General features: G+C 37.9%; 4 protein-coding genes and 1 pseudogene across 12 annotated transcripts; all 5 read left to right on the top strand.

Annotated features, from left to right (window-relative positions):
* The first annotated feature begins 1,332 nt into the window (after positions 1-1,332).
* Positions 1,333-20,570, top strand: LCBK2 (Diacylglycerol kinase family protein). Of its 2 annotated transcripts, none has more exons than XM_088961520.1 (12): positions 1,333-1,996; positions 2,094-2,170; positions 8,409-8,462; positions 8,572-8,631; positions 16,387-16,464; positions 16,624-16,670; positions 16,769-16,809; positions 16,982-17,066; positions 17,164-17,278; positions 17,392-17,514; positions 17,634-17,734; positions 20,148-20,570. In XM_088961520.1, the coding sequence occupies exons 1-12, from the start codon at positions 1,843-1,845 to the stop codon at positions 20,275-20,277; spliced, it is 1,065 nt and encodes a 354-aa protein (XP_088817646.1). In that variant the 5' UTR covers positions 1,333-1,842; the 3' UTR covers positions 20,278-20,570. The 2 variants fall into 2 exon arrangements, with proteins under 2 accessions (XP_088817646.1, XP_088817647.1); XM_088961521.1 differs by having other exon boundaries at positions 1,367-1,996; positions 20,128-20,570.
* Positions 20,571-27,203: 6,633 nt separating this feature from the next.
* On the top strand, positions 27,204-28,181 carry LOC148879814 (dolichyl-diphosphooligosaccharide--protein glycosyltransferase subunit DAD1 pseudogene; annotated as a pseudogene). The gene is made up of 2 exons (XR_016105751.1): positions 27,204-27,850; positions 27,940-28,181. The product of XR_016105751.1 is annotated as a dolichyl-diphosphooligosaccharide--protein glycosyltransferase subunit DAD1 pseudogene (transcript).
* Positions 28,182-30,517: 2,336 nt separating this feature from the next.
* On the top strand, positions 30,518-45,065 carry LOC148879815 (Nuclear transport factor 2 (NTF2) family protein). Of its 3 annotated transcripts, none has more exons than XM_088961523.1 (5): positions 30,518-31,153; positions 43,928-44,082; positions 44,193-44,259; positions 44,444-44,495; positions 44,589-45,065. In XM_088961523.1, the coding sequence occupies exons 1-5, from the start codon at positions 30,790-30,792 to the stop codon at positions 44,680-44,682; spliced, it is 732 nt and encodes a 243-aa protein (XP_088817649.1). In that variant the 5' UTR covers positions 30,518-30,789; the 3' UTR covers positions 44,683-45,065. The 3 variants fall into 3 exon arrangements, 2 of the variants coding, with proteins under 2 accessions (XP_088817649.1, XP_088817650.1); XR_016104344.1 differs by lacking the exon at positions 30,518-31,153 and adding an exon at positions 39,552-42,157; XM_088961524.1 differs by lacking the exon at positions 30,518-31,153 and adding an exon at positions 40,523-42,157.
* On the top strand, positions 32,519-36,066 carry LOC148879816 (uncharacterized). Of its 4 annotated transcripts, none has more exons than XR_016104346.1 (2): positions 32,519-33,518; positions 35,763-36,066. XR_016104346.1 is itself a non-coding variant. In XM_088961525.1 (2 exons), exons 1-2 carry the CDS (start codon positions 35,007-35,009, stop codon positions 35,786-35,788), a joined length of 546 nt encoding a protein of 181 aa, XP_088817651.1. In that variant the 5' UTR covers positions 32,546-35,006; the 3' UTR covers positions 35,789-36,066. The 4 variants fall into 4 exon arrangements, 2 of the variants coding, with proteins under 2 accessions (XP_088817651.1, XP_088817652.1); XR_016104345.1 differs by having other exon boundaries at positions 32,543-35,412; XM_088961525.1 differs by having other exon boundaries at positions 32,546-35,526.
* A 22,963-nt stretch (positions 45,066-68,028) lies between the features above and the next one.
* ATMYB103 (myb domain protein 103) lies at positions 68,029-70,493 on the top strand. Of its 2 annotated transcripts, XM_088966497.1 has the most exons (4): positions 68,049-68,232; positions 68,310-68,439; positions 68,724-69,405; positions 70,026-70,493. In XM_088966497.1, exons 1-3 carry the CDS (start codon positions 68,100-68,102, stop codon positions 69,385-69,387), a joined length of 927 nt encoding a protein of 308 aa, XP_088822623.1. In that variant the 5' UTR covers positions 68,049-68,099; the 3' UTR covers positions 69,388-69,405; positions 70,026-70,493. The 2 variants fall into 2 exon arrangements, with proteins under 2 accessions (XP_088822622.1, XP_088822623.1); XM_088966496.1 differs by lacking the exon at positions 70,026-70,493 and having other exon boundaries at positions 68,029-68,232; positions 68,724-69,727.
* The last annotated feature ends 989 nt before the right edge of the window (positions 70,494-71,482 follow it).

Genomic DNA, 71,482 nt, shown 5'->3' on the forward strand with positions numbered 1-71,482 from the left:
TATCGATAAAATCGGTGTAGTTTTTACATTGATTATCGATGTAAAACTTTATGCCATGATGAGGCTTTACATCGGTTATCAACGTAAAACTCAACTCCATCCAAATGCACACTAAACTAAACCGGGATAGAATTTTACGTTGATCATAATAACACACTCCTTCCAAACACCTAAAAAACCAAACTGATGTAAACATCAGTTCTTGATTTATATCGCTTCCAAATGCAGCCTTATGGATTAATTACATGATATATGTGAGACCCACCGGCAATAGGGTTCAAAATTTCTACATGGGTGTATCATATTGACAAGTGGCTGATACAACTTCTTTTAAGCCTTTTTTTTTCCCTGAAAAAACCAAGAAAAAGACATGCACGAGGTTCAAAGTATGTATAACCCCCTTTCATCGTATCAGGATCTATTATTACTTTGAACCGTGAATAGCCTACTTTTCCAGTGATGCCTTAAAACATTTGATCCATTGCTCACAAGGTTGTTTAATGAGCTATCTAACCAATCATGATTTTCAAAACCAGACCAGACCAGATGATGATTGGAAAAATTGGGAATCGGTTAGGGATCGGTTCTGTTTTACCCCAGAACCATTATTTCGCCAAAAACTATTGACAAATTGTTCAATGGTTTGGTTGTTTTTATTTTTTTGTCAAAATGGACCATCCGTTTGGTTTGAATGGTTTAGCTATTCAACCCAGGAATCGGACCCTTGACCGATTCGTTGTCTGATTCGATTTTAAAAACCTTGTAACCAATCATGAGTGACTAGGCTTAGTGTTCCATTGAATTCAGCTTCAATAAGTGCAAAACCCATTCGAACACCCTTTACAACCTCGCACTAGGAATATCTCCCTACTTATGTGCTTTATTTCATGGGGAGATATTCTCAATGCAAGATTGGGAGAGGCTGTTCGAATAGTGTGAACATTGACTTGCACTAACTAAAGTCGATCTCTGTTTCATTGGGCATGGGTTAGGGTCACATGGATATGAGACCGGATCTGCTTCTCACATAGGGTGCCTCACACCGACCTGATACACACATCCTACCGTGCATTGGAACATTTTCCGTACTTATAAATTATTATTCACAGAAAGATGTTTCCAATGTAGAACAGGGTCTACTCCTCACATAGGGGCGCCTCACAGGCACATCCATCGTGCATTGGGAATATCTCCCATGAATAATAATTTATAAATACGAGAGATGTTCCTAGGATGTGCATGTGAGTTCGGTGTAAGGCGCCCTGATGAGGAGCAGATCCGGTCTCTTCTGTGCCAGTGAAATGCCCTTTGTGAGGAAGAGATACCTTTCCCATGGATATGTACAATATTGTGAATCAGTGTGAATGGATGCATAGTGACTTAGTGGACTCGGGATCTCCTGACCACAAAAACCCTGCCCACGCCTATCCCCAATGCACCACTGCGACTGTGATAAACGTAGGCAGGATTCTCGTGGACAGAAGATCCGTACTCGAGTTAGTGTGTCTGGATCACCAAGAGATCCCAAGTTCCCAACTCTCTCAAGTCTGGGGCAAAGGCTAAGTTCCAACAAAAAGGAGTTTCTCTGTATACTTGGCATTTGGCAATGAATTTGAGAGATTGATATAGAAATGACCAGCCATTTTGCTTAGATAGTTACATCCCACCCCGAGGACTGAGTCGACAATGTCCGACTCTATAAGCTGGTATTCATCAAAATTCAGATTTCCCTTAAAGAAATACAGTGACAGTCTATACAAAAAAATTACAGTGGTAACGAAGTGAGAAAGACAGTAAAGTCATTTTCTTCGAATTGTGAAGCACCGAAGAGGGAAAGCTCAGATGGTGTTTAACAGGATAGCAGTATTGGCGGTGTCGAAACCCTCAGTTTTCAAGGCAGAGCAATCCATGGCGTCGGAGCTGCCAACTGATCGTACGAGTTACAGGAGAGCTTCTACCCGCAAAGGCGACATCGTCTTCGTCGTCAACCCCAAAGGCACACTCTTATATCCATGCCATCCTTTTTGCTATTCTTTTTTTGATGAAGTTCCAGCGTTTAGAAACTTTTGATCTCTTCAATTCTTTCAAATCAGGCGCAAATGGCCGGACTGGTAAAGAGTGGAAGGAATTAGTTCCATATCTTAGGTCTCGTCTGGATGGAGTTTATAATGTGAGTATGTCCTTTTCATTAGTTTTGGTGTGGGTTTGCAATAATGTTTAAGTGGTTTTCTATATTTTAGGTGCTTTTGAGCACGAATTTCTGAGATCCTTCTTTCGTTATCACATGGTTTAAAGTGAATTCTTCTCTTGAGAGTATTCTTTATACTCCACAATTTGCATTTCCTATCTATGTTATTTGTTTTTCTTATTGTTACTTTAGTGTTAATCCTTGAAGACTTCTTTGGAAATTGTTTTCGTTATTATATTGCATTTTTTTATTCAACTTTCTTGGGCACGCAATATTTCCTTTTCGGTTAGCTTTTTGGACTAGTGCTTGGATGACAATTTAAACTGGAACACATCTTAGAAATACTGCAGTTTTCAGTTTTTTTTTTTTTTTTTAATTTGTTCTTTTACAGTTCCTGTCGAGATTCATTCTCTTGGTAGGTTTATTGATTCATTTTGTCTCCAGATATGATTGACGAATTCTTTGTCTCCTATTGGCCTGTCTAAATAGTAAATTATCAAACCAGTCACTAAGCTTAGGCTAAAAGTTTGTATTAGAGCTTGTTTGTGATTACTGGGAGATTTCAGAGACTAATGTGAACACCAGTCCTTACCTCAAATTGCCATATGATGCATATAGTGTGTCGATTATGTCCTACTGTTTGCCTTGGTTCACTGTCACAACAGTTTGTCCTTAGATATCATTAGAAAAATAAATAAACATGTTGAAGTGATGCCAGGTAACAAGACTAAGGGGTTGTTTGATAACAGATGAAGTGTCTAACTGAATGATTCATTTCTTTGTCTTGTAATGGATAAAATAATTAAATAATAGAATATTCGAGGTTATAATAATCAACCCAACACCAGATTCAGCCACTAAGGAGCTCACAAGTCACAACTAGAGCTGCAATGGGTCAGGCCTACCTGACAGAACCAAACCAACTGAACTGATTATGTTGGTTTTGGTTCTGGTTTGTGCCCCAATTAATAATTGGGTTGGAATTGGTTTTGTTCTCCCAGACCAATTGAGAGTTAAGACCTGAAACTGATTATATAGTTAATTATATATAGAGGTCTCCTGGTTTTCTTGTAATTTTTGTTACATTTTATGTCTAAAGGGTAAATTTCATAAACAGTAGATGAAATAATTTTTGTTTAGCAATATTCCAAGTGTAATCGGGTCTAATCAGGTCAGACCTGATTATCCTGTTAATATTTGGTTCAATTCTGCGTCTGTCTTATAAAACTGTTTAATAATTGTTTTGGGACTGGTCCACCCTGTCCCAAACCAGACCAGGCCCATTGACAGCTCTACTCACAGTCTCCTTATTTGCTACAGGAGAAAGCCATAATTTATTTAGTTCAACCACTCCAGCTGTTATCAAATGGCCCTTGACATCTGGGGAAATCAGGATGATGTTTCATGTGGCGTGCAATTCTACATTCTATTGAGATGCCATGGCTAGAAAAAAGTTATATGTTTAAGGCAACTGTCTTGGAAAAATACTATTGTTCATTATTTTGAAGTGTCAAAATCAAAGGATACATAAGGAATGGAAATAGGGTGGGGACTATACTCCCCATCCCCGTCCTTGATCCTTGTCGGGGAGAAAAATGAACCTCCATTCCATCCCTGATTTTTGATGGAGGCGGGTTCCTCATGGGGTTCCGAATACCCTAATTTTGTTTTAATTAAAAGCTTGCTTTGGGCTTGAAGGGCATAAGAAGCCATATATGACTGGGAAAAAGATTTACTTAAAAGAAAGAAAAATATCATTAATCTAGTAACATCTATTTGAGTTGAATTGAATAGAAATCTAACTCGCATAACACCATAATAGCCACCTTCTATTTTGGGTTTGGGTGACCTATCTCACTTGGAAAAAAAGCATGATGGATAAACCCAAAACTAAAGCTCAAATAATAAAAAAAATTGCCCACATACTTTTTTTCTTCAAAAAACCTTTATGTCATTATTTTTCACACGATAAAGTTCCAACAACACAACAATAACAATCCAACACCTATAGCTAACTAAAACAGAGTAAATCACCAAGATAACATAGAAGTTGAATTTGTTAAACATACAACACTAAATAGAAAACATGATAGGCCCCATTTAATGCCAGGAAGAGGAAAGGTCAACAATCAACTAAGGGGGGGGGGTGGTGGAAATAATTGAACAATTAATCACATGAGGGCAATTATAGCTGGAGGGAATAAGGAGAGTCTTGGGGCATTTATTGCTATGTCAGTTATGAATAAGAAGAGTTTTTGGGCATTTATAACTAGGCCAGCTGGGCATTTATAGAGGGAGTCAGTTATGCTATCAGTAGAGTATAAGAAGGGGCTTTGGGGGATGGGGGTGGCATGTTTTTCTTTGAGTGAAGAATATTGTGAGTGTTTGGGAGAGTCGGTGGTCTCTCGAAGAACCGACCAACTATTAATGTTTTCTGCTGAATGAATACTAGTTTCTTTTGTTGATGTTCGAGTGTGAACTTTGTTGTGAGTCTGAGAATTGTGTGTGAAGTTTCTGGGTCATATCAAAACACTAAACTAGAAAATAACAAATATATATATATGTAGTGGCATTATTGTAATTATATATAACTATTTTCAAAATTTAAAATATAACGGGTTGGCAGCTCGAGTGGGGATTTCACTCCCATTTATGTCCCCGGTCTCGATTGGGCATCCCAATTATTCCTTGTCCCTATCCCTGTCCTCGCCAGAGCAATCTCTATACTCGATTGGGGAGGCCGAGTACCCAATGGGGACAAGGAAAATTGCCATCACTATACATACTGGAGTAATTTTTTTTTTCCGAAAAAGATAATTATATTGACAAAGTGTACATGGGGGGATGTACATATAAGAGAGTTTTTTCCCCAAAACATAAATCAAACCAAAAGTTATGGTAAGGAAGCTAATACTTGTCTCAGTATCCTACAATACTACACCCACATGGCAATTTTGAAACATGAAATATCTTAAGCACTATAGAAGGGGATGCACGCATTAGAGTCATGAAAATAATATAGTTGCTCATCCATGATCAACAAACAACAAGAACCATGGGACTTCCTCTTGAATATGTTCTAATGTTGGTTGTTGCACCCTTATACATATCCTTAATTAGGTCCACATACCTATTTAGCACTCCTTTTCCAAGACCCACTGTATTACCTCTCTAGGGAAGGGACTTTATCATATGCTTTCTCTAGATCAATGAACATCATGTGAAGGTCTCTCTGATTCTCTTTAAAATTTTCTATCAATCCTCTAAAAAAAAGATAGCTCCTATGGTTCATCTCCCATGTTGTAACCTTTGCTCAATTATTTTTTTTTTCCCAAAGTTTCATGATTTGGATCATAAGTTTAATCCCACAATAATTATCACAACTTTGTATATTGTATTTATTCTTAAATATAGGCACCATAATGCTTTTTTTTTTTTTTTTCATGCATCTTCTTTTCTTTCATTATCTTATTGAATAGTTAATATCAAGCCACATCAGCTTATCTATTCCATACCTTTCCACACTTCTATTAGAATCCCATATTGTTTTAATGCCTTTCCCTTCTTTGTCTTATTTAACGCCTCCATTTTAGTAATTCTAATTTTATGAAGGTACATGCTTTTTTAGCACTATTAGAGTTACTAATCTTTCCTCCTTTACTACCCTCTACAGGTTATTCATTTAATAAAATTTCAAAATAGTTTTTATTTTATTTTCTCGATTTTTCATTTTTTACCAAGATTCTTTGGTCTTCCTCTTTAATGCACCTAATATGGTTTAAATCTTTTGTTTTTTCTTTCTCTCATATTTGCTAGTTTATAAATTCCATTTTCCCCTCTTTAGGCTCAGTTTTAGAAGAGTGCAAATACAAATATGTACAGTGCAAACCTTGTATTTGTACTGTATATATTTGTACTTACAGTCTTCCCAAACTGAGGCTTTAGTGCCTAATTGTGGTAGAGACCATCATATTCCTTAGATTTAATCTTACTTGTTTTCTTTTTAATTTATGATTTAATTTGTTTAAGCTTTCCCCATTTTTAGTCATTTGCCAATTTTTATAATTGGCTCATTTTAATTTGATTATATTTTGAATCTCTTCATTTCACCATTTAATTTCTTTATTACTTTGCCATCTTCCTTTAAATTCTCCTAAAACGTTTTTTAGCTACTTTTTTTATTTATGTAATTAGCCATTTTGAGCCATGTATCTTTAATCTTCCCATCTAAATTCCATTCTCCTTTTGCTATGCATGTCTCTAAAATATGTGGGGTTTTCTCCTTTCAGGTTTTACCATCTAATTTCTTGGACATTTATTTTTTCTTATTTCTCTTGATATACATCTATCACCACTAATTTATGTTGTGTTGTTAAGCTTTCCCCTGAAATAATGCTGCAATCCTTATACATCATTTGCTCTATTCTCCTAGTAAGGAAAACATTTATTTGACTTATATTTAATCCACTTAATGCTATTAAGCGATTATCTTTCTTTTTGAAACATGTGTGTACTTTAGACATATTGTAAACTATTGTAAATTCTAAAATTGTATCTCTTGTTTTATACCTCTCCCCAAGCCCAAATTCTCCATGTACCATATCATATCCTACACTTCTTTAGGCCATATGCCCATTTAGACTCCCTCCTATACAAATCTCATTTTTATTTAGAATTTCTTCGATTGGTCCTTCTAAGTTTTCTTGTAAACCCACTTATGTTAATGAATTCACCTAAAACAAGTCTAATTAAAATTATTCTATTTCTAATTCTTTGAACATTTGCAATTTCATTTTTTTAGATCCTTATCTACTATAATTTCTAATCTCTTTCTATTTTTTGCTTCTCCTATGTAACATAATTTGTTGCCATCAATTTCTTTGTTTTTTCCCTTTTAGTTTCTTATAAGCATTCAATATTAATCCTTTTACTAATTCTATAGTCTTTCCTGTTAATGTTTCTACATTCCAAGTGGCTAATCGAATTCATATTTCTTGGACTAACTTCTTTACCCACCCTTGTCCAAAAGGATGTGGGAATCCTTGCTCATTTTTTGGCACAACCAGGCATAGTTGTGATGTGTCTCTTCTGGGGAATGCCCTAGCATACCCTTGCCCATTTGATGCCAAACTCGGGTTAAGGTATAGTGTGTCGCTTCTAGGAAATACCATGGCAAAAGTTAGGATCCATGGCCATAAGAGTTTGGCAAAAGTTGTAATGCTAGATGCCAACCTAATGCAACCATCTTTAGGATATCAAAAATATTTTCCCATTCCACTCCTTTCACACAACCCAACAAATTCAAAAGAGAACATGGACCATAAGATAGTATCCCTACTACCAAGGTTGAAAGGAAAAAAGAATCAAATCTCACATCGATGGAGGGAATAATTAGGATATCTAAAACTATGAATGGTAAAACTCCCAAAGAAAAGAGATGACTAGATAAATTGGAATAAGTGGTGAATTGACTTCCCCACAGGCTTTGCACATAGTGGAGAGTGCAGAAATTATGGAGTTGTATCCCCCTCATTATAAAGGTGATCCATATGCACTATCAAGGAAGATGAGCTACATGAAAGCCTCTAAATGAGAGGGGTAACCCCTTTTCTCTGAATTCTGCTATAATTAGTCATTTTCATCTTCATGATTCCTCGGGCAAGAGCAATGTAAAACGAGTTTTTACTAATACAAGATTTAAGAGAGGGTAACTGTAAATTGTAAAAGGAAAACAAAAGAAGGAAAAGGGTTATCAGTTATCACAAAAAGGAAGGAAAAAGCAAAGTGTCCTTCCTTTTATCTTTCTCTTCTCTTCTTTCTATTTATCTCAAATCCCTTTAATGCTTTATGTTTCAATGTAAAACCCTGAAACAAATTTAAGTAATATATGTAATGCATGATGTTTTAAATAAAATACAATTTAAGTAATTTAACAGATATGATAATAAAGCACATCTATTGCTGATCCAAAAAATAAATAAATAAAATAAAGCACATCTTTGGTAATTATGTTATATAGGGTGGCCACCTTGCAATTTTTGTTGCTTAGGTGGGTGACTTGTCACCCAGTCAATGCCTATATAATGCATTGACAACTATTCCTTTACGAACCTTTTCTGGAAACTGATATATTTTCCAATATGTTATGCATTTTTGGTTGATGCCTTATTGAAATTAATAGCATTTTTATTTCTTAACCTTTTCTCTATAATGTGTCTAGATATGTGAATCTTTTACTTCGGGTCCTTCTCATGCTATCGACATAACGAGGGAGGTACATCTTTTCCATTGATTTAAAATATGGATGAATTTAGCTCAGATAAGGGGCTTTTAAACTTGTTTTTATAATTGCTTTGTTTTGAATGGTCTAATGGCATGCACAGGCTATTCGGGAAGGGGCTGATGGTGTGATAGCGGTTGGAGGTGATGGTACTCTCCATGAGGTATGGGATGCTTTTCCATGTTGTTTTGAGGAGATGTTGTTACAATACTGTGGCTTAATTGGATCGTACCGGGAATTTCTCATTGTTGATTGTATTTGTTTTTTCATAAGGTGAATGTTGATAGGTGTGTGTTGCTCTAGTGCGACAGCTCCCCACCCCTCATCAGGAGTAACTCTTTTTGGAATTTAAAAACTTTTGCTCCATCTCTGTTGTTTGGGTGAAGTGAGTAGACATAGGTTATGTTTTGTAGACAGTTTTGTAACTCTTCAAGTTGGCCTGGGTCTTGCCTATAAGATTTGCGCATAGATTTTCTTTTGCATTGGTTATGGATGGGTTGACTATTAGCTAAACAAGGGGCAGAAAGGGATTCACTGTTTTGGGCTAAGCTGTAACTATAGTGTGTTTTTTCTTTCTTTTTTCCCTTTTCATGAGGTTCTTTGCTGCTCTTGGAAGATAAGTGTGTTTGTCTTCCTCTTGTAAATCTTCTATTGACGATTTAATGAAAGTGTTATTGATAAAAAAAAAAGGATGGGTTGACTACAAATTTATAGCGGTTCACTTTGTTTAAATTGTTCATTAATCTTTGAGGTTATTAGTCAATTGGTAATAGTAAATGCATGAACCATTAAATGGCTGACAAGGAATATGTCAGTCAGGTTTCAGTGGGTCAGCAGATCAGCAAATGCAATGGCTGATTCTTTGGCCAAGCAAGGGGTGTCAAGGGGAGATCTGTTTTGGGCCACTTTGTAACTGTGTTTTAGGCTTGTGTTTGTTTAGTGTTTATGACTCAGCCCTAAGGGGAGGTAACACCTCGTGCCTCTTCCTAGGCTGAATGTACTACTATTTTTTGAATTAATAAAACTACTCTCATTTATCAAAAAAGAAAAGTAAATGCATGAACCAGTTTTAGTTTTATTGATAAAAACCAGTTTTAGGTTTGTTGGGGTTCAGACCTGTGCCTGAGCCATGTGTCGAAATCTAAGAGGCTGGTTGGGACTGGGTTATCATAACGAGCACGGTCTGGTCCATCTGCAACAAATCGAGGGTGAGCCCTCCTCTTTCCTTGAGCGTAGAACTGGATACCAAGGTCTTTTGTGGGAGAGACTGATGGTAACCCCTTAGCCCCCCTTTCCTTCTTTTCTGGTCTGCCCTCTGGGATCCTTTTATAGAAAGGATTCTCTGTCTTGTCTTTTTGTCCAGGTGGGATTGGGAGTCTCTTATTACATCTAATTCCCTAGGGCCCTATTTGTTCCGGGGATCGTTCTTGTAGTATCTCGTACTATCCTGTTTTTTGTCTCCATTGGGGATCTTGCCCTGGTGCCACCATGCTGGTCATAAATGCTTACCACCTACTTGCTTTGCCAGTCATTTAATGTGGGCTGACGTGGTGCAACCCCAAAGTCTCCCCATCCTACCAAGCCTTGCCCAGTTCAACATGCTCAGAGATTTCTTTCACGCTTGGCTCTACATTTTCGTGGTGGTTGGTTTCTTGGCCCAGTCCGTGTGCATGTCAAGATGTCCTTAATAAATATCCTGTCAACTTAGTCAAACTTGCCTTTGCATCTTGCGACCCATGGTGGATCACCATCCCTTGGATGTCGGACTTCATCATAGCAACAACAAGGTTAAAAAATGAATGAAGAAATGGATAAGATTTATGGCTAATAGATACTCAAACTCGCTTAGGAACAGTTAATGTTTTATTTAACTTGTTTACTAATAGCACGATTGAGATTATTAGAGAATGAATAAATGCAGTATTAGAAGAACAATGAAAAGATACTTTAAAATCAAAAGACTTCGAGATAAATGGAACTAGGACAAAAATACATGGATCAATTTTAGGATAAAGAAATGAATGGAGGAATGACTAGGATTTATGGGCAAGAAATACTCAAAGTGGTCTAGCAACAAGTAAAGTTTCTTCTTCTCATCATACCTCTTCCTTCTTTGTTGATGCTAATAAGGTTGCATTTGGCATTCCTTATTTTAAGACATGCCCTTTTTGCAGTTAAAAATTCAGTGTTCATAGGGGCATTTTAACTGCAAAAAGGAGATAAGTCCTTAAAATAAGGAATGCCAAATGCAGCCTAAATCTACCTTTAATGTGGAATCTTGGGTTTAAGAGGGGCTTAAGAGATCTAGGATGCGAGTAACTCATCAGTCACTTGGAAAGCCTACTCAACTTCACATCCCAATTATGTAAGATTGTTGACATGAATTGTATTTTTGAAAACAAGAGTTGTGAGGAAAAATAAAATGGCAGGTAAAATCAAGGAAATGCTGTTTTCTTGGTTGTCTTTTGTTTAAAGGAGCATAATAGCACTTTTTTTTGACAAGAGTCTTCTGTTTCTGTAATCAGTTTTCTGTTCATCTTTGTGTATTCCCAATGTACAGTTCCTTGTTGTACATGGGTCTTGGAATTTTGATTTAATACAATCTGTTGAGTTTTGGGTTGATATTACTTGTTTTATTTACATAATATAGTTAGGGAGTTAATGGGCCTTAGGCCCATTAGTTTATTTTTAAGTTAAAAGTGCTTATTCAGTTCTTACAAGTAGCCGACTTACTAAGGGCATACTTGTCTTTGTACCCTCTTTTATTTGTAAGTATATAATCTAATGAAAGGGGCGGCCAAACCTAATTTTTGGCTTCACCCATTCTTTTCCATCTCTCTTCTCTTTCCTTCTCAACTGAAACATTTTCTTCTCTTTCTTTTCTTCTGTCTTTTACAGTTTTTATATCAAAATAGGTCATCCAAACTTTTCCACTTGGTATCAGAGCAAGTTTAAAGATTTTTTTTTGAGCTGCTCCATGCAGCCCTAGATCAACCGACTGCATGATGAGGTAAGGGTTGATCAAAGACTTCAGGTAAGCCCCGTTTTTGGATTTTTTTGGTGGATTTGCATTCCCTTGTAGTTGGTCTAGGGTTTAACACCAAAATTAGGAAGAACTGAAGAAAGGGGGAGAGTCTTGATTTAGTAGGACTCTTCAATTTTGACTTAGGAAGTGGCGCTCTAGTTTTCTAAGGTTCCTTGAGGTTTTCTGAAGGGGTAGGTTCAAGTCCCGACCTTTTTTGAGGTCTCTGGAGGGAGCGACAACCTCTTCTCTCTCTTCTCCCGTTCCCACAGAAAAGGGAATCTTTGGAAGGAGGGGCTTCTAGGGTACTAGGAAGGTGTTTGAAGTTTCTAAAGGAGATAAATACCTTTCTTTTCATCTCAAATTGATTTCCTAATCTATTTTGGGACTTATGGAGGGCTGTGGAGTTAAAAACAATTTTGTAGGTGAAATGAGATTTTGGGGGAGGAGGTGTTGGAGACCTCTTTGGGGCCGGGACCATCACTGTAGTTAAGTTGGATGGTACAAACTACTTAGAATGGCCACAATCTACAAAGAATGCCATTTGTGCTCATGGGAAATTGGGGTATGTCACCGCTAAAAAAAAGAAACCTGAAACTAACTACTCCCGGTGGGTACAGGAGAACTACATGGTGATGACTTGGTTGTGCAATTCCATGTTACCCCATATTAGTAAGAACTTTTTATGGGCTAACACAACTATTGGGATGGAGTAGTAGAAACCTATTCATAGAATGAGAATGTTGCTAGAGCCTATTAGTTGAATAACCAGGTGATTGCTACTAGGCAGGGAGATAAATCTGTTGCTATTTATTTTTCAGCCCTCAAAACCTTATGGTAGGAGATAGACCATTTGGAGACCGTGGTTTGGGAAAGTAGCAAAGATGCAACAACTTATCAGAAGTTGGTAGAGAAGAATATGGCTTTTGAGTTTCTAGCTGGACTTAACCCTGAGTATGACATTGCACGATAACATATTCTTTCCTGAGATAGTGTAACTCTCTCTCTCTCTCTCTCTCTCAGGCATATGCCTTTGTGTCTAGAGAGAAGAGTAGGAGGAATGTGATGATGAGGAACCCATGCCTTAAATAGTCAGCCATGGTTAGCATAGTGAAGCCTAAACCAAGTGGGGACAAGGATGGAAATGACCTGAGGAAGGAGGATAAGAAGGATCTAATCTGTGACTACTATAAGAAACCTAAACATACCAGAGATACCTGCTTGAAGCTTTACCCACACCTTGTACCGGGATGGCTCAAAAACAAGAATGGAAATGTGAATATGGTAGTGACCGGTGATTTATCAAGGCCACCTACTACCACCTCTCTAGAGTCTGTTGTAGCAGCTACAGTGAGGGCTAAATTGGAGAGATATGGGCAGTTTCTGAATCTGAGGGATATAGCTAGTTCTAACTCATTATTATGTGGACAACAAGGCGCAGGTGGATCAGGAGGTAGCCATTCTACTTTGTTTGCGTATATAGGTAGTTCACATCCCACTACAAATTATGTATCCACTATAGGTAAGGGGGGACCTCCCTAGATTATAGACTCGGGAGCCTCAGAACATATGGCCAATATTTCCACCATTTTCTCCTCATATCACCTCTACTTTGGCAGAGATAAGAGTTTTCACACTAGATGGATCACGTGTTCCCATTGCTAAGAAAGGGTCTGTCAGGATAACTGATACCATTACCCTACCTTCTATTCTTCATGTTCCTAGATTGAACACTAATCTTTTATCTGTTAGTAGCTTGACAGAGAATTTGAACAGTTCAGTAATTTTCTCTTGGTCATTGTGTTTTATAGGATTTGGAATCAAAGAGGATGATTGGGAGTGGTCGTGAGGTGAATGGAATCTATCTTCTTGATGTGCTTCCTAGTCATCGGAGTCATTATATTAGTAGGAGCATTAAGTCAGAGTCGGTGAGTCGGGTTATGTTTTGGCATAATCGGTTAAGGCATTTGTCTTTTTCTTCTTTGCACTTTTTGTTTATCAAATTGTTTGAGTTTGTTAGTTGGTTCGGCTTGGAGTGTGAGGGTTGCCAACTTGGAAAGCAAATGCTTCAGAAGGTGAACTAGTGAAGAATGTTGTAAGGTATCAGAGGTTAGTGGGGTGGTTGCTATACTTATGTATGACACGACTAGACATCTCTTATGTAGTGAGTGTGGTGAGTCAATACATGCATGCCTCACGAGTTCAACATTGGGAGGTTATTGATAGGATACTTTCCTATTTGAAGGGGCACCTAGGTAGAGGTATATTGTTTGCTGACCATGGACAGTTGAAGTTAGAAGCTTACACAGATGCTGATTGGGCAGGGTGTCTAGATGACAGGAGATCTACATCAGGGGTTTGCACTTTTTTAGAGGTAATCTAGTTTCATGGAAAAGTAAGAAACAAACAATTGTGGCAAGGTCAAGTGTAGAAGCTGAATACAGAGCCATGGCACATGGTGTTTTATATCTCCTTTGGATCCGTTCCTTGTTAGGGGAGATTGGAGTTGAGGCTAAAGAATCCATGCTGCTATATTGTGACAATCAAGCAGCAATTAACATTGCGTACAACCCAGTTCAGCATTATAGGATGAAGCATATTAGAAGTGGATAGACACTTTATAAGGGAAAGGGTGACATCTGGAGAAGTTTGCTTATCATATATTGCATCTAACGTGCAGCTTGTTGATGTTCTTATAAAAGGTGTTGCAAGAAACAAGATGGAGCATGATCTATGGAAGTTGGAAATGTGTGACATTTATTCCCAGCTTGAGGGGGAGTGTTGATTTTTGGGCTGATATTACTTGTTTATATTTACATAATATAGTTAGGGAGTTAATGGGCCTTAGGTCCATTATTTTATTTTTTAAGTTAAGAGTGCTTATTCAGTTCTTACAAGTAGCCAGCTTACCAAGGGCATACTTGTCTTTGTACCCTATTTTATTTGTGAGTATATAATCTAATGAAAGAGGCGACCGGACCTAATTTTTGTCTTCTCCCATTCTCTCTTATCTCTCTTCTCTTTCTTTTTCAGCTGAAACATTTTCTTCTCTTTCTTTTACAGTTTTTATATCAAAGTAGGTCATCCAAACTTTTCTACTCAATCTATACTTTACCTGTCCTCAGGAAAAAAATGATTGCATAAGTGGGACCTGATAAGTTGAACAAAAGTTCACTGAGATGGGTTGGGCATAAATTGAAGTTTGAGAATCTATGGTATAACATAGTTGCGTTTTTCTGTTAATAAAAGGTCAGAATGTTGTGAACCACTTGTTTAGTTGTGTTTATTTATTATTAATGAAAATTTTGAAGTACTTCTAATTACCAAAAAAAAAATCAATGCTTTAAGATGGAGGAGTTGGCAGCTGAATGGGCTTTCTAAAGAAGGCAAGGTTATTTGGGGAGTAGGACCAGCTTTACTAGTTTGGACAATATGTATGGAAAGGAACAAAAGACTGTTTGAAAACTTACAGAAGAGAATTTACTGAAAGGTTGTTGGGGTAGGTTGTATTCTTGGGCCGGAACACACATTGTTCAGGAATAGGCCTTATAGCTCCTTTTTTGACTCTGGAGCTCTTTCTGTATCTATGCACACAGAATATACAGATTAAAAGATGTACAGATCTGTTTGGGCACTACACAGCTCCTTGTTGTGCAGATTTGATTTGTTTTTGAGTAATATAATTCTTTACATTTTCCTCAAAAGAAAAAAAAAAAGATGGAGGATATGGCCCTAGACTGTGTAGAATTGTGCAGCAGGATACATATACACCCAAATAGTTCAAATACATGTTTGTTGGTTCAGCTGAATTGAATACTTATGTACCAAGAAAGGATGACAAATTGATGGCAAAGACTTGTAAGATGATTGCTTTTAGCTATTTATGGGTATTTCCATATCTACTGTTGGCAGGCAATAACATTGTTACTCCACATGCCTACAATATTGTCAACGACTTGTGTTATAATACTATCTCTTGTACTCCACATAGTGTTGGTAGTGTTCACTAGGGAACATGTCGGTTCCAATAAAATTTCATGTTGCTACCCATGAAGTGGAAATGGAAATATGTTGTGGAAACTATCTTCTACTCCACATGGTAATATGTCAATTCCGGTAAAATTTTGTGCACTGCCCATGGAAATGGAAATATTAAGGAAGTTAGGGACATTTTAAACCATGGTTCAGATCAGGTACCCAATTTGAAGAATTTTCATTGCCTCCAGGCCACTTCAAAATCTAACAAATATCCAATCCAGGACTACTCAGAGAGAATGATGCAGACAATGGAGAAAATAACTATATTTTAAACTCTCAAACTTTCCAGCTTCAGTTCTTCCAATTACTCAGGTTTCTTCATCTCAAACAACCTACTCAGGTTTCTTCATCCCAAGTTACAATAATTGTAAATTTTTCTTTTAGTTATGACGGAAAGAAAATTATGCAAGTCCTTCGAAACAAATTAAAAAGTTAAAAAAAACTAGTAATTTTTGTTTAACATAAACTCTGACATGAATTAGGTATTGGATCAATGGGCTGCACAGTCAACTGTAGACCTTAAAAGAAGCTAATCGTCATGCCTATAAGCACGTGTGTGTCCCTTTTCTTATTTATTTCCTACTTGGAGATATTTGTCATGTGATTGAACCTCTTGGAACAGGCTTAACATTGATAGGCAGTCTGTTTAGCTTTTGTTGATCGTAGGCTTGAATCAAATTAAATTAATGTCTTGATCTGATGTAGTGAATACTTGAATCAGATCCTGCATCACAATTTCTGCTTAGAGATTCAGTATTGGAAGTTGGGTTTGTCTAATTAGGCCAGAAGATACCTTTCTCAGTAGATCACGATAAAGAATTAGATAAATGTCAGATACATTTGGATTGCAATTAGCAGGTTGTAAATGGCTTCTTCTGGGGAGGAAAACCTGTTGCTGCTGAAGACCAGGAGGCTACACATACAACTGCTCTTGGTGTAAGTGATTAAAATATGCCATTTCTTTTTGGTAGAAAATTTTAAAAGTTATTGCTTTTGGTGTTCTTGGTTACAGAATGCAAAGTACATGATGGTGCTATTTCTAAACTATCTGGTCCTTGTGAAGTGAATATGTGATTATGCTATCTCTCTTGACAGCTCATTCCCTTGGGGACTGGATCTGATTTTGCCAGAACTTTTGGTTGGTTAGTTCTTGCTCCTACCTTGCTTCATTTGACATGAGACTTTGAATTTTTTGTTATTTGTGTTAGTTCATTGCTTCCTTTATGATTTGCTTTTTCAGGAAAAATGACCCTCATGATGCCATTGAACGCATAGTTAAAGGTTGTTACGCCTTACCACTTCTCCCCTTTATTTCATTGTAATATTTGATTCAGTGTATGATCATCAAAGTTTTGGCTTACAGTGACTTGTTTGCATCTCCATTTTTTGGGTGTACAAGTGATACATATATGCATTTAATTTGTTATTTTATCTAAGAAGGAAGGTTTGCCAGGGCAGAAATCTCGTATAGATGTTGGAGTTATTAATGGAGAAAGTGGAGAACCTCACTATTTCATAAATGTTGCCGATATACATTTGTAAGGAGCATTCTTTATGCTTTTCTGGGATCAGGCCTGACAATTCAGCAGTTTTGATTTTAAATGTCTCACCATTATATGTTGTGGAAGTCTGCAGGAGTGCAAAGGCAGGTTATTATGCTTCTCAATATAAAAGATTTGGGAACTTATGTTATGTCATTGGTGCTTTGAGGGGCTTTGTTGGGCACAAAAATCAGGACTTTAGGATCAAGGTTAGTGGTTTTTTTGAGTTTTTGGGTGCACATGTTCAATTTTTACACGTGGATTATGGGATTCAAGTGATAATGACTGGTTTTTTAACCTTATAAAAAGTTGTTTTCTCTAGGTCAATGGGGGAGAGTGGGAAATATTTCCTCAAGTAACAGCCCTTTGCATTGGAAATGCAAAGTTCTTTGGTGGTGGCATGAAAATCACTCCAAATGCTGACCCCTGCAGTGGAGATTTTGAGGTTAAAAAATTTCTCTATACCATCTTGTTCATGTTCAATGGTTGCCCCAACTATTTTCGTGTGACAAAGCCATGCTTTTCTATCAACATTAATTTTGGATTACACTGTATGTGTGCCAGGTGGTGATTCTTCAAGACTTCAAATGGTATGACTTCATTCTTAAACTTCATAAGCTGTACCAGGGGACGCACCTGGCCGAGAAAAATGTGCACTCAAGAAGGTACATCTTTCTTTCTTTATAGGTGAAGGTTATATTTTATTTTATTTTTGATGAATATGAAGGTTATATTTTATTTTTATTCACAAAAATAAAAAGTTCTGTTATTATTTTTATTTCTTTGATTGGTAAATAAATATCACATCAACTTCATACCACTTTTGTTTACCTTTTCCTTTCTCTTTCCTGATTTATGATGAATCATGTAATTATTTTCCTGAAAACATGTAAAAATTTCTTACAACCTTGACCTGATGATAAGCTCAAGTGTATCCTTTGCAGCATTCTTATTAAAAGTAACAATTATGACCTTAAGACACAGTGCATCATAAGGGTTTTATTGTAATGGCCTAGTTTCTGCAACAATAATCTCTAGTAAGTAGGATTCATCTTTAAGAAAACAGATTGGTCCTAGTCTTACTGAATCAGTGAAATGATTCCTGACTGGTTATAGAGGGAGTTTTTTCCTGCCCAAACAATGACTTTGTAAGGGTTGTTCAACTGCATTACAAATTTACAATTAGCTTCTCCTTTTTCCTTTTTCAAGGCATAGCTAAGTTTGTTATACTAGAGGAAGTAAAAGAATTATATTAGTATGTGCAACTAGGGCTGTCAACGGTCGTCTGGTTCGGGACAGGGTAGAACCATTCTGAACTGACTGCTAAAACCGGCATTCTCAGAACCAAACCAGACCCGATCGGTTCTATTATTTCACAACCGGTACCAAACCAACGGGCCAATCGGAACAATCGGGTCTAACCCGATTGGACTCGATTAAATAAAAACCCATACTTAAGATGGTAAGACCTGTAGTTTTTGATCAAATATTCTATATTAATAAAAATCTATATTAATTAATAAATATTACTAATGAATACAGCAGCAAGAAAGGACTTACTTGATGCTAGTTTGATAAGAAATGAACATTTTGTTCAATAACTTGTTTTCAGAATATCAGTAGGATATTTGTCAAAAAAAACCCTGTTATACTTGTATAATCTTGCTAAAAATAATCTGTAAACAGCCTACAATCCTATATAATTTCAGTTTAACCTTACTAAAAACAAAATAATAGCAATTAAATTGAAGCTATTGGGAAAAAACTAAGCAAACCTGCATCTATCGAGTGATCTTGAAATCAGACTGCCTGCTTATTCAAGAATTGAAATATCCAGCAATGAAGCTAGTGCCCACTTACTAGCCACCCATTTATCTGGTACTCCCAGTCCCAGGTTCACATGGGTGGCATTTAAACTGTGATAAGCTTTTTGTCTTCTACCCCATCTTCTCTTTTTCTTTGTCCATGGTAGAGCTTGTGTGTAGGAGACAGTGGTGACTGCAAATCGATGAGACGCAGAGACGGTGATGAGAAACTTTCTCAGAGAAAGAGAAAGTGACAAGTAGAACTTTAGAAGCTAAAGCCTCAAGTGGCAAAAGCAAAACAAAAGGGTAAAGGCCAAAAGTTTTTGAGCTCGAGGGTTTTAGGTGTTAAAAGTAAAATTACAATTTTAGGCATACCTATAACTCTAAGACATGTATATATATAATGGCTTCGGGACAGTCAAAACCAGTCCCAAACCGATATTAATCAGGACACAAAATAAAACCAGTCTATCGGGTAGAGTCGGTAGACCCGACCCATTGACAGCCCTATATGCAACTGCAATGCGTACAAAGAAAAAGAAGGTCCTTGGTAAAACTTTGTGTAACTCCTGAATTGCTTATGGAGTGACGCAGAGTTTATGGAATCCACCCATGGATTTGCATACACTGGATCCTACTCCTTTCATAAGCCTATGGCTTTCAAAAGATGGAGTCACGGAGATTTTTTTTTTGGGGGGGCGGGGGGCGCTCAAAATTGGTTATCTCCTGGATGAGTTACAGCAACCCTGGGGTTTGGTACAGGCACACTATAAGAGAGATAAAGAGCATAGAAAAGGAATTGGTGCAACCTTTAGATGGTTAAAGAGGAAAGCAAATAGGATGGCTAAATAGGGGTGTATAGGGAACAACTGTTTTGGGCTGACTTGTAAATGGACTTTATTAGCTTGTAAAGGGGAATACCTCATTTGTATTAACATCAATTCTTTAATTTGAATGAATGAAATAATTTTACTGATAAAAAAAATAAAGAAAAACTGTTGACTTTTTGTGAGATGAAAAATTTCTGGTGTTGCAAATACACGCTATAATTACACATCTATGGGGACTTGTTTTTCTATTGTAACCTTCCGCTTTCATGTTTGAATGGTGAGGAACATTCATCTATGCTGGTTGCATAGTTAGATCTGAGCATATTCATTTCTTCAAATATTTCATTTACATACTATGTTATAGACATCCACCCACCCTTGGGCTACTATGTTTGGTATTTAATCTCCTTTTTTTCTTACCAGTTGAATGGTTGTTTTTGTAGTGTTAAGATCATTGAAGTGGAAAAAATTACAGGTGGTGGCAGCATTTATGTTCAGTCTGATGGAGAACATTTAGGGTTTCTTCCCAGGAAATTTTGTGTTTTACCTGCTGCAATTGAGATGCTGTGCTAATTTATGTCATGAAGACCATCGAATTTTCTGGTTTCGTGCAACAATTAGCTGTAGAATTACATAGAATGGCTACCAACGCCTGTGCTTTCTCATGGCTAATTTGTGTTTAGTGTTGTCATAGAGATCGTTCCATATTGGGGTTTCAGCAATGCGAGTTTTATCATAGGAAAAATAGGCGAGGAAAGAATAGACTGCAAGAAATTGAATTACAATTAACCACGGATCTTTTTCCTTTTTAATTGTTTTCCCTTGTATGTTTTTATTTTAATAATAAAACAGCATTGAATTAGTTATATGAGTCTTACATGTGGGGAGTTACGATGCAATGATATGCGGCCCTTACATGAAATGCAAGCAAAAAGATGAGCCGCTTGATTGTTCCTACTTATATGTACAAACTTAATAACCTCAAAAGATGATATCAGTCTTTGCAAATAAATGATCGGACCATTGGATTGGCTTATCTATAGTAGCAAGCTCCATTAAGGCTGCGCTATCTGAGAATACCAGAAGATGGTTAATGCCATGCGATTGTGCTGCTCGCAGCCCTTTTAGGACAGCAAGGCTTGCTCAGCGGAAATGCTTGGCTTGGCTGCAAGAAGAGGACCGAATGTGCAACTTCTGTCATGTCAATGAGGTGACAACCTTCCACCTCTTCTTTGAATGCACTTTTGCAAGAGCAATTTGGTGTAAAGCCCAAATTGGGCTAAACCCAGCCACAATATCGGGAAATCAACTCCACACCATTATCACCAAATGGTTTACAATCCTAAAATCAACACTAGGTAAGCAGCAAGCACTCTTGTATCTTAGCAGGTTCAGTATCATCTGCTACTTCAAATGGAAAACAAAGAACAAAAGCATATTCGAAAATGTTGGATGGTGAACTCCCGTCCTGCATAGCCTGTATTAGGATCAAAGGAGCCGTCGACATGTAGGGTTGGCATGAACTGTGGTGATGAGGTGGTGTGGTGGCTTTGCCTATGCTGGATGATATGTGTTAGGGGGAATTGGGATGATGTCTGTATGACATGATAGGGATCAGGCTGTCTATTTTCGAATATGCTTTTGTTCTTTGTTTTCCATATGAAGTAGCAGATGATACTGAACCTGCTAAGATACAAGAGTGCTTGCTGCTTACCTAGTGTTGATTTTAGGCTTGTAAACCATTTGGTGATAGTGGTGTGGGGTTGATTTCCCGATATTGTGGCTAGGTTTAGCCCAATTTGGGCTTTACACCAAATTGCTCTTGCAAAAGTGCATTCAAAGAACAGGTGGAAGGTTGTCTCCTCACTGACATGATAGAAGTTGCACATTCGGTCCTCTTCTTGCAGCCAAGCCAAGCATTTCCGCTTAGCAAGCCATCTCATATTAGTTTCCATAAGAAAACCTGGAATTTGTGCAGTATTTTGAGCTTCCAAATTAGTTTCTAGTTGAAATGAGAACCGGAACTGGAGCTTTCAAATGAGAAGTGTTGATAGGCTGATTTCATCGAGTATACACCCGATTTGTTCTTCCAAATTACTTTATCTACCGATTGGTTTGTATTTGGAGTTATTGACAAAACGTGAGAAAACGCAGACTTTTGGAAGAGAATGTTTAGTTTGGAAGTGTCCCAAGAACCTTCTGGGGTGAGGAGTTCTGAGACCTTCAGGTTCTTGACTTGTGGTTCAGATATCAAGGGGTTCAAACTTGGGATGTGCCCCAGTAAAGTGGGTATCCATGGGTCAGTAATGGCTAGGGTGTCTCGGCCATCTTTGATTGACCACAGTAAGTTTGTCTTTAACTGTGGTAGAATGGAGTGAGCTTGTTTCCACCAGTATGAGCTAGTTCTGGTTTGGCTTTTATTTGCTTGCTCCAGGTACCCTTGTTATCACTTAAGAGCCGCCAGATTTGTTTTCCAAACATGGCCTTGTTCATAATCCCATAAGATCTGAAGCCCAGCCCTCCTTGTTTATGTTTACATATCTTGTCCCAAGACATAATGTGTGTAGTTCTCCCAGTTATCTAATTTTGAGTTTATGGCTTTTGGGAAGATTGTTGTAAACATGGAGTATGTTGGGATGTACTACAAGACTGATTTGACTAATGTAGTTTTGCATGCTTGGGACAATAGTTTTGAGCTCCATACATTTATTCTAGCTGACACTTTGCTAAGGACTTATTTGTGGGTAGAACAGAGACGAGGGTTTGTACCAATTTGGTTCCCAAGGTATTTGGAACCTACTAGTGATTTCTTCACATGGAGGGTATGTGAAAGAAACTTGCGGTGATGTTGAGGCACACTTCTGTTGAAGAAGATGCTTGATTTAGAATAGTTTATCTTTTGCATTGACATGGATTTGAAAGCGTTGAAGACTTTTACCAAGGCCTTGACTTGCACCAAATCGGATCTACAGAATAGAATACGGTCACCTGCAAAGAATAAGTGAGTGACTGGAATGACTTCTTTGCTGATCTGAATTCCTTCAATTTGTCTAGATGACACAACTGATTGAGCAACTGGGTTAGTACCTGTTGGATTTTAATCTCATAAGAGATTAAATCCAATGGGTTTGATTGGTCAATTACATGAGGAGTTACACATGTACACTTGTTTGAAAAAATCAGTTTTTCTCTTACAAAAACCCAGTTTTGAACTTGTCCCACATTGGAAAATTATAAGTTTTGTTTTCAATATTTCAATAGGAGTTGATTTACACTCTTTAGAATTAGTAGAGGAGAGTATGGGGATTCGATACCGCACAACGCGCGCGCACGCATGTGGCGCAATGAGGCGCTTTAGAGGCGCACTTTGCTCGCACTTTGCTCGCACCCGCGTGGCCTGTGATGGGCGGCTCTGGTTTTGGTACGTTGATCACCTTTGATGAGATCAACGGTCACGATTCGATCGAATGTGATCAAGAGGCACAATTCAAAGTTAACAGTTACCAACTGTTAACAACTTTTTAAATTGTGACTGTTCAAGGTGCTTTCTCTAAACCAGTACCTACGTTTTCCTCATACCTCTTCACAAGTTATTTAATGAGCATGAATCAGACTCCAAAAACACAATTTCGAAATTCACTATCTCTCTCTCTCTCAGTCCAGTCTGCTACAGTCTCACAAAAGGTTTCTTTGGAGACTCTTAAACTTTGTTGGTTGCAGATTCTCGCCCAAGACTTTGTTGTATCCTGAGAACGAATTTGCTTGTAACCCAACAGCAAACTCAATAAAACTAAGTGGGGGCAAATAACGTTCTAAAGACAGTGTCTTCAGACGCGCCTCAGATCTTCTCCTCCTAAGTTACAGTGACCCCATCTTCCCCTACAACACCTCCATTCCAATGATAAAAAGGTAAGCGGAGATGGGATCCCCTTGTCTTATCCCCCTGTTTAATTTGAAATGTTCATGGGTTTCTCTTGCTGGTTTTATGGAGAAACTAGCTATGGACATACACTTAGAAACTGGTTGTGGACATACCCTTGTATGTTCTGGGACATGAAATTTGATGTTTTATCTACAGAAATGAAAACTAAGATTTTATCTTCATTTGTACTAGCGGATCCTGCTTTATATATGCGCCTGGTTATCGATTTGTCGAGAAGATAAAGTCAGGCAACAAATGGTTGCATGGTTGCACCTACGACTGCAATTGAACTGAATTCTGAACAGTTTGGGCTTGAGTTTGATTGGGCTCAATTTCAGTTTGATTCTAATTGAGTTTGAAACACAATGTAAGCTTGATTAGTTATTTGAACTTGAGCTCGACCAATAAAAAGTTTTGTTCAAAAGCTCGTTAGCCTAGCTCATAAACATACATTATAGAATATAAAAATAGATACAATGTTTTAAAAACCACTGATCCAGAGACAAAACTATTTTTGCATTTGAGTTGCGGGTCATCGGTTCAATTAGTCGAGTTAAACGGTTTAGACCATGTCATGTCAACATCTATATATTTTAAGTGTGTGTGTATATATTCAATAAATAATGTATAATTATGTTTTAGGTATGATATATGTATTATTTCATAATTTTAATTTTTTATTTATAAAAATATTAAACATTGTGATTTGAGGCCAAAAAAGGGTTTTTTTCTTGAAAATAGTGGGGCAAGGCGCCTTGGGAGGCATAGTTCTAAAAAGTTAACAAAAAAAAAAAAAATATCACCTCAATTGGATATTAGAGTGCAACATTATGGCCTCTTGAAGTTTGCATGCATAGTTAGGGCCTGTTTGTTTGCTCTGATGTTTGACCTTTGAAAGTGCAATAATTACATTAAGAGGTATATTGGTATTAGTGAACTTTTCATTCCTCAGAACTCTGAATATGGAGAACATTGTTCTGAATTTTGAATTCTGAAAAATGTCAAATGTCCAATTTAACCCCATATAAGAGAATTTTTATTTATCTATATAATTCAATAAAGAAACAATAATAAAAATTATTATAATAAATATTACCTAATATTGATTATTAATAATTATTAATATTAATTAATTAATAATAAATTAATGATTAATTCATTAATTATTAATCACTAATTAATAACTATTAATTAATACTTATTATTAATAATTAATTATTACTTAATTATGAATTATTATTATTAATTAACTAATGAAATATTATTACTAATTAAAAATTAATTAGTAATTAATACTTAATATTAATAATTCATATTTCATAACTGATTCAATAATTATTAATCACTAATTATTAATTAATAAATATTTATTTATTTTTATGATTAAATAATACATATTTTAATAATACATATTTTTATTGATAATAATTAATTAATTATTAATAAGCAATAATAATTAATTAATAAATATTATTAATAATTAATTAATAAATATTATTAATAGTTAATTAACTACTAATAATATTGATTGATTGATTGATTGATTAATTAATAATTAATTATTATTATTAAATAATTAATGAAATATTATTAATAATTACTAATTAATTAGTAATTAATAATTAATGAAACTGTACGATGATAATTAATTAATTTCTACTAGAATATTACTATAACATATTGTAATGAATATTATAATATTAATAATTAATTTATAATGTTAGTAATATTATATGATTATATTATAATATTAGTGTTATGAATATTATATTAATATTATATTATTACTATTCATAATTTATAATGCTATTTAATATAAATAATTATTGGTTTCATTATAATATTATAATTGGTAATAATATTCTAAATAATTAGTTATAACAATTGCTATAAGTAATTATTAATAGCACTATAAGACGATAATGAATAATATAGTTAGTGAACTATTATTATAATAATAATATAATATGAATATTATAGTTATTATAATATTGCATTATAATAATATTATGGGGAAAATAAAATATTGGTGGTGGGTTTGATGGTTCTTCATATGACATGTTATAAGTTAATTGAGCATTAGAGGGGCAATATGGGTAAAATCTATTAAAACAATGGCTTGAGTCATTTGTACTTTAGCAGGCTTCAGTGTTAAGAGCCACCTAACACCTCTTTAGCGGTGAAAGTGGTATGAAACCACTTTAGCGTTAAGAGATTAGAGACACCAAATAGGGCCTTAGTTTGCAACCAGTGATTCGGTCATTGGGTCCACCGATTCAATGGTCCAACTGTCTCAGATGATTTTTGACATTTCTCTAGCTTTTACTCGAATCGGACCTGGAATCTTGATCGGGTGACAGTTTGAGCAGTTTAATTGGCTGGGTTGAAAACATTGATACATATTTACATACATATATTATAGAATATATAAAAGTATAATTTATAATATATATGATAAAATATATTTTTATATTTTATATATAATATAATAATATACTATATATTATATTATAAAATATATATCACATATATATCTATAAAATACAAAAAATATATTCCTTTTTGAGCTCTTGAGTTGAATTTGAGTTCATCAAATATTTAATCTTGTGCTTAAATCAGGAAATAAAGTTCAAATCGAACTTAAACTTGAACTTGAGCCTAAAAGTATTTTAGTCGGATTGAGCCAAGACATGCATAAGTTCAACTTGGCTTGACTCAATTGCACCCTTAGTTGCACCTTCATATTAAATACGAAAAAGTACATTGCACCACACCGTAGAATTCTAAATTCCACTACAATCCTAAACAATTTAAAATGGTAAACATCCTCACCCTAAAACACCAATACCCACCCATGTATTGACATCAATTCCGAACTGACACCTACCCCAACTGTAATGTGAGGCTAAGAATTCTTAGGATATGTTGAACAATCATTCTCCCTATTAAATATTGGATAGTTTCAAGTAATAAAGAGACTGCAAATAAAAAAAGGTGGTGAGGAACAAACAAGTGAAGGGATATTTTCCATTGATTTTGCTGTTGTGATGGTTGCTTTTTGTGTTGAAAAATAAAAGCATATTGGCCGAACACCCCTTTTGTGTTCCACTTCCACATGGAGAGTGGCTTTGGGGTTAGACATTGACCAATTGGCCATTACATAATTCTTATTTTTTCATGTGCAAGGTAAGAGAGTTTCATTTCTTCAAAATTTTAGGCAAACTTCTTACAGTAATCGTAAAGTTTATCTAATTGACTAACTCTACCCCTACATCCATATACAAGTGATGTATAAATATTTTTAAAACCCAATACTACCCCTCTATCCCTCTTCTCTTCGCTTCTCTTGTTCCTCTCTTCAGCTTTTTCCTCTTTGAGAGTAACACCACCAGTTGGAAAATGTGCCTGAAGCATCATTCCACACACCCAACACGGTCAGGAACCCTCCCTTTGCAGACTCGCAGTCCTTGATAACCAGAAATGAACTTCTAACGCCCTCTTAGAAGTTCAATGGTTCAATCTTCAAAAAATTTAAATCTGCAACAAATCCTCCAAAGAAATCAACAGATAAATTTTTGCTAAGATTTTTTTATTTTATTTTATTTTTATTTTTATATATATATTTTTTTGTGTTGTCGTCGTCGGAGAAACAGAAAGCAGAGAAAGTATGGCGAGGTTGACATCCAAGGATACCCAAGCCCTCTTCTGGTCTCTTCGCTTGGCCCACATCGCTACACCCGCAAATCTCAAGATAATTGATCTCTACGTGATTTTTGCAGCGTTAATTCAGATTGTTTACATGGCAATTGTTGGATTTTTCCCATTCAATTCTTTACTTTCAGGAGTCCTTTCTTGTGTGGGGACAACAATCTTAGCTGTTTGCCTTCACATTCGAGTTAACAAAGAGAACAAGGAAATCAAGGACTTGCCACCAGGACGTGCATTTGCCGACTTTGTGCTCTACAATTTGGTGCTACATTTGATGATCATGAATTTCCTTGGATAGGTTGCATATGCTGTTATACTTTGGATCACAAAATTTAGCCTTTTGTTGGAAGTTGGAGCTATTAATCTCTTCCAAACCAATTAACTGATGAAAACACAAAATCACCACCGAGAATAAAAATAAAAGAACTACTGATTAAAGACTACCGGTGATGCTTCTCTGAAACTTATCTAAAGGAATGAGAGAAAACGACTGACATGATCAGGCTTGGATTTCAGGTACTGTTCAAAATTTTGGCTTTTAAGGTTTTCGGTTAATGTTTCAGAGGACGAGTCTCAAAAAAAAAAAAAAATTGCTGAAATTTCAGGTAGTAGATCCAGCAATCTCAGAGGAAGGTGTTTTGAGATTTGAACTCCGAGAATCCGTTGGAGTTTTCTAAGAGAGTGGAATCTAAACTAAGAAAGTTTAAGGTACTGAAGGGTGAGTTTATTTTCTTCTGTCTTTAGTTTTTGCTGGGGAATTCCAATTTTAGTTTAAACAGTAAGGGTAGACTAAGGGTATTTCCGCCAAACCCAGATTCGTAGTTCTTTGGTAACCTTATTTATACTGACAAAGATATTCATAATAGTTTGTGGAGGTGGAGCAATTGTTGTTTCCTTTTCCTTTTCAACAGTTGGGTTTTATTCTGAAAGTTTGAGAAACAGTGGAAGGTAAATTGCACATTTTACTATTTTTCCATTTTTAAAACAGTAGGGATATTTTAAGACAATACTGAATATAGCTAGTCAATTTACTAAACCTTAGGGATGGTTTAAAAAATTTATTTAGGCTATCGTGGAAGGAAATAGCTAACTCTGCTCCTTTGAAAGTTATCACAACACCATCACGATCTCCCCTATCAAGTGGTTTTATTAAGTTGAATTTTGGTGGTAGTAATAAAGTTAATCCAAGTCCTCTAGGCATAAAAAGAGTTTTTAAAAATGAGAAAGGTAGAACTATTTCCCTTTTTTAGGTCCTATAGGTGCGGGAGACTCTTTTAAGGGCTGAAATTCCTGACTCATGGAAGGGGTTTAAAAAAACAAGAAATTAAATATCTTTAGATTAATAATTGAATGTGATTCAAAGTTGGTTATAAACTGGCTACAAAAAGGAGAAGATAAGGTGGTGGATTATAAAGAAAGTTCAAGTAGTTGACACAAGGAATGAAAGTCAATTTGTTTTGGACAAAAAGCTAATTGCTTTATTAATGCATTGGCTAGATAAGGGGTGGAAAAGGATTTTTTTTTTTCTTTTGAGGGTGGGTGGGGGGGTGTGTGAGGGTTATGTTGTAATTGTGTATTATTGTATAGGAAGAATTAAGAGAGTTTATCTCTTCCCTTCTTTGTACATCCCTAATTTTCTTTTAATGAATGAATTTCAATTATTGGTAAAAAAGAGGTAATCATAGTTATATACCCCTAGATGCTCCCTTGTGAGACGGAGGGCCCATTTGATTCATAGTTGGAATTGAAATTGGAATGGTCTATTCCCACAATCTGCTTGGCTTAGATAGGAATTGGAATAAGTTAGAATGGAATCTCATTTCCAAGGGGAAGGAATGCGTTTTACCAAAAAAAAAAGAAGAAAGTCTTATAATGTTAGAAATGTATGATACCAGGAGAACTTTGACCAATCACAACTCCAAGTAAATTTTAATAGATATGAGACACTAATATGTATGATGCCTTCCCCCTCAAAAAATAAAATAAATAAATAGTTAACAAACACACACACACACATTTATCTCACAACTTATCAACAATTTCTTAAAGAAAAACTTATCAACAATTCATTTCATTAAAATAGATGAGACTATCTTTAGCTAAAGCGACATAATTGAAACCATGGTTTTTAAAGCCGGACTGGACCGGACAGTCGGACTGGAAAAACTGGGACCGGTTCCATTTTTCTCCAAACCTGTTTTTTTTTTTTCCAAAATCGTTGATTTTGGTCAGTAAATCGTTGAACCGACTGGTTAATTGTTCAAACTTTGACCATTTTTTCAAAATTTTTAATTTTTTAATTTTTTTATTAGAACGGGCTGGCCGTTCAAGTCGAACGGTTGGACTGTTCAAACCAATAACCAGATCCTTGATCAGTTCGGTCACCAATCCGGTTTTAAAAACCATGATTGAAATGAAGAGCATCATTATAGTTTCAAACACCATCCATAAGTAGTCTTAAAAATGGAGTTTTACACCGGTTTACAGTGCAAAACTACATTATTTCCAAATGCATACAAAATTAAACCGGGGCATAAAGTTTACCCTGGTTCAATTTTTCACCTCAAACAAACGTTGCCTTAGGAAAAATTTATTGAAATAAAAAAAAAAGGCATTATTATACTGTATAGATTTAACCAATCGAAGCCCTTGAATTGTTCGGATATCATGTATTTTCCGTATTATATCAAATTTAATATAGGGTTCATGATCCAAAAAAAACCTTATAACCAATGAACCGCACAAGTGGTAAGTAATGGGCGGCACTCTAGGGAAGGGTGATTACAAAGCGCAGAGTTGGTGATATCTGTTCCGTTCAATCAATTCAATTCGAATTCTATGGGTAAGTTGGACTTTCTGATTTGATTCGATTCGATTCGATTTATTATTTTTTTACATTAATAAATTATTAAAATAATAAAATATATTAATTTAAATAAAATAGAAAACAAAAAATATAAATATTTTTAATTATTTTTATAATATATATATTTATAAAAAATAAATAATATAACAAATTTATAAAAATATATTTATAACAAAAATATATTATATATATTTATAAATATATAATATATATCGGATCGGATAGGGGTGATCCGAATTCGACAAATAGGATCGGATCATTTGCACCCATGACTCCAGCATTCGCATTACAAGAGTGCTCAGTGCTGTGAGTCTCTTCAGTTCCATGAGACTACCATCGGTCGATCAGCTACTTGTGAACCGTTTGTTGTTCACCATTTGATCCTGAGCTCCGTAGTCTTTGGCTCTAACGGTAGACAATCGAGGTTTATAGTGGCCCCATGGATTAGCTTATCCTGATCTCCGTAGTTCTTCCGGCTAGTGGAGTGGCTAGTGGCTAGTGGCTACCGTTCACTCGCGCGCGAGAGATTTTTCGAAAGAAACCGGAACCGCGGGTAAAGCCTCCCCTCAGCGCCTACCTTTCGAGTTTCATGAAAATGGTATCTGTCATCTCCTTCAGTTCCATCGCTCCTAACCTCGATTCACAGCGCCGATATGTCATCTATCGGTCTCCTACTCGCCGGAGAGTTCGCACTTTCCAGTGTAATGGAAAGAACCCAACAACAACTAGCTCATCGACCGATAGAGGTTCCCAATCCGAGAATTTGTTGCTTAAGGCGGCCTGGTACGGCTCGGAGCTCCTTGGGATTGCTGCATCTTTTCTCCGTTCCCCATCCAACCCCGGAGCTCCCGATCGGAATCTCGAGCTTGCAGATGATAGGTCGGAAGTGCTTGATCGTACCCAGGTTGTAGAAACCATTAAGGAGGATTTCCAGCGGTCATATTTTGTTACAGGTTTGGTAAATTCTGGGCCTTTCGAGTTTTCTGGATTTTAGGAATTTCTTTCCAACAATTTTAATATCCACGAGTTGTATGTTTTATTGTTGTGGCTTCGTTGATATTGGAATGAAGTAACGGAGAACACTAATTGCATGCCCTTTCGGTCTTTGAACGGGTTTTGTGATAAAATTCTAGTAGTTTGATTGATCTCTGTTGCCACGGATTGCAGGAATAGAAACGACCAAACGAATACAATTAGAGGATGTTTTATTATAACCCCCATTTAACCATCCATTTAGTAGTGTCGGCATGTAAATTTAATTGAAGAGACTCGATACTGCTCTGGAGGTCATTGCAAATTGTAGCAGAAACTGTTAGAAATCATCCCACTCCGTCCTCTTATCCTACAATCTCCATTGTATTTGACCTGGCGTATTCTTCTAGTATGTTGATTCAGTATTGTGGTTCTTCCGATCAAAGTAGGTCTCATTGTTTCGTGAGAATGACGAAATTATAATTGCATATTGCATATACATCATGGTCGACCTTTCTGGACAATCTTGTAGCAGCAGCAGTTGTCGTGGCCTAGTGGGTGTCAGAAGTGGTAGGAGAACAGCAATATACCCTACGAAGAATGCTTCTTAGTATGAGGATGTCTTTTCATAACTGGATTTGTCATAACCAGTAGATGCAAAGGTAAATTAGAGGATCTCATATCTATCATATATTATTTACTGGAATGAACTACTGTCCGCAAAGTGAAGGCGTAGGGAACTCATGAGGCAAGAATCAACATAACTAATGATGCTTCCTCTGCTAGGAACCTTCCCACTCTGCACAAACACTACATACCTGTTTCCCTTGTAAATCCCCAGGTTTAGGCATAAGCTGTAAGAATGATATTGAGGTATTCATTCTTCTTGTAAAAGATTCTTTTTTTTTTTAACCTATAACCATTTGGGGAAAAAGTTTTGGACTGTATCCATCCCGAACAGTATCATAGCTGATGTTAATAAAATTAAAATCAAATGGGAACTCCATTGGCAAGTCAGGCCAGCTTGGTGAGTTTCCAATGGATTTCACGTAGTTAATAGATTCAGCTAAATAGAATTTGAACATAATCTATGTATATCACCATTGAAATGCATATAAGCATGCATATGGTAGAAACGGAAATAAATGAAGAGGTAAAATATAAGTCCTAATGTACCTTAAAACTATGCCAAAGACTCAATATTTTGCTTATCAAATAGAAGGGGTTTTGTTAGTGATGTTACAACTGTAAGTTAGTTGTACAGCTGTCATCTGTTACAACAACCTTCGGGCTTAGGTGTACAACTGTTAGTCGGTTATTTTATCCTCCAAATTGTATTTATAAATATCTCAGTCACTTAAAGAAATCACGTTCTTCTTCTCCAATTGTTGCTCTTCCGCGTCTGAACCAGTTTTACATGGTATCAGAGCGCTTGGAATAATCCATGGCCGTCGCCGTCAATTACTTGCAACAGCGGTGATCTGCCGACTTCATCGTCTCTGTCTCCTTTCTTCTTCATCGTCTCCGTCTCCTTTCTTCTTGTGTTCCACTGGATAGGAGAGATGACAACTTCATCATCCACCAGTAATCTGTCGGCATCCATTGATCCGTCGTCTCCTTTCTTCTTGTTCCCCTCCGACAGTCCAGGAAACATCCTGGTTTCGATGTTGCTCACCGACGACAATTATCCAACTTGTCCGAGGGCTATGAAAAACGCTCTTCGTGCCAAGAACAAAATCTGCTTCATAGACGGATCTTTATCACGTCTCGACCCTACCTCGCCGGAATGGACTGCTTGGGAGAAATGCAATGCCATGGTTGTAGCTTCGATCCTCAATTCACTGATAAAAGAAATCTATGATAGTGTGGCATTCGTAGATTCAACCTTTGATGTGTGGAAAGAACTGGAAGTCCGATACTCGCAGAGTGACATTCCAAGAATCCATCAATTGAAACGGGATCTGGCCATGCTACAGCAAGCCGATCTCTTTGTCACCAGATACTTCACCAGATTAAAAACACTCTGGGATGAGCTCGGCACCTTGATCACATATCCGGAATGCGCATGTGGCGCTGCTACAAAGATACTTGCGGCTGAACGAGAGAAGGAAAGATTGCATCAGTTCCTTATGGGCCTGCATGAAACCATACGGTCCAGCATCCTCGGGTCAGATCCATTGCCCTGTCTCGACAAGGCGTATTCTTTGATACTTCAAGAAGAACGCCATCAGCAGTCTATTTCTCTTCGTGGTCCGCCTGTTCCTGAAGCATCGGCACTTCAAGCCTCGTTTCAACCACCACCTCGGGCTTCAAATGGACCAGCTCAAACGAAGATTCGATGATGTTGTAAGGCTTATTTAGTTGTTAATAGGCTGATTTCTTAAGATACCGTAAGTTACTTGTCTTTTTTTCCTATTACTTTGGTTCTAGGGCGTGCCATCAGGGGCATACTTGTAATTTCTAGGCAGACGTCAGTAGTGACATTTTCCTCTCAATCGTATCTCCTTTTCTTCTCTCTTCCTCTCTCTCTTTCTCTCCCACTCTTCTCTCTTTCTCTCCCACTCCATGAATCATTACATGGTATCGGAGCAGGTTTTCTGGACTATAACCTACGATCCCTACTATTTTGAGCAAGGTTCCCTTCTCAAAAATCTTGGATGTGGAAGACAGAGAAACCCTAGTAAGTTATTGGTGGAAACCCTAGCAGATTTTTGGCGGTAGTTCCTGTGTTTTTTTTTTCTTGGTCGTAATACCAAGAAAACCCTAGTAGGAGAAGGGCGATGCTGATATAGACTCCATGCCTTCTCTGTTTGATGCTATGAAGTCGATTTCAGGTTAGCACCTTTATACAAGTGAACAGGTGTGTTCTTTGTGTCTGTCTTCTTTGGCAATGATGTGTAGGGCTTATTCCTTGGTTATATATATATTGGTTTGGATGTTGGATTGTTAGGCTGTATGAACTGCATTCGGATTGATAGTAATGTCTGCCTTGGTTGTGTTGAACTGATTACTGGGTTAGTTTAATGACTGAATCTTCTCAGAGTTGATTCCAGCAGTGTCCTGTTCTCTTCCTCACATCCTAGAGGTAAATTCCTTGAGAGTTGGTATTCTGTTTGTGGCTGCCGTGTAGTTGTTTGGTGTTTGGACTGTTTTTCAGCAGTTTCCAATGGCAAACTATGAATCAACTTCATCGGGGGTTACACCAACCCGCAACACAATGGGTATGGGAGGTGAAAACATGACTTTTCTCATGCTAATTACTCCTTTAAATGGTCTGAACTACCTGGAGTGGGCTAAGAGCGTAAAACTCTATGTAACGGCAAGGGGTAAAGTTGGTTACATTAATGGAAGGGTGAAAGAACCCAAGGGTGAGACAACAGAACATGATAGGTGAAAGAACCCAAGGGTCTGAACTACCTGGTGATGTCTTGGCTCCTCGCAGCTATGGGACCTGATGTGAAGAACTTTATGTGGGCAGACACTGCTAATGAAATCTGGGAACATGCCAAAACTACCTATTCTGAGCAAAGTCATTATGCCAAGGTTTACCAGTTACAAGCTGAATCTTCAACCTATAAACAGAGAAACCGTAGCTTGTCTTCATATTATTCAGCCCTTACCTCCATATGGAAAGAGTTTGATCATTATCAGGCTATAGAGTGGAAACATGATGATGATGGTAAGGCCTATAGGAAGCTGGTCTCTCAACAATGTGTGTTTGCCTTCTTGTTGGGACTAAACCCTGCATATGAACCGTTGAGGGTTCAGATCCTAGGAAGCAAAGAGTTGCCGACGGTTCATGAGGTATACTCCCTTGTTTAATCGGAAGAAAGCATGTGGAATGTAATGGTTACAACTGAGGGGGAGCAACAAGTTGCTTTGGCTGCAGTGAATAATAACTCCACGGGGAAGAAAAGTGACACTAAGAATGATGATAAAGATAAGTTGTTCTGTACCCACTGTCGGCATTCACGGCATACACGTGACACTTGTTGGGACATCCACGGGAAACCTAAGTGGGCAGTGAAGAATCAAGAACAGGGTAAAGGTCCAGGTCATAAGAAGAAAATGAACACAGCTCAGAATGCAGCATATGTGGCAACCCAAGATACTCAGGTTGCTGGTAGTACCTGGGACCACCCTAATAGGTCTGACCCCAAGGAAGATATACTGAGTTTCTTCAGAGAGCACTTGGAATCTTATGGTAGGGCCCTGCGACAAATGGACAGCTCAGTCACTGGTACTCCCTCTACTTCATTTGCATCTACTTCAGGTAATACGATTTCTGCATTCCATACCACTCCCACGGATTCCCCTTGGATCATTGACTCAGGGGCCTCCAACCACATGACTGGTAAGCTCAACTTGTTTCAGTCTTATAGCCTTTTGTCAGGAAGGGATAGAGTGAGACTTGCAGATGGTTATTTTTCCTCCATTGCAGGCCAATGATCAATATCTCTTCCCCATGGCCTTAACCTAAATTATGTATTGCATGTCCCTCAACTTCCTATAAATTTGCTTTCAATTAGTAGCATTACAAGCTCTTTAAACCGCAGTGTAACATTTTTTGCTGACTCATGTGTTTTTCAGGACCTAACTTCTGGGAGGACGATTGATAGAGGGAGCCTAGTGGACGGTCTCTACATTCTCGACAACAAAGTTGGTCTGGTCTCTTGGTGACATCCTCAGAGTCACATAGTCAGTCAAATAAGACTCAAATTTTTTTGTGGCATAGTCATTTAGGTCATGCTTCTTTCGAAATAATAAAGTCTTTGTTTCTAGTTTTATTTAACTCATGTTTAGTGTCAGAGTTCCAGTGTCAAACGTGTCAGTTGAGCAAACAATGTAGAACAGTTTTTCATTCAAGTAATAAAAGATCAAATGTTCATTTTCATGTTGTGTATTCTGATGTATGGGGGCCTACCAATGTAATCTCTGAGGGCGGATATAAGTACTTTATCACATTGATCGATGATTACTCTTGCTATACATGGGTAATTCCTATGCGTAGTAGAGACGAAGTTCCAGAGATTGTGAAAGACTTCCAGAGGATGGTATTTACGCAGTTCCATGTTGAAATATAGATCTTCCAATCCGATAATGCAAAAGAATACTTCCATGGGGAGCTCAATGAGTTCTTTGCCTCCCATAGATTTATCCATAGGAGCTCATGCGCCAGAACACCACAACAGAATGGTGTTACAGAAAGAAAACACAGACACCTTCTTGAGGTATCTTGCGGGATGATATTACACATGAATGTTCCAAAAAAGTTTTGGGTGGATGCTATACTTGCAGCAGCTTATGTCATCAATAGCATGCCCTCCAAAGTGCTGAACTACATGGCCCCTCATTAGTTATTGTACCATCAGTCTCCTTTATTTTCCATTCCCATGAGAATCTTTGGTTGTCGTGCATTTGTCCATGATTTGTCTCCATCTCGAAGTAAGTTAGACCCTCGGTCCATTCCTTGTGTCTTTCTGGGGTATCCCTCCTCTCAAAAAGGGTATCGGTGCTTTGATCCCGTTAGTTGTAAGTTCTTTGTGTCTATGGATGTGTCCTTCTTTGAGTCTGAGCCATTCTTCCCTACTTCTCCTCACGAGGAGAGTAGTAGTGTGGAAGAGGAGAAGCAGGTCCAGGTATCTCTTCCTTCTATTCCGGACTTTGCTCCCTTCCGTATCTTCCAACGTACACGTCATAGAGATTAGCGGTGTGATAGAGATATGGAGCAGCCAAACACTGAGCAACCGACACCATTAGACTCCCAAGAGGTAAGTCCACTCCCTAACCCTACTCCTACTATGGATGACCTCGGCATTCCTATTGCCCAACGAAAGGGAGTCAGGTCATGCACTACCAGACACCCCATTACCCATTTTGTCTCCTATGATCACATTTCCCCCTCATACCGAGCCTTCTTATTTGCAGTTAATTGCATCCCTATTCCCAGAAATGTTGCAGAAGCCTTAAAATGCCCTGCATGGACAGATGCCATGAAGGAGGAGATTAATGCTCTTCACAAAAATCAAACTTGGGAATTGGTGGATCTTCCAAAGGGGAAAGACCCCGTGGCGTGTAAATGGGTGTTCACGGTCAAGACAAGGCAGACGAAACAGTTGAAAGGTACAAAGGAAGATTAGTAGCCAAAGGGTACACACAAGTATATGGGGTTGACTATGATGAGACTTTTGCTCTAGTAGCTAAGATGAACTCAATTAGGGTTCTCTTGTCCTTAGTTGCTAATCTTGACTGGGAATTGCATCAACTGGACAAAGAATGCTTTTCTGAATGGTCACTTAGAGGAGGAAGTATACATGGTTCAACCCCCTGGATTCTGTGCCAAGGGAAGTGAAAATAAGGTGTGCAAGCTACGAAAGTCACTTTATGGCTTAAAACAGTCTCCTAGAGTCTGGTTTAGTAAGTTTCACATGGCAGTTCAATAGATGAGCTTCAAACAATGTCAGTCTGATCATGCACATTTTGTGAAGAGATGTTAGGAACAGGTTGTTGTATTAATAGTGTATGTGGATGATATCATCATTACAGGAAGTTGGAGCTCAGAGATACAAAACTTGAAACAATTCCTTGCATCTAAATTTGAAGTGAAAGATCTAGGTCCCCTGAAGTATTTCCTTGCGATTGAAGTTGCCCGCTCAAAAAAGGGTATCTGTATCTCTCAAAGGAAATACACCATTGATCTATTACATGATACAAGCAAATTATGTGCAAGGCCAGTAGATAATCCCATGGATGTTGACTACAAGTTAGGTGACTGTGTTGGTGAAACTCTGAAAGATGTGAAACAATTCCAAAGGTTGGTGGGAAAGCTGATTTATTTATCCATGACCTGTCTAAATATTGCCTATTCCGTTGGGGTCCTAAGCCAATTCATGCACTCTCCTGAGAAACCACACATGGAGGCAGCAAAGAGAGTTCTTAGATACTTGAAGAAATATCCCGAGACAGGCCTACTATTCAGTAAACACAATCACCTAAAGGTGGAAGTCTTTACCGATGCTGATTGGGCAGGGGCTGTGGATGACAGAAAGTCCACAAATGGGTATTGCACATTTGTGGGAGGAAATCTAATGACCTGGAAAAGCAAGAAACAAAGTGTGGTAGCAAGGTCAAGCGCTGAAGTTGAATATAAAGCTATGGCACATGGGGTGGCTGAAGTCCTTTGGCTAAAGAATCTTCTAGGGGAGCTTGAAGTTGTTGTTCATAGTCCTATGTCCCTTTACTATGACAACAAGGTTGCAATAAACATCGCCAACAACCCTGTCCTACATGAGAGGACCAAGCACATTGAGGTGGACAATGAGTTATGTGGCATGATAGACATACTCGCGGCACAATGAGTTATGTGACATGATAGACATATTCAACCCAACTTGAGGGGGAGTGTTGTAAGGCTTATTTAATTGTTACTTTATAGTTGTTGTTAGTAGGCTGACTTCTTAAGATACTGTCAGTTAGTTACTTGTCTTTTTTCTTATTAGTTTGGTTCTAGGGTGTGCCACCAGGGGCATACTTGTAATTTCTATTATCTTTTATTAAATTAATATAAATAGAAAACTGGTTGCTGCCAATAGTGACTTTTTCCTCTCAATCGTATCTCCTTTTCTTCCTCTCTTCCTCTCTCTCTCTTTCTCTCCCACTCTCCATGAATCATTACAGATGCAATCGTTGCCAACGGCAGGGGCATACTCGAAACAAAGGCTACCAATTAGTCGGATACCCTTCCAACTGGGGAAAAGGAAAATATGGCCGTCAAGGCAACAAGGCATCGGCTACCTAGCCTAGCAATGAATCCATTCCTTCACAGCCTTGCAACACCATTGATACCTCTCCAATCAATGGGCTTACCATGTAACAATATACACAACTACTCTCTCTGTTGAATGTAAGCTCCCCTGAGTTTGCAGCGGCATATGCGGATGACTTCTCTCCTATTTCTTGGATCTTGGACAGTGGTGCTTCTGACCACATGGTTGCTTCAGACCTGAATTTTACCACACACAGCAACCTCACTAAACCAGTTCATCTGCCCACTGGTGACATAATTCTAGCAAGCCTATAAGGCTTTTTTTCTTTAGCTAATGTGACTTTTCTTCATAACGTGCTATACATGCCACAATTCAAGTGCAATTTACTGTCCGTTAGTAAACTTACTGCTCAATTAAACTGTGTGGTATTATTCTTTCCAACCTTTTGTGTCCTCCAGGACCTTGTTTCCAAGATGGTGATTGGAGTGGGTAAACTCCACCATGGTCTCTACCACTTCAAGTTTGTGGATCAGACACCCTCATCTACTCATTCGGCTGTCTCTGAAGACAATTGCACCATATGGCATAGGCAACTTGGCCATGCTTCCAACAGTAGCATTTCTTCTATTCTTGGTGTTCAAACTAGCTCCCATAACACTTGTTGTGATGTTTGCCACCGCGCCAAACAAGCACGGATTTCATTTCCAATCAGCACAACTCGTGTTTCTCAACCATTCAAGCTTCTTCACTGTGATATATGGGGAGGCTATCGAACTCCTTCACATTCTGGGGCTCTTTTTTTCTAACAATTGTAGATGATAACACCCGCTGTACTTGGGTGTATCTATTACGAAATAAATCAGAGGCAATCCCTTCCCTCATATATTTTTGCAACATGGTGCATAGACAATTCAATTGTTTAGTTAAAATGGTCAGATCCGACAATGGCTCTGAATTTATGTCACGGCCATTGCAAGTATATTTCCTTCACCATGGCATCTTGCATCAAACCACTTGCATTGATACCCCCCACCAAAATGGTATATCTGAGCACAAACATCGACATTTGCTGGAAGTAGCTTGTGCTTTGAAGTTTCAGGCCTCACTCCCTACTTCATTTTGGGGGGAATGTTTATTGGCATGTACTTACATCATCAACCTTCTCCCCACATCGGTGTTATCTGGCCACTCACCTTATGAAGCACTATTTCATTCACCATCATCTTATGAACATTTACAGGTATTCGGGTGCCTATGTTATGCAGTGCATCCCCGACCCCTTGATAAATTTGCAAGCAGGGCTATTAAAGGTTTATTTGTCGGCTATCCACATGGTAAGAAAGGATACCGTATATTCGACCTAACCACCAGTCATATATTTGTTTCTCAGGATGTAAGTTTTTATCATATCTTCCCCTTCTCCCAAACTCAGAAACCCCAGCCATCCCCCGTCATTCCTTTACCACAATCAAATGAAACCCACATTGATACTGCTCTCCAGCCTACAAATGAGATCATTGCCAAATCCACTCAAAACTCGACCCCTCCAAGTCCTAATATCCATGAATCTGAACCCACCACTACGCCTCTTTCACCCCAAATCAACAGATCCCAGCCATCACCACACGACCACAACGGTCTCACAAAGTCCCAGCCCGACAACAAGATTACATCTATTCCCTTCCACCATCATCCTCTAATAATGCAACCGGTTCATTATAGGTTGAACCCACTACATATGCTCAAGCAGCCTCTGACCCTCAATGGAAACATGCAATGGATGATGAAATTACAGCCTTGGAAAAGAACAACACTTGGACTCTTGCAGAACTGCCACATGGCAAATGAGCTATTGGTTCAAAATGGATTTATCGCATCAAATATCGTGCTGATGGCTCAATCGAGCGGTTTAAAGCACGTTTAGTAGCCAAGGGCTACACCCAAGTGGAAGGTCTTGACTTTCATGACACATTTGTGCCTGTAGCAAAACTAATTATAGTACATTGCCTACTTGCTGTTGTCGTAGCCAAAAACTGGGACATTCACCAACTAGATGTCAACAATGCTTTCCTACACAGATATCTTGATGAAGAAGTCAATATGAATATCCCTCTCGGTTTTGCCAAACAAGGTGACCGTTGAGTATGAAAATTGTAGAAATCTCTTTATGGGCTCAAACAGGCTTCTCGCATGTGGTTTCATAAATTCACCCAAGCTCTTCTTTTCCTAGACTTCACTCAATCTATGACAGATTATTCATTGTTTACCAAACAAAACGACACTTCTTACACTGCTGCCGTAGTTTATGTTGATGATGTTATAGTTGCTGGGAATGATCCTTCAATCATTTCTTCTTTCAAAGCCTTTCTCAATGAGCACTTTGGAATCAAGGATCTTGGGCCACCCAGTTTTTTCTTGGGCCTTGAAGTAACCCGCACTGATTCAGGCATATTCCTTAGTCAAGAAAAATATATTCGTGAGATACTTCAAGATACAGGAATGATAGACTGCAAGCCTGCACCAACACCCATGGAGTGCCAAAGACACTTCATTGACTCTTCTAGTCCATCTCCTGCTGATCCGGTACAATATCGTAGGCTTGTTCGCCGGCTAGTGTACTTCATTGTCACTAGACCGGACCTATGATTCACTGTCAACTGCTTAAGTCAATTCATGCATGACCCCAAGCAAGAACATCTCGGTGTTGCTTTGTGTGTTGTCCGCTATCTAAAAGGCACTTCCTCTTATGGCATCTTCATGGCAGCCCAGAATGACCTCATCCTTCGAGGATTTTGCAACTCAGATTGGGCCAGCTGTCCACTAACACGACGCTCCACTACAGGCTACATTACCATGCTTGGCAACTCTCCCATATCTTGGAAAACAAAGAAGCAACATACCGTCTCACGCTCCTCTGCTGAAGCTGAGTATTGTGCAATGGCAGTCACAACTTCTGAACTCTTATAGCTCAAAAGACTCCTTGCTGAACTCACCATCTTTGTTAATGTCATACCTCTGTGACAGTAAGGCTGCCTTGCACATCACAGAAAATCCAGTATTTCACGAGCGTACAAAACAGATCGAGATCGACTGCCACTTTGTTAAAGACCATGTTCAGCAAGGAACCATCCATCCACAACATTTACCTAGCTACAACCAGCCGGCTGACTTGTTTACTAAAGCTCTCAACTCTGATCAATTTCATCGCCTTCTGTCCAGGTTGGGCATTCGACTGCTCCATGCTCCAACTTGAAGTTAGTTGTACAGCTGTAAGTTAGTTGTACAGCTGTCATCTGTTACAACCTTTGGGCTTAGGTGTACAACTGTTAGTCGGTTATTTTCTCCTCCAAATTGTATTTATAAATATCTCAGTCACTTGATGAAATCGCATTCTTCTTCTCCAATTGTTGCTCTGCGCTCCGTGTCTGAACCAGTTTTACAGATTTTTTTTTTTATGCTAAATTGTTTCTAGTAGTATTTGCACTCCCCTGTATTTCCTTAGAAACCACAACAATGCTTCTTAACTCCCAAAGCATGGAATAATATTTTCTTCTTCATATTGACAAGCTTAACCCCACCCCTGATTATTCAACAGAAATTTGCACATATGTTTGTTGTCCCTAAGGCCAAGAGAGCATTCAAGAATTTTGCTCTCCCTTACAATATTCCCCTCCTCATTTTGCCAAAAATCGGTGTTAAACTTATGAAATTGACATATAAGAAAATCTACACACGGATTTTTTATTTTATTTTATTTTATATTGATAGCAACTAGCAAGTATATATTTCTTTGTAGCTACTGCTAAATAAATGGGCAGAAATAGGTAGCAAGACCTTTTAGAGTGGTGTTTCCTTAAACAGGAATTGGAAAATAAAATCAGGTTTTAAATGGACTCTCCCAATGATAGGAGTATTTATGTCAGCCGTGTGATTGATTTTAATGCAGATTCTTGGGCAACATTTCATGGATTACATTTTTTTTTTTCCTTTCCCATCCTTGCTTATTTGATTTACATTATGAACTCTTTCTTTTCCTAAATTGAGGCAGCATGGATATAGGAATGACAAGTTGCAAGTTATCCCAATTTTGACTATGTAGTTTTTTTCTGTATATCTAAAATCCATGTTTTCTCTGCTTGTTGAATTGAATGAAAATATCCTTTTAGTCTGTCCCTCACCTAAAGTTCACCTTTTTGATAAATCACATTACAAACTTATCATTGTTTGTGGCATCTGTTATGATGATTATGTACTAAAATATACAAACATGAAAAATGTATGTTGATATGCTGAGCTGATGTATCGGATTTCTTTACTACCTTCCTTTTCTGTGGAATTTGATAGGATGGCAATGTGAAATGTTTGAAAAAATGGGCATGGATATGGACATATGCAAGAAGTCTGGGCATGAGTAGAATATGTTTTCTCTTGACATTAAAAGTAATTTAAATGGAGAGTCTGTATAGAATGAAGGTAATAGATGGAGAGATGCAAAAAAATTCTCTACGCAAGTACCTACATCTGCTAAGGTGTAAATGTAAAACACTGAAAACCTGGACTGGTGTTGACATACCCTGAATATAATATAGTTTTACTCTATTAGCCATCATCCTATTCTAGTCCCCGCTATCCAGGGTCTTAGGAGGGGGTGGACTGGTTAAAGACCTAACCTCCAGCAATTTGCCACCAATTGGCTGTTCTCAGGCTTAAACCACATTCCCACGTTTGTCAACCCAAGATTTTACGGTCGCACCAAGCAATGGTGAAATCTCTTATTACTCGTGATAAAAAAATCGTGAACTGGCATAAAAACCGAAGAACTGATAGAAAGATGCAACATGATTCAAATTTTGTTTTTTCGTTTCCTTTGGATCTGAGCTTCTTTTCAGCGTCACTTCCAGGTTACTTTTCTCTGAGACTTCTGAAATTCTTTCTTTTATTCAATATCTAGTTGGAGTTTAGACTAACCACAATCCTGCTTATGTTCAGGAAATCTGACACTAAATGCATATGAAGAGGATTGTGAATTTGCTGATCCAGCAGGTTCCTTTAGAGGGCTCCGCCGTTTCAAAAGGAACTGTTCAAATTTTGGGTCTCTAATTGAAAGGTCAAACATGAAACTTATGAAGTGGGAAGACTTTGAGGTGAGTCCACCAAGTTTAATTCTTCAGTGCCTTAGGAAGTAGGTTTTTATTTCCTGCTAGAACATTCAGTTGCATGTCACGTGTTTTATAGCTGACATACTGGAACACAGGATAAGGGAATTGGACATTGGCGTTTTAGCTGCATCTTATCATTTCCTTGGAGACCCATTCTTTCTGGTACGTGTTAAACTGCCAATTCAAACACTGGGTAATGGTTTACCGTCTCAACTTTATCAACCAGATAACAGTATCTTGATCTCCCATTTTTTCAAGTACTGCTCACAGCAGGTACAATTTGTTATTTAAATAATGCATTCACCATGTTACTGATTATACCTGTGCATCTTCTTTTCTTACATAGCCACTGGATATACAGAGTACTATTTTGATGCTCTATCTGGAAGGGTATGCAGGTAAGTTTCTCGTAATAATGCCTTTGTATCTTTCTTTATGACCATATTATCAATGTTTTTTTTTTACACATTTGGTTCTCTGCCTTCTCTTAGGCATGTTGAGCATTGGAATGTTCCTAAAATGGCACTACTGAAGCAAATTCTCAGGCCTAGCAGAGGCTTATGGGGCAAGAGAAGAGGCGTTTGAAAAGTATACATTGGGACTTAAAACATATTTTCATCGGCATTATCATGCCTTTGAGTCAGTTTGTAAAGCCAAAGCTCAGAACTACTCAACCAGGACCACATGCATACTGCTTCATTGTTGTTATGGAAGTGTGTGATGCAAGTAGTTGGTGGCAAAACTGCACTCGTCTCTCTCTTGTATCTGATTATATGGCCTCATCCAGTGTTTAGTTTGCTTGCTGATGACCCACATTGTACAGTAATAAGAAAGCAAAAACGAAATGTAGAAAAAAAAGTTCCTTGTAAAATAATGTTAATCTGATTGTCATCCTTACTATTGACACCTTTTATTTGTAACAAGAACCTTTATAAATTATCATAGAAAGTGGGTACAGGATACATAAACAGAACAAGGACCAAAATGGGTCCTAAAGCCAGCCTTCGAATAAACTATCCTAACAAACCTTACATGTACAAAAGGCAATTTTCTTTTAAGGAATACCAGAAAACAATTCAATCCTATGTACTCATGATCTTTCTAAACTATCAGCAAGATCATTGGACGGTTGAACTGTTCGGCCCGGTAACTGTCTAGGCACTATCACCTAACCCAAGGTTTAAATCAATGTTTTCGAACCACCATTGATCTAGATGGTCGGACTGTTCGGCCTGGGAATTGTCTAGGCAACCGGTTCTGTTTTACCCCAAACCTGGTCCTTGGCCTAAAATCATTGAATTGGTTAGCGACCTGTTGATTCGAGTAATCAAATTGTTGACCTATTCGACCTGTTCAATGGTTTTTGGCTGTTTTTTATTTTAATTATTTATTATTATTTATTATTTATTATTTTTTGTTGGAATGGGCTATCCATCGGACGATTAAACCATCGATTTGGAAATTGGTGGCTAGAACGGTTCCAGTTCTAGGATAGTTTTAAAGCCTTGGTTTAAAGTATTTGTATTGAGTATTGATGAGGGGTGATTTGACCCTCTAGTGACATGATGACACATGGCACCTCAACAACTAGACGACATCTCAGTAACCTCGGGAGCGCCTCGGACACCTTGCACCCGCTTTGACGGCCAGACTATGAATGGTCTGGCCAAACATTAGGTTGGTGTAAGAGGCGACCTACTTCTGCCAACCTGACCTGAGTTCAACTAGCGACTTGCCTGATGTGTCGGGCGACCTCCCCCATGAGAGGGTTATCGTCTCTGACTTCCCTGGGATCACAGTGCCACATTGGAAGAGCCAATTACCACCCCGCTCGCTTCGGCACGACTAGATAGATACTACCCGCTTATGTGGAGTCCATCTCTAGGTGTGAAACCACCTCTGAACCAGATAGGTTGGAGATCTCGTACGTGCTTCGTGAGCCTCATGACAACTTGCCTATATAAATGTATCCCATTCACAGAAAAGGTATGTGTGATTTAGCTCTCACACACTCTAGCTCTCTTGCTTTTTAGCTTTCTTAAAACTCTTCGTTGACTTAAGCAACAGAGTGCCCACCCTAGGTAAAGCAACTCGGACACTCTGATCACTTCTTTCTTGTATCTCGACCAGGCAACCTACTCAACTCGGTGTCCGAACTGTCCACCAAAAGCTCTGTTCTCATACTCTCTAATTACAAGCTTGATGGCATCTTCCAACAACCCTATTAACAATGTCGACAACAACGCACATGTTGACAGAGCAATCATAAGGGGTGGGACTAGCACGCCATGCACACTGAGGTCCCCTCTATCACTATCAAGCATTTCACTATGCCCCTAACCTACTAGGCATCCCTGTCGTGCAAAATCCTAGCCGCCCTCTACCCATTGTGAATACACCTCTTGTAGTGGTCGAGCCCTCTGCGGTTCCCATCGGGATTGATGGCTGCTAGTTTCACGAGTTGGTGTAGTTTGTTCGCGAGAGAGACCTACATATGAGAACGTGGGAATGTCGTTTTGTGGCATTAGTAGGGGTGCAATAGCAATAGTCATAGAAACAACACCAACAACATCAGGCCACCAGGTAGAACGTCAACTATAATCAACAACCCAAAGACTAGAACTTGAACCAGGTACAAAATCTACCTCATTACCACGACGAGCCAAACCAGGTCCAAGTTAAGGAGTCGAGTTGAGTTGTGGCATTGGTTGGGACTGAAGCAACCAATTCTACTGAGGGATCCAAGAGAAAGCGTCGTAGATGTGCACACCATAATGTAGAAAGAGCCGCCTCGCCCCGAACGACAATGATGATGTAGAAAAGAAAGAAGAAAAGAAGGAGGCGAGCCAGATCCCCACCTCGATAGCGTAGTTGATGACCCACACCTCACCACTAGCAGCTAAGATCCTCATGGCCCCAAGACCTAAGGACTTCAAGCCCCTAGCTTGGAATCATACGATGGAACCACCGATCCGGTTGACCACCTTGACAATTTCCAGGCCCTTATGCAGCTACATGGGCCAATGTGGCACAAGCTTTTGCATGGCCTTCCCGACGACCTTAAGGGGCACAACTTGGATGTGGTACTTAGGACTAGCCGCTGACTCAATTAAGAGTTGGAGCCAGTTTGTCGACCTCTTTGCCACCCACTTTGCAACGAGAAAGCATTGTTCGAAGTGAATGACCTATCTTTTGAACGTGGTGTGACTTTGAGGTAAAGCGGATTCTAATCGACTTCAGCAGCTCGACGGATATCATCTTTTTGAAGGCAATCGAGCGGATGAAGCTAGAGAGGAAGGCCGCACCACTTCAATGGAGAAGTGGTGCGGCCTCGAGGTTGAGTAAGAGTACTAGTGACAATGGGCTCAGTGTCGAATCAAATGCACTTCGGCCACGATTTCCTAGTGGTAGTAACTCCCTTGCCCTACAATGCCATCTTGGGTTGACTGATTTTGCACACCACACCCTCAGAGCCGTGGTGTCGACCTACCATCTGTTGATGAAATTTTTGGTGGACTATGGAGTGGGAGTAGTGCAAGGTGATCATCTCAAGTCTCGCAAGTGCTAAGTGGCCGCGTTGAAAGGGAAAGGGAAGTAGGCCGTTGACGTCGACTTGAAGCCATCCCTAGAGATGGGTAATGAGAGAGCTTGCCCCATGGAGGACACCATCCTGGTTCCTGTCTTGGATGTTGACCCCACAAAGATGGTGTAGATCGGAGCCTATCTCAAGGAACCATTGTGCTATGAACTGGTAAGTTTTTTAATTAATAATTTAGATTTTTTCACTTGGTTAGTAGTAGAAATCTCACCTCAGAGTGTTGGAGGATGGTGGACGAGGAGGTGGGGAAGCTCCTCGCAGTAGACTTTGTTAGGAAGGTCCAATGCCCAAGATGGATTGCAAACCCAATGCTCATGAAAAAGGCCAATGGCAAGTGGTGCATGTGCATCGACTACATCGACCTCAATAGAGCTTGCGCAAAGGATAGCTTCCCAGTCCCTAGGATAGATCGCTTGGTAGATGTGACATTGGGGTTTGAGCTGTTGAGCTTCATGGATGCTTACTCCAGCTATAACCAAATCCAGATGGATCCAGTCAAGCAGGAAAGACTACTTTTGTAACTGAAACAGACTTGTACTATTATAAAGTTATGCCCTTTGGTTTAAAAACTGTTGGGGTGACATACCAGCTTCTTATAAACAAAGTATTTGTTGATTTGATTGGGAATAAAATAGAAGCTTATGTCGATGATATAGTTGTTAAAACCCAATTTTCAAATGCTTTGATTTCTGACCAAAACTGTGTTTTTGACATTCTAAGAAAATATAACATGAAGCTCAACCCGAATAAGTGCATCTTTGGGGTCACATCGAGCAAGTTCCTCGGGTACATTGTGAACCAACATGGCATCGAGGCTAACCTGAACAAAATCCAGGCTGCCCTAGATATGAGACCCCCTAGGTCGATTAAAGGAGCTTAAAGGCTAACAGGCTGGATAGTCACCTGAACTAGTTTATGTCTAAGTCGGTTGAGCGATGCCTTCCGTTCTTTAAAGCCATAAAAATGAACCAAGACTTCGAGTGGACTAAAGACTACTATCTTGCGTTTGACGAGATGAAAATATACCTAAGTTCACCACCATTGTTAACTAGGTCGAAACTCGGAGACGAGCTAAAACTCTACATCTCAACGAGTAACGAGGTAGTCAACTTGGTTCTAATTCGTGAGATAGACAAGGTGAAGCAACTTGTCTACTACGTAAGTAAAGTCCTATACGTTGCTATGACAAGGTACCCAAACATCGAAAAGTTGGCCTTTCTCACTAGTGCTAGCAGCTTGTAAACTACGCCCTTACTTCCAAGTCCATGCAATTGTAGTCTTGACCGGTCGACCTCTGAGACAAGTCCTTCAGAAGCACAAGTTCTTAGGAAGGTCAACAACATGGGAAATCGAGCTCAACAAGTACAACATTCGGTTCAAGCCACACGCAACGATCAAGACCTAGGTCCTAGTAGACTTCATCGCCGAGTGCACGCTCAACACGTCGACCCTTGAAGTTGTTGAGCCCGTGACCACCTCAGAGACATCTACCAACTTGACACCCGACCCGACTTGGGACGAGGAGCCATGGATCCTCTATGTGGATGATTCATCCAACCAACATAGAAGCGGAGTTGGGTTAATCCTCTATGGACCTAGCAAGGTGAAGTTGGAGTACACTCTCTGATTCACGTTTCGAGCTGAATGGGTAGCGATTCCCAACTTGTGATGAATCAAGTGAATGGACAGTATGAGGCTTGGGAACCTACCATGTTGGCATACTTGGCCAAGGTTAGAGAGCTCCTACCTAACTTCCACTCTTGGTACATTTGGCAAGTTCCGAGGTCCGAGAACACTGAGGCCGACGTGCTCTCATAGCTGGCTAGTGCAACGAACATAAAAAAGAGGGTAGTTTACATTGAAGACCTACCATGACCTAGCATAGAAAGGGTAGCAGAAGAGGTCGCTCTTGTTTTGGCTGTGGAACTGAGATGGATCGGCCCGCTCGTTGACTATCTGTGCCACGGGACACTACCAACAAAATGCAGTGCAACTTGGAGGGTAAAGTGGCATTAGTTTGCTATGTTATCATTGGTGAGCAGTTGCATCGTAGGTCATTCACACTCCCCTACTTGTGTTCTTGCGACCAATAGAAGCAAACCAGGTATTACGCGAGATCCACGAAGGTCTCTATGGAGAACGCTTGGGGGGCAGGGCGTTGGCCCAGAAAGCCCTAAGACAATGCTACTACTGGCCCATAATGAAGGCGGACGCAATGGAGTTAGTTTGGAAGTGCAAAAAGTGTCTGTAGTGCGCCAACATACCAAATCAGCCCATCGCTGACCTAAGATACCTTACCATCCTATGGCCATTCGTGCAATGGGAGATAGACATTCTTATTCCCTTCCCACTTGCAATCAGGCAAAGAAGGTTCTTGGTGGTCGTTGTGGGCTATTTTACTAAGTGGGTGGAAGTTGAGCAGCTGGTATCCATTACAACTTGCAACGTCCAAAATTTCTTCTAGAGGAACATCATCTACAAATTTGGACTCTCTAAGGTGTTGATATTAGACAACAGAAAGCAATTCGAAGACATCAAGTTTCAAAATCGGTGTGTCGAGATGGGAATCCAGCAGGACTTCACCTCGATGGCCCACTCCCATGCGAATGGTCAGGCTGAAGTGACAAACAGGGTGATCCTCTACGGACAGAAAGCTCGGTTTTTCCAAGCTAAGGATTTGTGGGTGGACAAGTTGCCTAGTGTTCTATGGGCCTATCAAATTACCACCAAGATGGTGATCGGCGAGACTCCTTTCAACTTGATGTATGGGGTGGAGGCTATCATCCCAACTGAAATCAAAGTGTTGACCTTGCGGTCTGAGTCGTACAATGAGGAGGCTAACGAGGATGAGTTGTGAACTAACCTTGACCTAGTGGAGGAAGCTTGCGACTTAACCTACATTTGGACTGCGGCATACCAACAACAAGTAGCTTGGTACTATAACACTCGAGTTAAGAGGCACCAATTTTGAGTTGGTGACCTAGTACTCAGGAAGGCTATGGTACCTAAGCCCCACGTGGGAAAGCTAGGTCCGAACTGGGAAGGCCCCTTTAAAGTACTCAAGGTGATCGGAGAAAGCATGTACAAGCTCAAAAACGTTGGAGGGGAGGCAGGCACATCATCCATGGAACGTTGATAACTTAAGGAGATACTACTTATGAGTTCAGAAGTTTTAAGTTGCATCCACAAAAGCAAAAGTATAGACTACCCACTACAGTGACTTGGCCAAACTGCTAAATGAATAAGGGGAAGTCAAACCGCTTTTAGCTCTAAGGCCCCCTATGCCAAACTCAGAAGATGTCGGCAACTTGGTTGCACTTCAACTTAGCCAAGAAGATATACAGTTTGGTAGTGTTTTGACTTAGACAAAATCGCAAGTCTAGTTGCTTCAAGATCTAGTCATAGGTGCACCTCGAAAACCTTGGATCATGTTTTAATACTTAGCCTATTTTCTAGTGATGGAAAATAAAGGGCGCAAAACAAGGCACAATGTGTATAGGGAAGACCAATCTATTCATTCGAGAAAGAAAAGAGGGTACACAACCATTCAAAAAAGGGAGAAGGCAAAGAAAGAAAAAGAAAACATTTAAGAGCACATAGGCTCTAAGCATAGTAATTTTCTGAAGACATGAACAAAGATTCCCCACCAGTAGTTACTTTTCTTGATCACCTTATAGACTGTTGTCAGCCTCATTCATTCCCTCGTCCTCCGCCACATCACTGACCTCACCAGCCTCCTCATCTAGAGTTAGAGGCTCTTGGTCAACTTGCACGGCCAACTCGTCCGATACTGACCTAATCGATAGAGTACAAAAATTGAAGTTGGGATGTAGGGACTTGAGGAAGTGGTGACATAGCTTGAATCCCCTCTTCATAGAAATAGAGATCACACACCTGCAGGATGCATCGAGTCATCCTTGTGCCAACATCAATAGGATCAAGCCCATTGTAGTACTGGAAGTCCTTAGGAATAAGGATCCCCCTCCCCATTCACAGAGCAACTAGAGGATCGATTAGACGGTCAATAATCGAAACATCAATATTGAGAATGAATCGAGGTATTTCAGAGTGAGATGGGCCCGTGATGCGCTCTTCTAGGGCAATGAGGCGGCCAGACTTTGTGGCAACCTGAGTGGGCTCCACGGACATGGGGTCGCCACCCTCTTCAAGGTCAACGACCTTGGGCATGCACACAACAAACCTCTCCTCAGCATCAGTCGACAAACCCTCCATTGGCAAGAGAACTGAGGAGTCAACTGCCCTTCTCTTCTTTTTTGAGGGCCTCTTGGCCGCTGCCAGGAGGGAAGCAACGCTCGCCATTTCTGAGGAAACACATAAAAATGAAAAGTGAGTTAGTTGAGCTATAAGGTATCCTTCAATATAAAGATAAGTGACAATTAGACCAACCTACATATAGGACTTAGGCCAACCCGAACGAGCATAGGCTCGGCCAAGAACTGATCTATCATTAACCACTAATGTACAAGGCGTTGGACCTCAAGACATAACTCTCGTCAAACTTGACCTCGATAACCTTTCTCACCCTATGTCACCAAATGGTGTCCACAGGCTAGTCGACCTCTCGAGAAAGAAAGAAGTACTTACTCTTCTAGTCCCTCACCTTTGTTGGGAAACCTTCCAGAGGCTTATAACCCCAACGATAACTCAAGTAAAAACAATATGGCTCATTGGGAACCTTCTTTATATTGCATAGTCCTGAGAATACATATATATCTAGAGGGAAGTCAAGATGGTAGCTGAGAGAGATTGTTCCCATGAGGGTTCAAATGGAATTTGGGTGGGGTTTCCCCAAAGAAATACCATAATGAGAGAGCACCTTGACAATGAATGGATATAGAGGAAATTGGAGGCTGGCGATCGATGCTTCCTTGAAGACATTGACTTTGCCTCGGCCATGGCTCCATGGGAATTGGTCCAGGCCAGGCAAAATGTAGTTGAAATCATTTGGAATGTGGAAAGAAGACACCAGGCAGACATCTTCTTCCTCACTCAGCTTGGTGGGACTGAATTGAGAGCTCGGTTGTGGTTCTTACTAAGAAGTTGAGGTCCATGTATGGGAACCTTGTCGGTCTCATGCCAAAGTTCTTTCCTCGGCCCGAGCAGAATAGGAGGACCCCCCTTCAAACTCACTCGAATACATAACTAAAAGAAGAGGAAAAAAGACTCAGCAGCTTTTTAGGAAAAGGAGACCTACTTCGCCTTATCGAATTTAGCCCACCGAACTGATAGCGGCCTCCCAGTAGAATTTGCCTCCAACCTCTCGCCAGAAAACTCAAAATAGTATGAATGGGACCCCTATGGGGGCTCCCTATTTATAGCCATGGGCACAGAAAATCAACGGATGAGGTGACATGATGGCAGATTGACAATCAAGAAGAACATGCCGTTCGCAAGCCAATTTAAAATTTAAAAAGTTTGTGTGCCAATTTAAAACTGGAATTTTCCATGCGTGCTAGTCTACCCTTGAGTTGAGTCAAATGAGTTGCGAATCGACCGAACGAATCACCACGGCCTAGAGATTGGCAACGAGCTACTCCCTTCGTTAAACCAACACTGACTTAGGAGTGGGGGCAATTGATGATGGTCGATTTGGCCCTCCAATGACATGATGACACATGGCACCTCAAAACTTCAACCTCGGGAGGCCGAACTACGAACAACCTATCCAAACATCAAGTTGGCATAAGAGGCAACCTATTTCCGCCGACCTAACCTGAGTTCGGCTAGCAACTTGCCTGACGTGTCGGGTGACCTCCCCCATGAGTGGGTTATCGTCTTCGACTTCCCCGGGATCACGACACTACATCAGAAGAGATAGTTATCATCCCGCTCACTTCAGGCGTGACTAGATAGACTAACTCGCTTACATGGAGTCCACCTCTAGGCGTGAAACTACCTTCGAACCAAACGGGCCGGAGATCTTGGGCGCACTTCGTGAGTCTCATAGCAGTTTGCCTATATAACGGTATCCCTATTCATAGCCTCACAATAGTTTGCCTATATAAAGGTATCCCTATTCATAGAAAATGTACACACGATTTAGCTCTTTCACTTTTTAGTTCTCTCAAAACTCTTCATTGTGCCCACTTCGAGTAAAGCAACCCAGACACTCTGATCACTTCTTTCTTGCAACTCGACCAAACAACCTACTCAGCCCGGCGTCTGAACCGTCTACCAACAAGGAACACCAAATCACACATCATCAAGTATTGTATCAATAAGTTTGAATATAGATACAAATACAAATATAAATACATTTTGAAAACGCATGATATTGGGGAAATATGAATATACTTAAATACATCAGGTAAACTACTATAAATCCCACGAACACAGACCAAAACTGCCCTTCTTGATGCTTTAATATCATTTATTTATCCCAAAGATAGACTCACATTTTCTTCGAGATATGCTGCTTGCCCACTGTGCACAGGCTACATAACCAATCATGAGTGAATGGGTCAATGTTCTATCGCACATGGGATCCACAACCATGTTATATAACACTAATTTGTTCACTCTAGAATTTATGGGTTGGGAGTTGGGATAGGACTAACCCATAAATTAAGGACTAACCCAAAAATTAAGATACATTGAATCTACTGCACTTCGTTACCTATTTGTACATGACCAATTCAACTACCTCTTTTGATTTTTATGAAGGTTGAGGCGTTGAGCTAACCAATGATCAGATTGATGACCCAATTTGAAATTGTGGGCTAGAATTTGACAAGTCACTTGGGTGATAAAGCAAAATTTAGGCGTAGCACCCTTAGGCTGTGTTTGGTTGCAGTGCAATTTTATTTGCAATAAAACAAATGGATGAGAGTGTAAATGTAAAAATGCAAATTCTTGTTTTATCTTGTTTTAGATTTTACGTTATTCTGCTTCATGTCTTAGTGTACTTCATTTGTATTGCATTCAAAATAAGTTAAATTTTTTAAAACAAAAAATAGATCAGAATTTACACTGCTATAGTTTTGTATAAATGCAAATTTATTTGCATTGCAACCAAACACAGCATTAGGGGGTATTCGCCGGTGAGAATGGTTTTGTTAGTATTTCCTTTTGAGTCTGAATTAGATTACTAGTTTTAAATTCTTGTGGTGAGTATCGATTATTGCTACGAACCCAACTAAGTTATCCATATTTTAACAAAAAATTATAGCATTTGGGGAAAAAGCTATAACGAGCACCAGAAACTTGAAAGAATGGACCGAGCTTCCGTAGAGAGTTTGAAGGGTAATACTATAATATAAACATTATAAATATTGTACCTTTCTTTGTGGCTTCTAGAAATTGAAAGGGGTATTGACGTAGTGTGGAGTTCAGATCTGTTACCAGTGAACTCTCCAACAAGTCATTAAAGTTGTACATTAAGAATATCTTTATGAATGACAAAGATGTTCATAATGTGTGGCTGTAGTTGAGACGTGTTGGGAGTGTTTTATTGGTAGTAGATTCCTACAAAATTAAATCTTTTTATTGTTTTTAAAGGTACAATATGTATAATAGGGTTGGACGATGATACCCTTAAGACCTCATATCTGAAAATGTATGACCAATCAACGAGTATCATAAACGCGTTAACCTTACCAAAACTCATAGATTTTCCCTTTATAATATATTACCCCTCAAACTTACAATATTATAACATTGCCTCTCAAACTCTCTACACAGCTTGGTCTAAATGGAAGCAACCACGAAAAACCAATGGAAACATGAAATATGGCAGAAACAGTAGATGGCCATTCCAATCAGTATCTCGAGGGATTATTATCTTCTTCCCATCAGCAAAATTAATGACAAAAAAACCCAAAGAAAAAAAAAAAAGAAATGGGGCCGGAAAAAAAATGAAAATTGAAGATTTTTTTGGAAGTTAAATATACAATATAAGGCGAAAATTATGGTGCATGAACTGCAACATGGAGCAGAACACGTGAATGATTGATAAAATGATATATCAGAACTGACATCTTTAACATATTTAACGTGATTGATTGAAACCTTGATTTAATCCGCACAAAAATGCACTATAATTGGACTCTTTATACAAATGTGTACACTCCCAAACTTATTTGAAAAATTGTATGGCTAAAACCCTAAAAATACCTTTGTAAAAGCTCTTAAAAGAGACATTTTCTATCATGATCTTCTACAAGATGGAAGCCAGTGAAAGGTTTTGAGTTTCCTTTGTACAATTCAAGCACAAAATAAAAAATGATGAAGAGGGCCGAGTCACCTTTATACATACAAAATGTGTGATAATTTAAATGAAATCGCCTTGCCAGCCTTTGAGAGTGCATAAGATGAAAAGTTGTTGGTCATTTCACTCCAAACATGAACACATCATTTGATGGACTCTCCTAAACGGCCTTTCTTTCGGATAAAGCAAAACTAACTACAATGTTTATTTTTATTCTTATTCCCTTTGTTCACTTTCAATCCAGCATCCCTTCCCAAACTAATTAGTATTTAATTAATTAACAGAACATCCAACCTTGTATGTTAAGCTTCAAATGGTTAGTTGGTAAGCGGGATAGGACAAGACCCTTGAGGCTAACGCCCACTCTATTAGTCGCTAGTCACCATACAATACTTGCCACCAAACCTATGGACTTTAGACTTTATAGGCTGTTCTTAGGGTTTACATGTATTGGTGCTGCGCCAAACATCTCATTTTCAAATATTGACCTGTTTAACAATATTTATTTTAGTGTTTAATATTTGAGTTCAATTCTTCTAGGCTGCATTCATTAATATTGGTTACATGTCAAATTCTTATCTCAATCAATTGTGTTAAATTCTATTAACTTTTCATTATTTCACGATTAATAAAGTATATTTACCATCACACACATATCTGAAAGTTTTGTGTGTCTGTGTTTTTTTTCTTTTTTTTTTTTTTTTGTTTAAATAGAACTTATGAAACCAGTTTTTCTTTTTGTTTTTTTTTTTTTTTTTGTGGGGGGGAGGGGGTTGACAAATATTTTTGTCTCCCCCTGAACTTTGTCTACTATTTCAAATTCTTCCCCGTACTCTAAATATTCACCTTTGCACCCAATAAATTGAAGTTTGTTTTCAAAATCTCCATTAATTATAATTGTGCCCTTAACATTAATCAGTCAAATAAACTACTAAAGGAAATAAAATTTTGGGATAAATTTTGCTTTATCCACTAAACTGTACCCAAATTTATAAATTTTCCTCTGATGTAATTATTTACATTTATACTTACTAAATTGAATATGGTAGTCAAAGTCCAAAACCCTAGCTATTAAGAACATCCGATCAATACTAAGATATAAATTAAAAAATTTCTAATGACACAATTTCAACATAAAAAATGATAAAAAAAAATTGATATTTTAAGTGACATAGTTTTAACTAATAGAAAAAGTGCCTAAGTGTATCAAATCCTAACCAAAAGATGTCATGTCATATTACTATAAGTCTGAAAAGTTGAAACATCCATTTACATATAACTGGTTTTTGGCATTTTTCTAAAAGCAAATTCTGGTTGCTTTACCATTTCATTGAGGGCAAGAGAATCATGAAAATAAGTTTTTTTCTTGAATTTTTGGTTTCAAAAATATGTTTTTACATGTTATTTAATATCATGTTCCACAAATCATAGAATTTCTATACTAGAATTTTTTTTTGTTTTAAAAACCATTATTTGATGGTTTAAAAAATGTGTATTGTTTTTGGAAAACGAAACTAACTTATTTTTGCCTTTCAAAATAGAAATAAGGTTCTAAATATCGACACAGGGCATATCGGCCTACGTTGGTGCTTTTTTTATGTTTCACTTATTTTTTTTTCGAAATCGGTTCAAAGGGGCCAATTTAAGGCCCGACTATCCTCTGAACCAATGGTTGACCCGATACAACCCTTGTAGGGGCGTATCGAGAATTCACCGGCACAATACGTATCGGTCGATATGGGCTGATATGTGTTGATACTTTGAACCTTGAATAGAAACAAAATTTAAAAGCATGTTTTTATGCCCCATATGGTTTGTTGGAATAGGGGTCTGGAATCCGAATTGTAATGGACTATTCCGATTCCAACTGTTTGGTTGGACAGAATCGAAATCCCATTCTTAGTCTTGTTGGAAAGGCATTCCCCCATTTGAGGGAATGGCCATTCCCTGGCCCTCCCTTGGGAATGAAGTTCCATTCCTACTAATTCCAATTCCAATTCCCAATCCTATTTGTAGGGGTGGGCTCGAGTTGGGTTGAGCCGAATAGCTAGCTATTTGAGCTCGGCTCGCCAAGGCAGTATGAGGCTCGAGCTCGGTTCGAGCTAGAACCTTGAGCTTGAGCTCGGCTCGAGTCAAAAGCTCATAAGATCGAGCTTGGCTCGACTCAATCTTGACTTGAGAAAAATATTTTATAAAAAATAAAAATATTATATATAAAAATATTGTTTATTTGATATTTAAAATTTTAAGAATTATAATAATTATTTATTATTATATATAAAAATAAAAATATTATATATTTTTATCATATATTATTATTATTATTATTATTATTATTATTATTATTATTATTATATGCATATTAATAAACAAGCCTGTAAATTGGATTCGAGCTTGGCTCGTGGCCACCCCTACTTGTCTGAACCAAACAGGCTATGGGAACAAGCCTTTTTGATTCTGATTCTGACTGCAAACCAAATAGACCCTTAATTTATTTTTTTACTAATATGATAATTTTAAAAACAAATGAAAACAAAAACATTCATCCTTTACAACGTTAACACCCCCTAAGTTATCAATGAGAATGTATGAATCTAAGTATCATATAGGGGAGAAAATAAAGTTTGCCTTTAATTGATCTGTTTTAACTTTTACTTGTCTTATCATATATTAGAAAATAGGTTTCTGAAGGGTTTTGAATTATAAGATATTGAAAATTGACTCAAATTTCTTTTCGTGAAAGTGTCAATGATTAATAGTCAGGGGAGAAACAATGAAATTTGCCCTGGTCTTCCTTTTGCACTTAGGAGTATAAGTCCTTCCTCAATTCCATCGAATTGAAATGACTATGCCTTGAAAGAAACAAACAGCCTCCAACAAGGCACAAATGAAGCAACTAAAAGCATAAGGAAACAAAGAACCCAATAAACCTCTGCAAGCTGCATACAACGTTCAAAGTATCGATACATATTGGTTCATATCTGTTGATACATATCATGCCAGTGGCTTCCTGATATTCCTTACAGGGGTTGTATTGAGTCAGCCACTGGTTCAGAGGGTATTCGGGCCTTAAACCGGCCCCTCTGAACCAATTTTGAAAAAAACAAGGGAAACATAAAAAAAAAAAACACCTATTTAGAACCTTAGCTGCATAAAGCTCAGTTAAGACTCAATTTAGAAAGAATAGTACAGTATAAATACATACAAAATAATATAAAATATAAGGTTTTATATTCTACATATTTGCACTTATACTCCTTTCAAATAGAGCTTAAGATGCAAAAAACAGAGGACATATTACCTCCAACAAAGACCAAACTCATCAAACTTGAATCAGGGCAAGCCTAGATCCAAACTTCAAAGCCAGTTTTAGAGTCACACTGCCTATGACTTTTTATTTAAAACACAACATTCAAATCAATTTTATTAATAGATAGAATATACATTTTAAGTATATAGAAGTATATACATTTAAATTGAATTGAATCGGATTATATCAGATTGGATATGGATGGATCCGTATCCGTCCAATTATAAAGGAAATGAATTTTGATCTCTTTAGTTATCTATATTCGTGACCTTGTATTTCTCTAATATATTACTATATATCGTCAGGCCCAATCCAAGCTACAGTTGTATACTTAATTCCACAAATCAATTCCCTAATTAACTAATGAAAATAGCCCAATTTCTTGTCTGCTAACTAAGATTAAAAGCATGAAATATTCACTGCAACTGATAAAGGAGGTTTACCTTTCATTGAAAATTAACTATTTTGTAGACAGTCACTAACTTAAACTAGACTTCTTTAGATATGTCATAACTGTCATAAATACGTCTAGAAAAAAGTGAAATAACAAATGAGTGATATCGTCATAAAAATTAGTACAAATGCTTGAGCTAATTGCTTGCAACAAAATTATGATGTTTATTTAATAATCTTACGCCAAAAAGCAGCAAGAGGCAATTAATTGCATCATGATATCCTCAAGCACATTTCTATCCATCTAGGTTGGTTGTATATTATATGCTATTCATTCTCCTCAGGACTTTTTCCTTTAGGAAAATAGTATATTGATACCACCTTATTTAATTATTAGTATATCAGTTATATTCATTGGTAAGAAATTGGTACAATTTTTGTTCTCAATTGAATGGGCTATTTATAAGGTTTTCCCAATTTTCTTTTATTTAAACTCAGTTTGGAAGGAGTACAAATGCTAATATGTAGGGTGCAAATACATACAAAATACATATTTATATTTGTACTCTTTTCAAACTGAGTCTTAAGTTTCAGGAAAAAAAAATTATAAAAAAGCTTCCTAGGTTTTCTGACAATCCTATAAACCTCCCCCAGGCCAGCCTCCCTTTTTTGAGAAAATGTGAAAATACCTTCCTTTCATTTTAGTAATAAAAAGGTTAAAGTTACCAAAATACCTTTATTATCATTAAAATTTTAACTTTACCCTTTAATACTTTACACTGCTCGACAACTTTTAGAAGAGTAATTATCTCTACTCTTCTTCAATGTAGTAAAGTAAAAAGGCTAAGTAAAATAAATAGAAGCGAATTTATTCTTTTGGGGTATTTTAGTAAATGTATATGTATGAATTTGGTATAGGATAAATTTGTCATTTTGGCTCAGTTTGGAAACAGTACAAATGCAAATATGTACAGCGTAAATACATACAAAATATAAGAATTTACACTCTACATATTTGCATTTGTACTCCTTCCAAACTCAGTCTTTAAGAAAATTAATGCATTACATCAAAACTTTATATCTGAAAAGCTAACAAAGGGAAGTATTGACACCTATTTTCGATACTACAAGGCGGGTTTTTGTTGGGATTAATATGCAAGGAAGGTTCATAGGATTGCCAAAAAGCCTAGGGAGGATTTTATAATTTTGCATAAATTTTAAAACCCAACTTTAGATTTTTTTTATGCCTAAAGGCAAGTTCATTCATAAATGCTCAAGTTACAAAGTAGAAAAATTAACAACAAAGAAAAATATAACCAACAAAGTATGTTAAGCGTGTTGAGACAAAAACAAGTAACCACAAGCATCGGGAGAAAAAATGACTTGAGAAATCTCTGCAACTTATGCAAATTTAAGAAACGCCAAAAAGGTCGGCTAAATGCCTCCATAGAGATGAAGCTAGCAAGTGTCTCCCTACCAAGTGAGTTCGGATCAACAATGCAAAACCCTCAAGGGGTATAGAGAAAACAAGTACCATGGCACCCAATCCATGACATAATTGAAAACATGAAAACGGGAGAGGCCCAAGATCACCTCCTATTACACAAAACTCCCTCTAATGCTCCATCGTCCAAACATTCAAGGAATGGGCCCCACAAAAAGCCAAAAGTGCACAAAAAAAGTTGTAACTTGTAACTGTAAGGACATAAAATGTGCAAAAAAAAAAGACCCATCCATGTCGTTATAGAAGCCAAAACATTTGGAGCTTGAACGTTGCCAGCGAGAACTCGAAGATCACTAGAAAAAGGCTTGCCAAGAACAATAACATCGTTACAAAACAAATGGATACCCATGGAAAATTCCAAAGGCACACCAAACACAAATTCGACCAAGGCCCAATAGAAACAAAAAAAAAAAGAGCAGAAGGAAAACGAAGATTAGAGTGAATAGAACCAAAGATCCCAAGTCTACTCCATAGGCTTGGACCAAAATCGCCATCTCTCAAATCTGTCTAAAGAACCTTTCCAACAAACACCGATATGAAGAGAAAAACTCATATCCATAGATGTGAGAGAGAAACCCTCCCGCAAAGGGAGAAACCCTCCTGCCAAGAGAGAGACCCTTATGTAAAGAGAAACCCTCCCATAGAAAGAGAAACCCCAACAACCTACTACGAACAAACAAAAGACTATAGACTCTCTATGGAAGGCTTACTATTTCATATCAAGACCCTTTGTCAATATTAATGTAGCATCAATTCCTTTGTTTTACTTGCATATTATTTATGAAATCTAGTGAAATATATTACCGTACAAGGGGTATATATGGTAATTCCACACGAGGCTTTGTTCCAACTTAAAAATTGAATCAAGTGGACTGACAAAGGAAGAAAAAAAGTAGACCTGACAAAGGAGAAGACATCTTATCCTTATATCCACTATTAATATATACAGCACATTCAGGCCTTGTTTGCTTTTTAGTAAGTTACTTACCCAAGTTAATGCAATTACTTAGGTAAGTTTTTCCAAGGAAACACTTACCCGGGTAAGTGCATTTACCCATGTTCTTTTATTTCCCAGGTAAATAAGACAACGCCCCATTTTAGCCATAAAAATCCATTATTAAAGGGGCATTTTTGTCCCATTCAAGTGTTGGCAACTTCCCCCAGGTAGGAAAGTTATTTACCCACCTAATGATCCGTTTGGTTTTTGAGAAATGATGGGATGAGAAAGGAATATATTTTTCAAGAAATAGTATGGTCAAAATTAATTTTCCTATGTTTGTTTTCTAAGAAAACTCAATAAGAAACATATTATTTTGTTGTTTGTGATGACTTGAAATTGAAATCACTTGTTTTGTTGTTTGTGATAACTTGAAGAAAAAAAAATAACACAAAAATATCAATTTGAGATCAACTAAACAAAAAAAAAAAAATGGTTTGAGTCAAAAGTTGGACACAGAAAAATCAAATCCAATGATAAGAGGAACTCTAGATCTGGAACAAACATATTCCAAAAGCTAGATCTGGAGCTCCGGGCAAACAAACTCAAATGGTCATCTATATAGAAGCTAGATCTGGACGACCAAGGACGAAGAGAGCCGGTAGTGAGATTTCGAGGGGAACCCATCCAACGTAATAGTCAAAAATAGTATTGAAATGAACGAAAACGACGAGGTATTGTTGGATCTAAGCTTACCGTTTGACGAGAATGCTGGAGACGTTACCGTTGGACGGCTCAAAGGAAGGAGACGATGTCTGTGATAGTGGCTCTCGACAATATTTTCTCACCACTTGCCTATTTTTTCTTTTCTCAACGGGGTCTCACCATTTTAGTGGGACTCCACTTACTGATTTTGGGAACCTGCACCCCTAGTGTTTCCCTTCCTTTCCTAGGTTTACCTTTGAAACAAACATGTGCAAAACCGAATATTCCCCAAAGATGCTTCCCTTTCCATCCATTTCTCAAAAACCAAATGCAACATAAGAGATGGGTATCACTTACTAGGAAAATAAACAGAAAAAAGAACATGGGGTTCTTACCTAGGAAAATAAACTTTCCCTAGCCCTCACATAAATTTGAAAAAAGAACATGGGCTTCTTGATCAATGGGAACCAAATCCCATTGATCAACTTTCCCCCCACCCCCCCCCCCCACCTCTCTCAAAAAAAAAAAAAAAAAGAACGCCCCCTCATATGCAATGTGCATGCCTTTTTGCTTTATATTTCACTAACAATTAAACCCATGCAAGGCATGGGGTTGAGCAGAAATTTGGTTAAGACTTTGGGTTTCCATATTAATTAATTGGGGTCTAGACCAAGATCGATCAATGTTGAGGGTTGTTCTTGGATTGACCCTTAACCCAATCCAATCCATCTAATTTACACCCTTAATTACTTTATATTTTGGGGCGTTTTTTTTTCTAGATTTTTAGAGGGGGGGAAGTTGGTCAATGGGATTTTGATTCCCATTGGCCAAGAATCCCATATTCTTTTTTCAGATTTATGTGGGGACCAGGGAAAGTTTATTTTCCTGGGTAAGTGATACCCATCTCTTAGGTGGGTAAATAACTTTCCCACCTTGGGAGAAAGTTGCCAACACTTGAATGGGACAAAAATGCCCCTTGTAATAATGAATTTTTATGACTAAAATGGTCATTATCTTATTTGCATGGAAAATAAAAGAATATGGGGTAAATATACTTATCTGGGTAAGTTTTTACCGGGAAACACTTACCTGAATAAGTGAATTTACCCAGATAAATAACTTATCGAAAAGCGAACAAAACCTTTGTATGAACATTCAGGTGAGAGGATTCTTGGTCTCGTATATTATAAATATAGATGTCCCCTTCAAATCATTGATTAATTAGATTCTGTCTAATAAAATTCATAATTTAAGGGAACATACTTACACCCAAATTTTGTTCTGTGCAGATTCAACAAATAATTAATGACATCCAGTTTTTGAATGCAATGTTAGGTACTTGTTTGGTTCATTGATATATAGTCATATGGATCTATCATCTCCTCTCACCCATCAGTGTGGGGCTGTTCACCAATATGTATGATTTTGCTTTTCAAAACAAAACTAACTGCCACATCAGCAAAAATAATTTTGTTTTTCAAAACAAAAATTGCCACGCGAGCAAAACAATACCTTTTCTAACATGGCAGTTGTTTTGAACAACAAAATATGTTGGCCAACATGTATGGTTTTGCTTTTAAAACAAATTAAAATAACCATCACATCAGCAAAGCAATATGATCTTGCTGACATGGAGTTGCTTTTTGTTTTAACAATAAAACAACTCATATTGGCCAAAAGCTCCCTTGGTTGCCCATGAAATTCGGGATGCATGATAGTTCTTAAGGTTCCGTTTGGGAAGAGTGCAAATACAAATATGTAGAGAGCAAAACTTTATATTTTGTATGTATTTACAGTTTTGCAATAATTATACATATTTGTATTTGTATTTCTTCCAAACTAAGCCTAAGGCTCCATTTGGAAAGAGTGCAAACCCCAATACGCAAGGCTCATAAAAACACAAAGTTGATTTAGCTTTGCATTGATAAATTTTGAATTCTTACCAAATGATTTTGGTTGTGATGGGTACAAACAATTTAACTGAGAGTGCACATATGTATTGATTCAGCGTTTGTACGCTTCCCAAACAGATTCCATAGATTTCATCGTCTGCCGCAAATTTTCTTTAAAAAAATAAATAAATAAGCTTTTGCTTTAAGTTTAAAACTATTAAATATAAATGCTAGTATTCTGATCAATCATTTCACTTATTCAGTGACTAATCACTAACGTAAGTCGATAATTAAATTTAAACAAGAAATATATAAAAAAAAAAGATAAGCATAAGCTATATCTAATTATCTATTTTCATTTTAATGTATAAAGATGGAAAACGATGGTTTTGCTGTATTAGAGCCAAAAAAAAAAGTTAAGAAGTTAGAGAATGAGAACTTTTCCACCCCTTTTAGAGTGAAACAGATGGAGCTATAATATCAAAGTTAACACTCATTGAATCAGGAAACAGGCTGTGGACCCGTTTGCCTTTTATTGCAAAATTTGGTGAGCCGCATCAGTCTTTTGCTTAACAATTTGGTTGAGTACAATGCAAAAAACTTGCTCAACCTTGATGTTTTTCTATTTCATCAATGTTTGATATACTTATTCAAGGATTCGCTTGGACTTGATACTAGGCATCTTCCTTAATTATTTACGAAAAAAAGGTTAATTAGCCTGATTTGCTGATTTACTTATGGACTACATGGAAATTAAAACAAAGTAAAACTTCTCCCTTTAAAAATATACTAATGTACTTAGGCTCCATTTATTTGCATTTCAATTTCATTTGCACTACTATAAATTCTACTCCAATTCACAAGGATTTGGAAGATTATTAAGGGCAAAGGGGGTGTGTAGGGGTGTAAACGGATCAAATCCAAATCAAATCAAGTAAATTCAAATTTGAATCCAATGAAAAAGTTTAATATCAGAATTCGATTCAATATCTGATAAATATTAAAAATTAATGTTTGAATTTAAATTTGACCAATTAATTATTTTAGATAATTGATAAATATATAAAAATATTTTATTTATATTTATAAATTAAATAATCAGTCAAATTCAAATATTTATCGAATAGAATTAGATTATATCCAAATTTAACCGATTATAATATTGAAATTATTATTAGAATTCGATTCAATTATGACACCCTGAGGTGTCCATAAACAACAAATGATAGAAAGAAAATAGTGAGAATAATTAGGACAACATTTAAGCCAAGTTAGAAGAGGGGGTTGTAAGGTAGAGATCGTCTGTCTATGACTAAATAACCCAACCAATCAGGCTTTAAAGAGTAAACATTATTCCAAATATTTATCATTATTAAAACTTAATAAGTCCATGGAAAGCCCAAATTCCACTCCAATTAATTGCTCCTCCCTAAAGCTAACTATAACCAATCCTCCTTTTCAAGCCCTCTTAACAAGAAAAACAAAATATCTCTTGAAGTGATTGATTTTCTATTAAAGTAATCTTGCGATGCATCGAAGCAAACGTCACTCCCCATATTTACATCAATGTGGTGAATGATTTGCATCAATAAACAGACGTCCTGTTTTCATTTTCAACATATCAATCCATATCCTCCTTGTACGCATTTAAAAGGTTGAGGAAGGAAAAAAAACCCCGTTTTAGACAACATTGAGGAATAACCCATTTGAGACAAGGTAGTTGACTAGTTGTCTTCTTCTTCTATTAACACGTACAGAGGAATCAATCAATATGACGACATAGATGAATAAGCAAATTCGATTGGTATTAATGCCAATGTTTTTCTTTTTCTAACCATGAATGAAATCTTATCTGGAGCAAACCGAAAGTGCCACAACACAAAGATGGCCTCTTCTTGGTTTATTATTTATGAATTAATGTAGCTAGCACTTCAATTCATAAAGATCAAATCAGCCCCCACAACGTCCGACAGTACATTTTCGCTGTGTATTGGAAACATCCTTTGATAATATATTAAAATAATGATATTATCATTGAAAGATATTTCTAATACACGCAGAGATGTGCTTTGAAACATTGTGAGTAATACTGTAGGATGCTGATTTGGAGGGCCCCCTTCCACTTGATTGTATTAGACATATGTTAGAAAACAAGAGTCAGGATGCTAGGATCCAACTTCTGATGGGTCCCATTTAACAGGTCAAAAGCAATCGGGTTGGTGGGAGTATCCATCCAAACCTATTAATTAGATAATAATTTTTTTTTATTGTTTGGCGTATTTTTTCGGGTTAATGCAGAATTCAGAAATTACAGGCCCATAGTCCAGTAGTCAAGGTTCTAAATATTGATAGACCCCATAGTCTATTAGGAGTATATCGGGCAGTATTGATACTTTTTTTCAAATTTAATTTAGGGGGCAGTTTAAGGTTCTTCCACCCCCTGAATCAGTCAAAACCTCGATATGGCTATATTAGGGTGCTTCCAATATGATACGTATTGGCTCATGAATTTAACATCAATCCATGGTCAGGATTCATCTCAGGTTAAAAATTCTAAAGTGGGTTGATCAGTCATTTTCCCTTTTTTTGTTTTTAATTTAGTAATCTTTTTCTTTATTCTGCTAGTTAAGCAATACACGTAGAATTAGGCAGCTGAAAGACTAATGGCCCGATTCAGACTCGGGTCGAATCCGTCCTCCATCCATGTTGAGCTCTTGATACAGCCAAACCTGGGCTGGATTATGGTTTTTCCTTCAAATACAAGCTGCTGAAGAGGAAAACGGTCTGGGAGGGCTACCGTTTTGTATTTTACGTAGAGGAGCAGATGTCATCACTCAAAAGAAAACAAAAACAAAATTTTCCTAGTTGGATCATTCGGAGTCGGATCGGTTAAGTTTGAGCCTTCCTTTTCTGACTAGAAGACGGCTCTTACCGACAAATTGTAGAGCAATAGAAAAAGAAGATAAGAGAAGAAAGGCATTATTGTTGACCCATTGCAGATTATCAAAACCACGCAGTGGCATCAGGCGTTGCTAAGATACCGTATTTGCACTCTTTTTAAGCTACTAAACTTGGATTCAATTGCCCTTCATATGTGCCGAGCCATTGGCTGAGAGAGACCTGAGAGAGAGAGAGAGAGAGAGAGAGAGAGAGAGAGAGAGAGAGTATTGAGGATCATGATCATTTACGTTGGTTATGTAATACAAAGTAATATGTACGTAGAGAGACTAGAATGGAGTTGATGACAAGTCGATTCAGGGTTAGATGTGAAGTTGGTCCCCCATGGACTGGACCCATTGGGTGCAATTGCAGGAGCTGCTTCTACTTTTTAAGAAGAGAAAGAAGCACAAGTTCATCCTAGCCCACTGCGTACTGTACCATTTATTCGAACAGAAAAAAGAAGAAAAGAAACGCAGGCAGAGCAATAGAAGAAGCTATGGGCCACCATTCTTGCTGCAACCAGCAGAAGGTTAAGAGGGGACTTTGGTCTCCTGAGGAAGACGAAAAGCTCATTCGCTACATAACTACTCATGGCTACGGATGTTGGAGTGAAGTCCCTGAAAAAGCAGGTCCCCTTTCTCTCTCTCTGTCTCTCTCTCTCTCTCTCTCTCTTTCCCCCTCTCTATAACATGCTCGTGTTGTATAGGGCTTCAAAGATGTGGTAAAAGTTGTCGCTTGAGATGGATCAATTATTTGAGACCTGACATCAGACGAGGAAGATTTACTCCAGAGGAGGAGAAGCTGATAATCAGCCTTCATGGTGTTGTAGGAAACAGGTTCAACCAACTCTATCTACTTTCTGTATTCTTCCTTATTTATCTTTTCTTCTGATGTTATCTTTCTTCCTTTTTTTCCTTTCAAGTTAACAAGCTAAAAGATCCCATTGATTAATTCATTTAATCATTTCAAAATGGGCCATCACTTGATTTATGGAATGATTCCAGGTTGAAAAAGAGGAAACGAGGGCGATTGCCTTTTGGGGGGCTTTGATTAATCCATGTTTCTGTAATAAAATGCTCCTTCTAAGTTCTAAGTTCTAACCTGCATGAGGATTTTGTAGGTGGGCTCACATAGCAAGTCACTTGCCTGGGAGAACAGACAATGAAATAAAGAACTACTGGAATTCATGGATCAAGAAGAAGATAAGAAAACCCACCACACCACTGGCAATGGCTCCACCCAGTGTTGAGTTTGTCCAATCGGGTTACGGATTGAATCAGATAGATTTGGTCAATCCGGATTTGAGTACAAAGCCACCGGTTGAGGATGGCTTGTTTTCTTCTTCTTGCCCTATTTTCATGTTCGACATTGGTACAGTTGATGGGCTCAGCAGTGGCAATGCTCGAGTGGATATTTTCCACGAATCTGCCGGCCTAAATTCTGACTCTTGGCATCAAAATTACAGTACTCATGAAGTTCAAGCAATTCCTCCTCCTCCTCCGTCGTTTACATCTGGAATGGAGTCGAGTTATTTGCCACCACTGATAGAGAATGTAGAGACCATGGTGCCCATGGAGGACCAAGCGTGTAGTATGAATGAGAATGGAGAGATTGGGTTGGAGTGTTTACAGAGGCAGGAGTCTAGTGAATGGGTTGACTCCCATCAGTACCCAGGATTTCTAATTTGGGATCATGTCGAAGCACAGATGTGTGGAGATGGAGTTGTACCTGCAGCTTCAGCAAATCTGGGACATATATTATCTTCTTTTCCCCAATCTTTATAATTAAGCTACTTACTAATGGTAAGCTACTTACTAATGGTGGTTAACATGATTCTCTCTCTCTCTCTAGGGGAAGGGGGGGGAGGCTTCTAATGAGTGGTGATTATTTAAACACAGTTTGTATACTTTTTGCTTTTATCTTTTGATTGATTGGTTTTGGATAGATATAAGACTGATTGAAGAATGTAATGAGAGAATGGGCATATGCATGCATGCAATGATGCAAACAATATCTTTCATGGTTGTGGAAACAGTAGAATAAAAAGTTAAAAAACGAGTCAATAACCAGAATTAGTTAATCGTGCTGTAAAATTCTGATCAAATATTATATTATTAATTTATACACTGCTATATACCATATATATAGATGTGTCTATTCCTGTATATTTTATTGATTTGTATATATAGTGTTTAGGGAAGGGGAGGATATTAAATATTGGACATAAGTGATTCCCTTTATGGTCCACATGCCCCCACCAACTTGTTGATTATGACCGTTAGATCAGATGGCAACCTCTTACATGGGATTTGGATTAGGGGCCACGCATATTGTCACATGCTATAAAAATAAAAGCTGTGTTTCGATTGTTTTCCTTAAAATTGATTTCTCTCTTTTTCTTTTTCTTTTCAAACAAATACAGCCTAAAAGTGCAGAAAAATGAAGTTGGGACCTCAAAGAGACCACGAAGATATGAACCTGACACAGGAAAGGAGATAGAAATAAGTAAAAGTTAGCCCATTTCGTGGGGAGTTCGACTGGTCAGTGCAAAGTCCATACGACAGCTTTTATAACCTTGTATTAGGAATATCTTCATACTTATATATTTTTAATGCAAAGTTGCAAAGTGCAAGAGAATTAGTATGTTTCCATATAAGAAGTTAAAAGAAAGGAGGGCAGGAGGATGAAGAAATGGGTTGATTGATCCTTGGTGGACTCAATAATGAAGTAGAGAAGTAAGATGATATTGAATTGGTGGGCTTATTAAATTGTAATGTGGATGAGTCATTAATAATTGGCCCATTCCTTCAGGAGCACCACCGCTTACTGTTGCTTGTTAAGTCCACCGCCCATTTTCTCTTTTGACAAGTACCCCAAATGGAAAGAAAGCTATGACACAACACCTTGGGGGTATCGTAGTGGGACCACATATAGTAGGTAGGCACAATGTTGTAAGCACTTGATTTTTTTTTTTTTGACACCTATCTCTTAAAATATCCTCAGCCTATCTTTGACTCATTTCAGACAGTTACTAAAATATTTATCAAGTGTTCATTTAACGTGCTTACTTATGTTGTGCCTACTAGATCCGGTCCCATATATAGGTCTTCAAGTTTGATCTTTCACATTCTTTTCAAGACAATATCCAATTAAGTTAGAATGTCTGGTTTGGCTCCCTAAACTTATGATGAAATTTGAAGTTTCTTTCTCCTCCTTTCCACTAGATTGTGAATATGTATGTGTTTGGTAGAGCTTCCATTTATTAACTAAACGTTTATACTTGATTTATCTTCAAAACCAAGAAAAATAATAATGTCAATCATTTATGACAAGTAGGCGCCACTAGGTGCCATTAGGCACCACATCAGTAGAACAATGAATAAACACCCAACCATGAAGATTGCCCCAATGGTAGGTGTACACATAAATCAATGTCAGCTTTTGTGAGTATCTATACATAGGATCATCATGATGGGCTAAATGCTGATTTTGCGATGACATGACGGCATTTTGATAAGCACCTATCATGCCCATGGAACAAAACGCACTCTATATATCCTCTTAACCCAACCGTGAGTGTTCACTTGGCATTGAGAAGCCATTGCACTTTTGTTGCAGCTTTCACTTCAAAACATTGGATTATCTCCCTATCAAATGCAAAGTTGGGGGAGGTGGCATCTCAGATGATCATGGTATTAAAAGCTTGCTGAAATTTGAAGGAGAACTTCACCTTTAGTTTTGGTTGTTTTAGTTTTCTAGGTGGCCATCTTGAGGAGAATGCCACCTTTGTTCTCACAATAGTGGCGCTTTTAAAAGACAGCCAGTTCTAAACCGCTGCCTTAAAACTGTTCTTCATGTAGTGAAATCCCATTTCGAGGA

Source organism: Nelumbo lutea, chromosome 1 (assembly GCF_056320005.1).
Source record: "Nelumbo lutea isolate HS-2025 chromosome 1, American lotus-T2T, whole genome shotgun sequence".
Classification (NCBI taxonomy): Eukaryota; Viridiplantae; Streptophyta; class Magnoliopsida; order Proteales; family Nelumbonaceae; genus Nelumbo; species Nelumbo lutea.

What these genes read in the sequence shown, in the direction of transcription:
- LOC148879815 (XM_088961523.1), top strand. Translation starts at nt 30,790, where the DNA reads ATGAAAATGGTATCTGTCATCTCCTTCAGTTCCATCGCTCCTAACCTC. An exon ending in GCGGTCATATTTTGTTACAG is followed by an intron (nt 31,154 to 43,927) that starts GTTTGGTAAATT and finishes GCTTATGTTCAG; the next exon opens with GAAATCTGACACTAAATGCA. An exon ending in TTGGAGACCCATTCTTTCTG is followed by an intron (nt 44,260 to 44,443) that starts GTACGTGTTAAA and finishes TTTCTTACATAG; the next exon opens with CCACTGGATATACAGAGTAC.
- LOC148879816 (XM_088961525.1), top strand. Translation starts at nt 35,007, where the DNA reads ATGTGGAATGTAATGGTTACAACTGAGGGGGAGCAACAAGTTGCTTTG. An exon ending in GGCCTCCAACCACATGACTG is followed by an intron (nt 35,527 to 35,762) that starts GTAAGCTCAACT and finishes TGTGTTTTTCAG; the next exon opens with GACCTAACTTCTGGGAGGAC.
- LCBK2 (XM_088961520.1), top strand. Translation starts at nt 1,843, where the DNA reads ATGGTGTTTAACAGGATAGCAGTATTGGCGGTGTCGAAACCCTCAGTT. An exon ending in CATTGAACGCATAGTTAAAG is followed by an intron (nt 16,810 to 16,981) that starts GTTGTTACGCCT and finishes AAGGTTTGCCAG; the next exon opens with GGCAGAAATCTCGTATAGAT. An exon ending in ATCAGGACTTTAGGATCAAG is followed by an intron (nt 17,279 to 17,391) that starts GTTAGTGGTTTT and finishes TGTTTTCTCTAG; the next exon opens with GTCAATGGGGGAGAGTGGGA.
- ATMYB103 (XM_088966496.1), top strand. Translation starts at nt 68,100, where the DNA reads ATGGGCCACCATTCTTGCTGCAACCAGCAGAAGGTTAAGAGGGGACTT. An exon ending in TGAAGTCCCTGAAAAAGCAG is followed by an intron (nt 68,233 to 68,309) that starts GTCCCCTTTCTC and finishes CGTGTTGTATAG; the next exon opens with GGCTTCAAAGATGTGGTAAA. An exon ending in CATGGTGTTGTAGGAAACAG is followed by an intron (nt 68,440 to 68,723) that starts GTTCAACCAACT and finishes AGGATTTTGTAG; the next exon opens with GTGGGCTCACATAGCAAGTC.